General features: G+C 50.3%; 3 protein-coding genes across 3 annotated transcripts; 2 read left to right on the forward strand and 1 right to left on the reverse strand.

Annotated features, from left to right (window-relative positions):
* Positions 1–3,457: 3,457 nt before the first annotated feature.
* Positions 3,458–12,591, forward strand: MFGE8 (milk fat globule EGF and factor V/VIII domain containing; the record flags this gene model as incomplete). Its single annotated transcript, XM_080626540.1, has 10 exons — positions 3,458–3,571; positions 6,864–6,989; positions 7,227–7,352; positions 7,848–7,961; positions 8,393–8,574; positions 8,891–9,046; positions 9,782–9,926; positions 10,710–10,912; positions 12,140–12,295; positions 12,448–12,591. The coding sequence occupies exons 1-10, from the start codon at positions 3,463–3,465 to the stop codon at positions 12,589–12,591; spliced, it is 1,461 nt and encodes a 486-aa protein (XP_080482666.1). The 5' UTR covers positions 3,458–3,462.
* Positions 12,592–12,593: 2 nt separating this feature from the next.
* HAPLN3 (hyaluronan and proteoglycan link protein 3) lies at positions 12,594–21,078 on the forward strand (the record flags this gene model as incomplete). Its single annotated transcript, XM_080626756.1, has 10 exons — positions 12,594–12,781; positions 13,929–14,038; positions 14,762–14,945; positions 17,162–17,282; positions 17,771–17,911; positions 18,363–18,411; positions 18,669–18,800; positions 19,045–19,416; positions 20,362–20,664; positions 20,798–21,078. 10 exons carry the CDS (start codon positions 12,594–12,596, stop codon positions 21,076–21,078), a joined length of 1,881 nt encoding a protein of 626 aa, XP_080482882.1.
* Positions 21,079–22,809: 1,731 nt separating this feature from the next.
* ACAN (aggrecan) lies at positions 22,810–48,579 on the reverse strand (the record flags this gene model as incomplete). The annotated part of the gene is made up of 19 exons (XM_080626757.1): positions 22,810–22,948; positions 24,204–24,386; positions 24,926–25,070; positions 25,311–25,393; positions 25,901–26,059; positions 28,706–28,819; positions 37,458–37,865; positions 38,034–39,059; positions 39,174–40,997; positions 41,584–41,778; positions 41,935–42,228; positions 42,351–42,478; positions 42,885–43,059; positions 43,539–44,120; positions 44,729–45,022; positions 45,600–45,727; positions 46,263–46,437; positions 47,685–48,056; positions 48,510–48,579. The coding sequence occupies 19 exons, from the start codon at positions 48,577–48,579 to the stop codon at positions 22,860–22,862; spliced, it is 6,444 nt and encodes a 2,147-aa protein (XP_080482883.1). The 3' UTR covers positions 22,810–22,859.
* Between the last annotated feature and the right edge of the window lie 22,149 nt (positions 48,580–70,728).

Below are 70,728 nucleotides of genomic sequence, written 5' to 3' on the forward strand. Positions count from 1 at the left end.
ACGGGTTGAGATAAGAACAGTTTAATAACTAAGGTATAACACAAATCACTACTGCTACCAATAGTAATAATGATAAAGGAAATAACAAGCAAGAGAATACAACCGCTCACCAACCGGTACCTCACCCCCACCCTGCCATGATCCAGCCCTTCCGGGCTCCCAGTTCTACATCCCGGGCATGACGTGCTGTGGTGTGGAATACCTCTTTGGCTAGTTTGGGTCAGGTGTCCTGTCCCTGCTTCCTCCCAGCTTCTCCTCCTCCCTGGCAGAGCATGAGACTCACAAAGTCCTTGCTCAGGATAAACATTCTGACCAGCAACTGAAAGCATCGGCTTTATCAGTATTATTCACAGGCCAAAAGTCAAAACACAGCACTGCACCAGTAGAAAAAATGACTGCTACTGCTAAACCAGGACACCTGGCCAGTGGCTGTTGGAAACCACACGCTGGCATTGCTGGCAGTGACACTGCAGGAGGTTTGGGATGCTGGCACTGAGCACTCGGTTATCCTGTTAGAGGGATCAGGAGCAGGGTGGGGATTAATCCTCTGTGATGGTGCTGCAGATCACTTCTCCTTCCCACTCGGAGTCACTGACACATGTATTGGGATGGGAGGCTTGATCCCGCGGAGCAGGAAACCCTCCCAGGGCCTGTGCTGTGGCCTGAACCACATCTCTGGGCTGTAGGAAAGAGCTGTGCCTGCAGGGAATGGGGCTGGATACCTCTGCCAGGAGGTTTTTTTGGCCCTTGATGCTGGGGTGAGGGAGGAAAACCATGTTGTAGTGAGGATTTGGGAGCGTTTCGGGTGGAGAATCCCTCCGGGGTGTAACGGCTGTCTTTATTCTGAGATAAACATAAGCCAGGGAACTCCTTTATAGAACAGATAGAGGGGCTGCCGCCCAAAATGATCCATGCAAGGGCTGAGCGGGACTTTGCTGGGGGTGGGGGTTATCACTGCTACGTGATAGTGGGGGGAAGAGATCCCGTGGGTCAGAGATGAGTGCCTGAGAGGGAGTGGAGAGAAGGAACACGAAACTGTGGTGATACCCAAGCCATCACTGCAAACTCATCAGCTGTGAGACGCACCCTGGCCGGTTTTATGGCAGATGGGGGCTTTAAGCTTGAGCAAGGGGCACGCTGTGTATTGTTCACCTCCCTTGTTCATGTGAAAACACCTTTGTATAGGCTTGGAAATAAAGAGGATTGCATCAGAGGAACGTGCAGCACCGTCACCTATTTTCCTCTTTATCACCTGAGCTACGGGAACCAGGCTATCAGCTATCTGCATGGCTCAGAAAGGGTTACAGCACAGAAAAGCCTGGCAGGTCTCCATGCAGAAGAAACCAAACCCAGTGCTAAATCCTGCTATAACAAGGCCTAAGTAGTCCCTGCAGAAGGGAGTGAAATTATGCCTGACCTTCAACCTACCCAACTCTTTCAAGTAGAGCCATCCCTTGCGAAAACTTGGCTCTGTATGAACCCTGGGAGTGGTGTTTCCATTCCTTGCTGCTTCTCTGTCCCTGACAGGTTGCTCCTCTCTTTTCTCTCACTCACAGAGCTTCCCTTTTCCAGCTGGCAGAGCACAGCCTCTTCCCAAACCTGGTTTCTCACTAGAATCCCCGGCCCATCACAGGTCTCCACTCACAGAGCCATTGGTGCCTCCAGGAAGCGCCATCCCTATGGAAGCATAGCTGTGCCTGGCCTCCACCACTTGCTCTTTAGTATTCTTTCCCATGCACGTTCCACGGGACATCGGCATTCATGCCTCTGGGGACAGAAAGAAAACATTTTGCTTTCTGTTTTTAGAGAGGCTCAAGATGTTTCTGCAGCTCCCTCTGGGTCTTGCATCCTCTCTGAGACCAGTCCAGGCTGTAGCCCCTCAAGAGGCAGAACAAACACCCTTGTCCTAGTTGTTTGTTGCACAGCCCTGGGAATCTTGCCCTGTGCTTTCCTCTTCCTGACCTTGTTTTCCTCGGAACACCACAGCAGTAATTACCCTGAGGTTGCAGGGTTATTCGAAAGCAAGTACTGTGTATAGTCCGCTTCCTCCTTTCTAGCTGCTGTTTCTCCCTCCGATGCAGTTCAAGTCTGCCTGGAGTTTCCTTTGCGTGGCTGTTAATGGAAGGAAACAGCACTAGTGAGGATGGTGGGGCTGGGTGGGAATACATGGCCAGATCCCTGTGTTCCTCACAGGTTCCTATGTTCCAACAGCCAAATTTCTGGCATATTGGGGCAGCTGGATCTGGCAGCGGGTCTGTCCCTGGGGGGTCATTCCCTGTCTGGGTGCTCCTATGGGCACTGGTTGATTGTGTCCAAGAAAAACATTAACTGGGTGTTAGAGGGGGGATGGAAACACTGGTCAAAGTGCAGGGTGATCAATGGGGCTGCCCGGCTTGCTGCGGGCTGCGGTGGCTGCATTGCCAAAGCCAGAAATGGAGCAATACTTGGATAGAGTCGACATGTAAATATGAGCAGCCAAAGCATCTGAGTTGCATCGGTTAATGCTGAAATGGAGGGTTTTGCAAGAAGAGATAAATCAGCTTCATGCTTAGGAGGAGGGCTTGGAGTGGAATTCCAACGTGGGGTCAAATGATCCAGCATTCCTGTACTGTGCAGTTTTCTTTTCCAAAGTCTTTGCTGCTGAATATGGATTTAACATGAATATGCTTTAGCCTGATGGTTTCTGCCTCCCAGGTCAGAGCTTCCCATATGGCAGCATCTCGAGGGCACGGCTGGGCTTCTCCAGCCTTTGGTAGCTGGGCACAGCTCAAAGATGAGCTTGTTTGTGGCTGACCCAACAGAGCTATGGCGTGGTGCTCTGTGCAGAGCTGTTGTCTCCCCAGTCCTTTTCTCATGCACGCTTGGCCTGGCTGTTTTCCTGATGCTGGTTAGGAGAAGCTCAGGAGAACCCCATTCCTCTGGCATGCTGTGTGCCGAGGGTGGTACAGTGTGCTGGTGTGTGCCCTAGCCTGGCAGAGGGGAAAGCCTCTTCAGTTTTCATCCACCCATGGAGAGAAAAGTGGGGTTTGTGCTGCAAAACACCTCTTCCTCCTGCCAAGTGCTGGCAGCCCCTGTTTCTCCCGATCCAGCTCTGCACCCTCTGCCTGCCAGCCAGGGCCGGGAGCCAGGGGCACCGCCACCCGAGGACCAAGGTCCGGTGCGGGTCTCTCCGGTGGACCCCGCACCCGGAGCATCCCCAGTGTGCCCGGTGGCTCCTTTGGCAACGGGGCCAGGTTCGCACCCCGGCTCCCGCCCTCCCTGCACCCCGCGGTGCCTGGGGCATCACCCCCCCATCCCGCAGCCCCTCCCGATGCCCGGTCCCGCCCCGGGGGCGGGCGGCGGAGCACGTGGGGCAGCGCCGGGCCGGGCTGAGTCACTCCCCGCCCCGAGCCCCGCGGCGGAGCGGAGCGGGTGGCGCGGTTGGGATCGCATCGACGCGGCTCGGTGCGGCTCGGGAGCAGCATGGGGGCGATGGTGCTGTTGCGGGAACCGAGGCTGTCGCAGGCACCGAAGCTGTTGCGGGGGCTGTTCGCTCTGGTGCTGGGGCTCTCGCTGCTGCTGGTCGTGACCGGTGAGTGCCCAGGGAGCCGGGTGTGTTGGGGATCAGGGGTGGCGAGGGTCAGGGATGGCGCGGATCAGGGATGCGGGAGATCAAGTGCCCGGGGTGCAGGGGAGCCGGGGTGCTAAAGAGACTGGGATGCAGGGGAAGTAGAGTGCTAAAGAGTCCGGGGTGCAGGGGATCCTTGGTGCAGGGGACCTGGAGAGTAGGGGATCCAGGGTGACAAAGAGCCCGGGGTGCTGGGGATCCATAGTGCAGCGCATCTGGGGTGCCAGGGAGCCCTGGGTGCTGGGGATCTGGGGTGCCATGGAGTGTGGGGTGCTGGAGATTCATAGTGCAGGGGATCCAGGGTGCCAAAGAGCTCGGGATGCAGGGGATCCAGAGTGCTGTGGATCCAGGGTGCCAGGGAGCCTGGGGTGCTGGGGATCTGGAGTGCAACAGGTCTAGACTGCAGAGGTCCAGGGTGCGGGGGATTTGGGGTGCAGAGCCAGAGCATCTGGAGCGCAGGGCAAGAGGGTCTGGACTGGTGTGTGCAGGGGTGATGAATGGGAGGGTGCACAGCCCTCGGAGCTGCTTGTGCAGGAGCGGAGGAGCTCAGGTCCACAGCCCTGTCCTTGCTCCCGAGCTGCGAATAGCTCAGCGGGGCTGTCCCATGCTCTCAGGGTTAGATAACCGTGCCCACAATGTAAACAGCTTCCCTGGGACCGCCTGGCACAGCGCGCCGGGCTGGCCTGGGCAGGGGAACCCCACAAGAAGCAGCTCCATCATCACCCTGTGGGTCACGGCTGGGGTGGTTGCCTCCAAAAGCGATGGGTGAGAAAGGAGAAGGGTGGCAAAGCCCAAGCACGGGCTCTGGGACAGGGGACAAAGGATAGCAGAAGGTGTGCTGTGAGGAAGGCCCTGTTTGTACTTGCTCCTTCTGGGCAAGAGATGCCCATTGGGCCCTCACGAGACAGGCTTGACCTGACCTCCCCCAGCCTGCTGGGATGAGCTGTCCCAGTTTTCGAAGGATGTTATTTTTGCCTTCCAGCCAGCCTGTGGGTTCAAACAAGCAAACATTTCCAAACACAGTGGCTGATCTTTGTTGCCTTGGTTCCTGACTGTCCAGCCTGTGACAGCTCTGTCCCTGCCTGCAGAAAAATGTCTGTGTGGAGAATGGAGATGCTGAACTGCAACAGATGAGAAATAGGAGCATCCAAAACTACTTGCCACAGTGGAAAATGTGATCTGTGTGCCTTGCTGCTAGGCAGGGGCCTGGCTAGCGAGACCACTACGTAAGGGATAATTCCTGGGAGGGAAGGAAAGGGAATGCAGTTACTTGTATAGTATAAATCTGAGACCCTCCTGTCCTGACCATGGGAGGAACCCTTGCTCCTTCGCTGCTGTATCCCACCCTATAGTATCCTGTGTTGGAGGCAGCGCAGATGCTGGGGAGCACGTTTGTTGGTGCTCCGTGCCTGGGGGAGCAGCCAGGTCCTGCTGCTGAACAGAAGCAGCTCTGTCCACTTGGCCTTGGCCAACTGCCGGGAATGATACTTGGGATTGGGGCTGGAGACCTGCGGAGGGGCATGGGGCGAAGGCATCCCCACGTATCAGCAGGAGCTCTCTCCTCCCATGCTGTAGCTCATGGCAGCGCATTGATGGAGCATGAGGTCATGCAGAACAGGCTGGGCAGCGCAGGCAAGGACTTGAAACACTGCCCAAGTTTTTCTGCCTCCCGAGGCTGGGCTAAGGGAGCTACACCATGTTTTCAGAAGCCTTCATGGAACACTGGCCTGTCTGCCACCAGTGTGTACCCTGCAGATGTGGAGTGTCAGGAAGAGTAGGATTAGCTCAAAGGAGCCCTGCTATTAAAAGACTAATGAGTGGGAGCTCACTGAGTAGTAGCTTAGGCTAATGAGAGCTGTGCTGTTTGGTGTGGGTCCAGGCAGCGAGCCCACAGCTCATTAACTTCCACCTTCTCCAGGGCTTGCCCGTAGTAGGGGGTTATTCCTGGGTCTCCACCCAGCCCTTACTCTGATTCCTGCAGCATGGCAGAGGAGAGCCTGGCACCAAGGTGTGTGCTGTCCCGGCACTTGGTGTGGAGGTACCGAGGCGTTCAGGGTGGGAATCTGGTCTAGGTTTATGGATAACGCCGCTGTCTTGCAGCTCTTGGGGTAGAATAAATTGAGGGTGGGAGGAATTTCACTGGGGTTCTTGCAGTGTGGTTTAGCACTTCAGTGAGGAGCAGAAGGTTGTGGTGGGATATCCTCGGCTGGTTGCCGTGAGCTGCTCCTTCACTCCCCTTCCTCAGCAGGACAGGGGAAGAAAAGCAGATGAGAAAGCTCCAGCGTGGGTCCTTCCTGTGGGATACAGCCCATAAAGAGCAGGCTGCTCTGGTGTGGAGTCCTCCATGGGCCGCAGGGTGGATATCTGCTGTGGTGTGGTCCTTCACAGGCTGCAGGGAGACAGCCTGCGTCACCATGGTCTTCTCCATGGGCTGCAGAGGAATCCCTGCTATGGCACCTGGAACATCTCTTCCTCCTCCTCCTTTGCCGGGGTGTCTGCAGGAGGCAGGGACTGGCTGTCTCCAACACAGGAGCAGCTCCTGGTGTCTTGCAGAAGCCACCTTTGCAGCCCCCTGCAGCACCTGGCCACATAAACCCAGTACCCTGGGAGATGCTGGAGGTGGATGAACAGGCAGGGAGGACGGTGCAGCCCATGTAGGGATGTGCCTGTGGGCTGCGGCTGCCTCGTGGGAGCTGCTGGGACAGTGACGGAGGTCTGGCAGGCTTTGTGCAGGGATGGACACTGCGCTCCCTCCCTGCATGTCTCCAGCGTGTGAGAAACAAGGCGTGCGGGCTCCCCCTACAATGGTTTCTGCTTTGGTCTCAGGAGTTCTAACTTTCATGAGCAAAACTCAGCAATGGGACCCAGCTCCCTTGGATAATCCTGTGCTGTTCATGCCTGAGCGAGCCCCAGCCTGGCTACTCCTGCTTCCCAGATAAGCATCAGATACATTGGATGCACCATTAACGCGGGTTTCCCCGGCTTTGGTTTGATGTGCAGGCTCTGTTAAACCCACTTTGTAATGTGCCAGGGCAGGACAGGTCCTGGCCACTCTGTCGTGCTCCTTCTCATCACTTTTGAATGCCAGAGGTTCTGTGTAGGACCCAGCAGCCTCTCTGGGTGCTCCCTTCCCTGCAGCATCCACAGTTGGAGTAGTTCCTGCTGTTGAGCTGGGATGCCTCCATGTGCATCCGCAGGGCTCTGGTGGACACCGGCCTTTGGGGTGGCTCGCAGTGACATGTGGCTTTGCTTCCAGGAGACTTCTGCGACGTGAACCACTGTCAGAATGGGGGCACCTGCCTGACCGGGATTAATGAGACCCCCTTCTTCTGCATCTGCCCTGAGGGCTACGTTGGGATTGACTGCAATGAGACAGAGAAAGGTGAGGGGCTGACCCCTCACGGGTGCTCCGTGAAGGCCAGGAGCCTTGCAGCATGGTAGCGTGCCCTCACAGCCTTGGGATCCAGTCCGGCTGATGGGCACATAAAGTGGAGATCTAAGCAGGGATGTGGTGACCTCCATTCCTTGGGGGGAATGCAGTGTCTCCAGGGAGTGACAGCCCGCTGGTGCTTTTATATTCCATCCATGCCCATATTACTGCTGTTTTCCCTTTCCCCAGGCCCCTGCCATCCCAATCCTTGCCACAACAATGGCGAGTGCCAGCTTGTCCCGAACCGTGGGGATGTCTTCACTGACTACATCTGCAAATGCCCTGCGGGGTATGATGGGGTGCACTGCCAAAACAGTGAGTACAGGGGGAGAAGGGGGCTTAAGGGCTTGGTGACCCCCTGGGCAGCACTGGGGGGACAACCGAAGGGTGTTTCAGCTGTGGATGTGTTGGGCACTAGGCTCTATCAGACACCAAGGGCTGGTTTGGACCTTGCAGGATGGAGGGAAGGACCATGGTGTGGGGATGCGGCTGTGTCTGAGCTTTGCTCTGCGTCTCTGGTGCCTTGAGTAATGGCAATAGAGTTGCCTCAAGGTTCAGCCTGCTCCGTATGGGGTCCCAGCCTTGCCATGGCTGTGTATCCCAACGCACCCGTGTGGCTGCAGTCAGTGGGGACACGGCTTAGGTGGCTCTATAGGTCAGAGCTTCAACCCGTGCCACCGTACCAGCAGGGACCCTGCCATGGCCCTGGCTCAGGGGACATTTCCCCCTCTTCCTGCTGCACTGAATGAGGGGTGTCCTCCCCAGGACTGGCTCCTAGGTCTCCTCCTGAGCTCCCCAACTCTATCCTAGACAAGAACGAGTGCTCCTCCCAGCCTTGCAAAAACGGAGGCACCTGCCTGGACCTGGATGGTGACTACACCTGCAAGTGTCCTTCTCCATTCCTGGGGAAGACCTGCCACGTCCGTAAGTCCCTGGCACCAACTGTACCGAATTCCCTTTCCCTCCCTGTCCCCCACTGTTCTGCCCCTCATTGCCAGCAGAGATCTCACCAGCTAGTTTAGGGGATCTGAAGGGAAGCCATGGGTGCCTATGTGCTGAGTGCCCTTGATACCATCAGGGACCTGTTGGAGGGAGCATCCCTGAGAAGGTGCTGTCTTCTCTTTGGGTGTACCCAGAGTAGCCCTTCCCCTGCTACCCAAATCTCCGTCCTATGAGAGGGTTTGGTTTTGCGGATGAGGAAGGGGAAGTACACCTTGTGGACAGCCAGGTCCTAGGGCAGGTCCCCGGGCAGGTCCCCACCTCCTGCCCTGTCCCCAGACAAGAGGCAAATGACTCCCTGGTTTTGCTTCCTTGTCACTGTCTCTCTTTGGTGCTGATGTCCCCACTGCCCCCAGGCTGTGCTGTTCTCTTGGGCATGGAAGGAGGAGCCATCTCTGATGCTCAGCTTTCAGCATCCTCTGTCTACTACGGCTTTCTCGGCCTCCAGCGCTGGGGGCCAGAGCTCGCCCGCCTCAACAACCACGGCATTGTCAACGCCTGGACCTCCAGCGACTATGACAAGAGCCCCTGGATCCAGGTACTCGCAGCAGGACTGGGAGCGCCGGCACAGAGGGCAGCCCTGGTACCCATGGATGGTCTTTCTGGGCCGCTCTTATGGGATTTATCTGCTCCTGGTGGCAAGTATGGAGCTAAATTGCTGCACAAGGGGCATCTTGTGATGTGCCTGGGGAAGAAAAGGTCCCTGGGGTTGAGATTTTCCCTTCTTTGCAGTGCCCTGAGCAGCCCCTCTGCTGGTGCTGATGCTGAGCATGAGCCCACCCTCCCATGCTTGGGCACAGGGGCTGTGCACCCCATCCGCACTGCTCCCTGCTCACGCTCTCCTCCTTACCCAGGCCAACCTGCTGCGGAAGATGCGGCTGAGCGGGATCATCACACAAGGCGCTCGTCGCGTGGGCCAGCAGGAGTTTGTCCGTGCCTACAAAGTCGCCTACAGCCTGGATGGGAGGGGATTCACCTTCTGCAAGGACGAGAAGCGGGACACAGACAAGGTGGGCTGCGATGCTCTGTGTGAGGGCAGCGCTGCGGGTGCTGGGGTGGCTGTGAGCTGCATCCCAAACTGACCCCATGTTTGAGAAGGTGCTTTTGACCTGGGTCAAAGGCACACTGGGAGCTGTCCTAGCTCCCAGACTGCACAGGCAGTTCCAGTGCCGGGCAGCACTGTCTGGCTCTGTTTAATTGACCATAGGAAGCATAGCCAAAGAAGCAGCGCTGACTTATTTAGGTCATTCAGATAATATCTTTATCGCTGACATGGGAACTGGGCATGGTCTGGAAGGGCTGGTGAGCGGATTATGTGTCTCAGTGCTGTGTTTGCAACAAGCATGAGCTGACTGTGTCTCGCTCGTGAAGCAGGAATATTGCCATTCCAGGAAATGGCTGGGAGAATCTGCCTTGCTTTAGAAAACAGAAAAGTTACTCTTTGTTTCTGCAGCAGTGGAAAAAAATGCAAGAAAACACGGCCTGACTCTATTTATTGTGTTAAAAAGAAAGAAACGAGCCACCTCTCTGCTTGTCGTGATTTGAGGAGTGTCGCTGTAGCTGGGGTGGAGTGGGTGTTGCTGTATGTGTGGCTTTGTGGGGCAAGGACAGAGCAGGGAATGGAGCTGCTGCAAGGTCATGCACTGCTCCGGGGCACGTCCCCACTCGATGCTGAGGTCTGTCTGCTGGGCGAGGGGTCTCATGCAGAGGCTATGGCGGAGCCGGGACACTGTTGGCTGTTGCAGGTTTTCCAGGGGAATGTGGACTATGGCACCATGCAGACCAACATGTTCAACCCTCCCATCACCGCCCAGTTCATCCGCATCTACCCGGTGATGTGCCGCCGCGCCTGCACGCTGCGCTTCGAACTCATCGGCTGCGAGATGAATGGTAAATGCCAGTGCCTCTCCCGGGTGTCCCCAGGGACCGCAGGGCAGGGGGTGACACGGGGCAGGGCATTGCCCCTTAGAGTGGTTTAGATCCCCTGGGACACAGGATTTGTTTTTCCCATACCCGCTATGGGATGCCTGGAAATGCCCCGGGGTGTTTTGGGGAGCAGAAGCCATTAATGCCACCAGCCTAAGCTGCATTCTCACACTGCTAACACCTCCCCAACCCAGGGGTTTTTATGGTCCCCTTCCCATTCTGAGCTGTGAACTGTCTGCTTTTCCTGCTGGAGAGCTTGAAGAGCACCGGAGGATCAAAGTCCTCTGGGAACCATGAGGAATGATTAGCCTGAGCGCTTTCCCTGTGCGTCTGGCATTCCTGTCCTGTGTCACATCCCCGGCAGCCGAGCAGGACCCATGGTGTGAGAGCAGGGTGCCATGGGGGTTTGGATCACATCCTGCTGCTGCATGGGTTCAGTGCCAGCTCTGCTTTTGGCTGGGGATGTCTTTGGACTCTCTTCACCCATAAAAGCATCCTCCCGCCTCCTGCCAAAACTGTATTCTGGAGCCAGGCTGCGCTGTGGGGACATCTGTACGTCCCTGCAGCAGGAGGCACTGTGAGCCAGGGAATAGCTGGGAACTATAATCCCAGGAAAAGGCGAGCCGGTTGCTCTGCTGATCCTGGCCGTGGGGGAAACATGGGAATGTGGGGATGGTGCCCACCAGGGTTACGGGGTTTTGCCGCGGGCTCTTTCCTTTTCACCGTCTATAAACTGTTGTGTTACAGTGTATTTCAACACGGCAGGTTGCTCGGAGCCTCTGGGCATGAAATCCCGCCTCATCTCCGACCAGCAGATCACAGCCTCCAGCGTCTTCAAGACCTGGGGCATTGATGCCTTTACCTGGCACCCCCATTACGCTCGCTTGGACAAGACGGGCAAGACCAACGCCTGGACAGCACTCAACAATGATCAGTCCGAGTGGCTGCAGGTGGGTCTTGGTGCCCTCCCTTTGTAACCTCAGTTCTCCTCCCCAGCTCCTCCAGATGTGCCCGGGTGGCTGGAAGCAGGATGGGCACAGGACAAGATGCTGGGATAGAGCAGCTGGAGCCTTGCTGTGGGGCACACAGCTGAGATTGCAGGGACAGGTCAGGATGGGGCCACCACCACCCACTTTAACAGCGATGGGTCAGACACATCAGTGCTTATGGGACAGGGTGGTGCTGTCTCCACAGACCTTCCCATGGGGTGCACCGAGCCCGCAGCACCCCAGTGCTCCATCACCCCATTGGGGAGTGCCATCGCAGCCTGGGGTGACCATGCCATGACCCTCCTGCTGCCCAGAACATCGTGTTTCTGTTTTGCAGGAAAAATACCGGGTTTGCTTTTCTCTTCCCAGTCTGGAATGGGAACAAATAGTTTTGAAATTTCCTTCTCAGTTTCCTTTCCTCCCCTGTTTTTATCCTTTTCACATGATTTCATGACATAATAGGACAAAGCAGTTTAGATATTTGTCCTGCTTTTTATTTGGGGAATGATTAAAAGCAGCTGCTTCGTGGCCCTAAATAAACCAGTTTATCAAATGACTCCTGGTGGGGTCGGGATGACACGCTGAGTTGAGCTGTTGCACCACAGGCTGACTTTGTGGACGTGTACACAGATTTAGACATGTGCTCACATATGTACATGTACACATGTGTATCTGTAGCTGGTACTGCCCTCAATGAGCATAAAATAGGAACTAAATGAAGGAGACTTTCAGCTCTTTTGCTGGTTTATGTGTAGTGTGCCAGCAGCTGTAGTGCAGTGTGGCAGAGTAAAGAGAATAGAAACCGTCTCACAACCCAACTGTCAGACCGTGCTGAACTGCATATTTTGTCAGCCAGAATCACTTTCCAATGGAAATGCATTTCCTTTGGGAATCCTTTATTTTTTCTGAATTCAGATTTTTTTTACTGTCATTCCCACATTGACCTTTTCAGTGAAAAATGTCAGGGTGGCAGCAGTGGGGAAGGGAGCTGAGATGGAGAGGTTTGTGTCCTGCTTTGGGTTGCTTTGAGGGATGCTGCAGTGATGTTCTATTAGTTGCTGTGGTATTGGGGTGAGGGTCAAGCAACGAGGGCCAGCACATCCCAGGTACCTCTGGGACATGCAGGATGCTGTGGGGTGGGAGCACTGCTCCTGCGACGAGCCTCAACGAGCTTTGTCTCTGTGCCAGATCGACCTCCGGGATCAGAAGAAGGTGACGGGCATCATCACGCAAGGAGCTCGTGACTTTGGGCACATCCAGTATGTGGCAGCCTACAAGGTGGCTTACAGTGACAATGGCACGTCCTGGACCCTGTACAAGGATGGACAGACAAACAGCACCAAGGTGTGTGAGGCAGGGCAAGGTGGGCAGCAACTTGAACTTCAGGGATGCTGCTATGGGATGGGATGGGATGGGATGGGATGGGATGGGATGGGATGGGATGGGATGGTGGCAGGAGGTCCTGGCGGTGCTGACACCCACCTTTCCCTCCATAGATCTTCCATGGTAACAGTGACAACTACTCACACAAGAAGAACGTGTTTGATGTGCCCTTCTACGCCCGCTTCGTCCGCATCCTGCCCGTGGCCTGGCACAACCGCATCACCCTGCGCGTGGAGCTGCTGGGCTGTGATGAGTAGGCATGTGGGGAGGAAGGACGGGGCTGCACCTCCCCACCGCCCAAGCCTGCACCCTGCCCACCTCTGCCCGCTCCTGCTCCGACCTCACACCCCCCTCTCCATGTCCCCAAACTCGGGAGGTGGCCAGGAGGGCTCCTCCGCCCCTTGTTGGCGCTGGGGCCACAGCACTGCACTTTACAGGGCCCTTAAGGTGGGATGTGGGGACGGTTCCTGCTCTTTCACCCCACTAGCCAGGGGGGAGACCCCCTTGTGTGGCTGGGACTTGACTGAGGGACCTTCTCCTGCAACTGGGGCTTTGTTGGAGGACCCCATCATGCACCAGGGCTTGACTGCATCCTCCCAGCTAAGCCTGGAGACACACTTTCTCCTCTTTTTTGCTTCTGCTTCCAGCAGAGAGGCTGCAGCCAGTGGCAGTCCCCTGCCTGCACCAGGGCTTGGGGCTCAGCAGCTTTGGGGGGCTTAGGGCAAGCACTCTGTGCTCACAGCCTCCAGCATCCCTCCTGCTCCCCGCATGGCTGCAAAAAGGGGCTCTGAAAAACCCACTTGGCTGTTGTCCCCTGCCCATTGTGCCATGCCCTGGGTCTCCTTGCCTGCAGTGTCAGCGCTGCATAGTGCGAGGGGAGTGATGAGACAGCTCCTGTCAAGAGGCGCCAGGTCCCCATTGCCCATAGCTCTACCCGTTGGGTGTGTTTTGGCAGTCATTGCCCATTCCCCTTCCTGGGGCCATGCAGCTCCAGCATCTGCCAAGTCTCAGCATTGCCCCTGTCTCCAGTTAGGGGAGCCCAGAGGTCCCTTGTCCTCAGAGCCGAGCAGTGACCGGGGGGGCCGCAATCTGGTGATGGGGCAGAGGTGGTTTGTAGCCACAAAGGTGCAGAGGAACGATGGGCAGGGTGGTGGTCAAACCACCACAGAGCGCTGTGCCATGACCCTTTTTGTACCCTGACTTCTTTCCCTTTCCGTGGGGTGGAGAGGAGCCTCTTGCAATGCTCAAGCCCTCGGGATTAGCAGTAGGAGACGAGCGAGGCCCGGTACTGGCATCAGGGTGTCCTTCCCTGGTGATGCTTCCCCTTCCTGCTGGGATGTGAAGTGGCCACGGAGCTGGGCTGGCAGCGGGATGGCTTTGCCAAGCGCCGAGGGAGCCTGGGTGGGATGATGGCGGCAGCCCCGCTCCGGGGTGTCTCTGACAGTATTAAAACCAGCTGAAACTGTTGGCTTGGCTGCTCTGTGCTCCCGAGAGCCACCTCCCGAAGCACAGTCCTTTGGGATCCCCTCTGAGCCTCCTCATCCCAAGGGGCTGCCCCCTGCCATGCTGAGCCCACGTCTCTCTGCTTTCACAGCCCCTCCCAGCACCCTTCCCGGCACAAGAACCAGGGTACCAGTGCATCTTCCTCGCTGCCTCCACCCCATCACAGCTGCCAGAGCCTGTTCTTGCAGCTGGACAAGCACAGTGGGACGGGACATAGGGAGGGGAAGCTGCTATCAGCACCCCACGCCCTGCGTCTCCTCCTTTGGCTTTGATCCTGGAGCAAATCCACCAGCTGGGAGCAAAAACGGCTCTTACACCCCAGAGCTGCCCATGGGGATGCTCCCAGCATTGAGGACAGGGTCCCTGGTAGGAAAGGAGCACTGGGATTGGGCAGGACAGAGGAGCTCTGCTCCTCTCCAGAGCCTTCTGCCCTGAAGTTGGCACAAATGGCCCAGGACAACCTGCATCCCACCACATCTCTCCATCCCTGCAGCCCTAGACCACCTCTATGCACCTCTGTGCTGGCAGCAGCACCCTGCTCAGCCCATGCATCCTCTTCCCAGGCTCCTGCCTGGCCCCTGGGCACCAGAGGGGCTGCTGGCAGGGACCAGCCTGAATCCACTATGGCTGCTTGGTGACAAACAGCAGCCACAGCTCGAGCCAGGGACAGGCAGCCTGGTTCACCTCCAGACATGCCACCCTTATCGCTGGGAAGCTGGGGCTGAGATAAGAGCAGCTTGTTCTGAGTCCTGCCAAGATAGCCCTGAGCTGGGGCATGGCACAAGCTCCATGGGGAGGGTGACGGGACCAGATGCCCTGTGTCAAAGGAGGGGATCCTGTTGTGGCCCATTGCCACCCCCCAGGCAAGCCCCTCTGATGCTGAGCCCCTTCCTAGCTCTGTGGCATTTCCTTCTTCCTCCAAAGCCTCAGAATGGGGGTTTGATGAAGACCAGAGCGCCCTCCACACCATGCAGAGCGCCTCAAGACTCATCCCCATGCCTCGGATGCTCTTCCCGGACACGGCTGGCTTGCTGGAGCAGCAGGAAGGCTGCGGCACCCCGCTGCTGCTGACTCGGCTGCCCGCGAGCCAGTTCCTCAGGAAGCAGCCGTCAGGGAGAGCATCCTCTCGCCTCCACCCGGAAAGCCCGGCACAGATCACAGCTGCCTCCATCCCACCAGGAACATGGGGTTTCCTCCGTGGTTTGAGCCTTGGGCAGCAGGTTCCTGCTGGAATTGCCCTGTACAAGTGACATTACAGGGAGGAACCCCTCCGGTGTGGCTACGGAGGAGCTGTGAGCTGCTGGGGTTGAGGCGGGGAAGACACGGATGACACTTTGTGGCTCCCATTCAGCCGAAAGCTCGGCCAGCCCTAAACACGTGCCATAAACACGTGCTCCCAGGTCAGAGCTACCCTGGCCCTGTGCAGCTTCACTCACCCTGAAACCCACGGTCTCACCCTCGGGGAGCAGAACACAAATCCGGGTTCATCCCTGAAGCTCCAACAATAGGGAGAGAGGTGGGAGGGAGCGAAGGGGATTCCTCCTTCCTCAGAGGGCTGCTCGGGGGCATCAGTGACCACATCCAGACATGACTATGGCCAAACATGAGCTGCTGTTGAAATGAGCACAAAAGCATCCCTATCTCCTTCCCTGCTGCTGCAAGCTCAGGTGGGGCAGAGGATGGCTCCTGCCTGGCGCCGCGGTGCAGGCAGCACGAGGCAGCGTGTGGCTTGTTCCTCAGCTCTGAAACAATGGGACAGCCACAGCAAGGAGCAGCGTGCCCCGACGGGGCTGTCCGTCTGTCTGCACAGCCCGGCGGGCGGAGGGAGCCATCCCCATCGCTGCCTCACTGCGTCATGGATGTCTTGGGCAAGCAACTGATGGCTGGGATGCGACCGGGGTGCAGCCAGGGTGCGATCCCACCCCTCTGCTATCAGGGCAGAGCTGGGGGGACAGGGGACGCTCAGTTGGGATGACTGCAGCATTCCCAGCCACCACACTCCCACATCCCTGGTGTCACGGAGGGTTCCAATGGGTGTGTGTGCAGAGAGAAGGAGAGCAATGAGAGCCATTCTTCAGACCCCGGGGCCCACAGCCATCCCCGGTTAGGGCTTCCCATGGGAAGCAGGGGCCGGCGCTGGAGGCAGATAACACCGTTTCCGTGCCGGCTGCTCCCTATCAGCGCGGCGGCGGCGGGCAGACAGGACTGCCCCCGTGGCGAGGGACAGTGAGGAAGGGGGGTCCCGGCCCCTTCACCCCGCAGCCAGCCCGGGTGGTTTATTTTTACACCAGTTGTTTGCTTTCCGGCCTGACGCGGTGGCAAGAGCCGGGCCGGGGCCCCCGCGCCTCATTTCCTTGCCATAAAACAACAAAGTGGGGGGCGAAGAGGCGCGCCGGGCCGGGGCAGGGGGGCGCCGGGTCAGGGCACACACACTGCTCCATGGTTCCTCTGTGTCCTCGGCCCCACTGGCCACTCCTGGACCAGCATCCCTGTGTCTGTGCCATCACTGCGCTGCCCGTCCTCAGGGCTGGATGAGGGGCTCTTGGAGCCAGGACTGCATGTCTGTGTGCTGATGGGAGCTGGATGGGGGGCATCACCCAAGTGCAGGGATGATGCCTGCTCAGATGGGTGCAATCACGCACCCCGAAGCTTTTGCCCTGTTTTTTGTGCCTCTGCTTTGCCCCCATAGACACAAGTGCATCCCAAAGAGGCTGAACCTCACGGCTCAGCTCTCTCCCCTGACCCTAGAGCAGGCAGACACTGCACAGGCAGTGTCATGCATCACAGTCATCCAGGAACAGTCATCCATCGTGCCCATGGTGCTCTTGCCACATGGGTGCTCCACACCTCCACTTCCTGGGGATTGTGGTCAGTCTCCTGATCGGACATTGGACAAGAGATGTCTCTTCTTCCCCAGCACCAGGTCTTTGCACGGGACATTATGGGGTCCCACATGCCCAGCAGCCCTAACGGGATATCCTTGTTCCTCTCCCCAAGCAGGCAATGCGGGCAGCAGACACATCGCGAAAGCGGTGTGTGAGCAGGGTACAGGCAGCATCCTACAGGCGCATGGCGGGGGGCCGGGGGTACCCACCCCAGCTCCGGGCTGCGATCAGGGGGTTGGGAAAGGCGTGTGTTTCCCTTTAAGAGGCAGGCCCTGGAGCTGCTTCCTCTCAGCCCTGCGAGAGCCCTAAACAGTGCATCTGCCTGCAGCCTGCCCGCACGCCTGCCCGCAGCCTGCCCGCAACCAGCAGTGAGTAGGGCTTAGCCCCGGGGTGGTGGGGAGGGCTGGCACCCCGGTGTGGTGGGCACCCTGCTTGGCAGGGAAGGGGCAACATCGCTATGGAGGGTGCTGGGCATCACCGTGGAAGGTGCCAGGCATCGCTATGGTGAGCGCTGCAGCACGATGCTCAGTGGCATTGCAGCTGAGGACACCGCTTTCCCGGTGTGTCACCTCACCGCTGGGCTCTAGGGGGTGGGTGTTTGTGCATGGGGGGCACAGGGGGACCGGTGCTGGTGCCCCAAACCGAGGTGTGAAGCTGCGGGTGCTTCGAGCCCACCGTGCCACATGTGGGCAGCACGTGGAGCGTGCCTGCTGGGCTGCAGTGCTGTGCAGTGCTGTACAGTGCCGTGCAGCGCCGTGCAGTGCTGCTGCCAGGCTCCACTGGATGCGGTGTCTATGGTGTGGGTGCACCCTGTGCCCTGCAGCGCTGGCTCTGCACACCCCATAGGGTGGCTGCACCCCGCAGGAGGGTGAGCAGTGGCACCAACCATGGAGGGGAGACCAGGAGCGAGCAACCCATGATAGCAACAGCAACCGGTTCATGCCCTGGTCCCGAGAGACCACCTCTGTACCCCATACAGGACCCATATCTGGACCCATCCTCACTCCCACAGCGCCCTGGCCCCGGGCACCTTTGCAGGCACCCATAGACCTTGCCTAAGCAGCGGCAGCGATGCCAGACCCCTCCCCGCCTTGGAGAGGGGCTGCCGGAGCCTTGCCGGGTGCCGGGCCCCCTCTGCCGGCTCCGGGAGAGCTCGCAAGCCGGCAAATCCCGCTGTGAGCTGCCCTGGGTGAGCCCCATGCGGGGCACCCTTGGGTGCCCGGGGCACCCAGAGCTCGGGCAGCACGGGTCTCCGGTGCTATGGGGCAGCCGGGCTTCCCCGCACCCAGAGGATGTGGTCTGAGAGGGAAACGTGTTGCACAGGGATGGTGCCAGTCGTGTCTGTGGTGCAAAGTAGCAGCCCAGGGTCAGAGCAGGGGGTCCTCACCCATGCTGGGTGGGTGCCCCCCCGGCTCTGTCCAGTGCTGGGGCAGCCCCGAGCTCTCTCCTCCCCTCCTAGCTGGGTTGCACGCTCGGCTGCCTCTGTAAACTGAGCTTACGGCGGGGCTTGGCCACTTCTCTCCCCCCACATCCCATACGTGATGTTTTCCCGGTGCTCCCAGTTCAAAGGACATCCTGGGATCTAGTTTCTCCCGGATGCACTGATCCCTGCTTGGTCTCGGTTTTCCCCTCTTGGTCAGGTGCTCCTCAAGCCCCAGCGGGCGGCAGTGTTGAGTGCGGTGGTGCACGGTGAGATCCGTGTGGGAGGATGAGGATGGAAGGGACTGGGAGTTGTGGGGCATTTCTAGGGGCATGGCTCAGGTTGCCTGTACCCTCCCCTGTAGCTGCTCTGCTGGTTCTTCCCACCCATCTCCTTGCACCTCTGTGATAGGGTCAGCCCAGAGCTACGTGCCAGGCAGATCGAAGCACTCCTGGTTATTGTGGGGTGTTACCATAGACCTTTCCCCCTCCGCAGCCTAGGCTCAGGGTCTGGCCTCTCTCCTCAGCCATGCTGCTGCTGCTCCCGCTGCTCCTGGAGGCCACCCTGCTGTGCCTGGCCAGCAGCTCCCACCACCCCTTCTACAACGGCTTCTACTACAACCACATCATGAACGACAAGGGCAACGGGCAGGAGAAAGGTACATCAGGGATGAGCAGGAAAGGGGGCCTGGTGGGTTGGTGCAAGGGGCTGAAGTGCCTCCCTCTCTCTGGATGGGGCTGGGACCCATCTCATGGGGGGGTTGTGGGGCCCAGAGGAGCAGGCAGGGATGTTCCAGGGGTGCTTGGATGATGCTCATGGGATGCTTAGGTTGAAGAGGTGGCTGGAAGGAGATTTGGGGATGCTCATGACTTGCCCATCATGCCTTCCCTCCCTATCCCCAGTGGTTTACTTCAATGGAGCCAGACTCTTGGTGGAGACTCCCAAAGACCCCGTGTACAGCTTCAATGGTGGCAACGTCACCCTGCCCTGCCACTACCGCTATGAGCCTGACCTGGAGGCCAAGCGCAAGATCCGCATCAAGTGGTCCAAGCTACGGGACGACTACACCAAGGAGCAGGACGTGCTGGTGGCCATCGGCAAGACCTACATGGCCTTTGGGGACTTCCGTGGCCGCGCTCACCTCCACCAGGCCGGCCGGCGCGAGGCCTCGCTGGTGGTCAGCGATGTGCGCCTGCAGGATGATGGCAAATACCGCTGCGAGGTCATCGATGGGCTGGAGGATGAGAGCGACGTGGTGGACCTCCGGCTGCAAGGTGAGGGCACAATGGGGACTGCAGGACCCCCTGCGCCGAGCCAGTGAGCTTGGCCTTCCCATGGCACCCCTCTTTGCTGGGTGGTGGACTGGGATGCTCAGTGTGATGGGGTGGTGGCTTGAGGCTGTGTGACAGTGAGTTAAGCCCAGAGCAAGATGCTGGGGATGCTACTGTGGAGCTGGAGTTGGGGGTGACCCCATGGCTGCAGTGTTTTCTGCCTTTACCATCCATCTTCCTGCTGTGCTGCATCGTGTGCAGCTGCCTCTCACCTCCCAGCTCTGGGTGTACTCTGCATCTTGGGGTGCACCTTGGTGACTGAGCCAACCCCTTTTTCTTCACTTGGAATGAGGGACCTGACTCAGCCCTGGCTCCACTGCCAAGCTCAGAGCTATGGAAATGTCCCCACTGCTGTCCCCCTGCCCATCCCCTTGCCCCACCAGTCCCTGTGACTGTGGTCTGTGGTGGTGCAGATCTTCCTGTTGTACATCCATCCCATGCTGGTGGACCATGTGTCCCTGGGATTGTGGCCCATGGATCCCCATGATGCTGGTCCTTGTGTCCATGTTCCTGTAGCCTGCACATCCTCATGATGATGGTCTCCCCATCCCCACAGGGGTAGTCCATGCCCCCCTGGGACCCCTGCCTATGTGTCCCCAGGACTGTGGTCCCTACGACCCGGTGGTGGTGGTCCCTGCATCCCTGTTATCATAGTCTTTGCGTCCCTGCATGTGCAGGTGCCACGTCCACGTGTCCCCAGGTCCCTGTGTCCCTGTGCCACCAGATGTCGCTGGCAACTCGCCGCTGGCGCCTGCATCCCCGCAGCATCCCCATCCCTGCATGCCTGAGCCTTGGAGAGGTCCCTGTCCCAGAGCCTGAATTTGGGATGGGCTGGGGACGTGTGGGGGCTACCCATGGAAGCCGGCTGAGTGCCCTGTCCCTCCCCAGGCATCGTGTTTCCCTACCAGCCTCCCCGAGGGCAGTACAAGCTCAACTTCCATGAAGCCGAGCGAGTGTGCCAGGAGCAAGGTGCCATCCTCGCCACCTTCAACCAGCTCTTCCAGGCCTGGAGCGAGGGGCTGGACTGGTGCAATGCGGGCTGGCTGGCCGATGGCACCGTGCAGTACCCCATCCGCCTGCCCCGCAAGCCCTGCGGTGGGCTGCAGCTCGCCCCCGGCATCCGCAGCTATGGCCCACGCCACCGGTACCTGCACCGCTTTGATGCCTTCTGCTTCTCCTCCGCTCTCAGAGGTAGGTGCTGGGCCAGGGATCTTGTGCCCCATTGGAGGCATCTCGCCTCCTTAGTGCTCAGCCTGCATGGGGATGCTCCAGGCAGGGATGCTCCTGATGATGCTCAGCACTGATGCTCCCTTCTCCCTCCTAGGAGAAGTTTTCTACCTGGACCACACGGCTGGGATGACACTGGAGGAAGCCAAGCAGAGCTGCCAGGATGCAGGGGCCGAGATCGCCCGGGTGGGACAGCTCTACTCCGCCTGGAAGTTCCTGGGGTTGGACCGCTGCGATGCCGGCTGGCTGGCGGATGGCAGCGTCCGCTACCCCATCACCAAGCCCCGTGCCAACTGTGGCCCTCCGGAGCCTGGTGTCCGCAGCTTCGGCTTCCCCAGCAAGGGCAGGTTTGGGGTCTTCTGCTACAAAGAGAGATAAGGATCAGGGAGGGCCCCTTCTTGTCCAGAGGATGTTTCCAACCTGATGGTGCCCAGTGTTTGGCATTGCCCAAGGCTGTTTTTGGGGTGACTGAGGGGAAGCGGGATGGGGGGTGGGATGGGAGGCTTCTTTTTGGTTTATTTTTACTTCCTTTATATCTTCCACGTCTTGCTCAGCAGTTGGGGCAGCACAGGACTGTTCCTGATGGTCCTCATGGGCCCCTGCCACCCTATGGGTGATGGCCCCTTCCTGCATGGCAGGATGTCACCAGCACCCTCCTGCCCTTCCAGGCTGGTCCTGCCCCAGAACTCACGGAGTGGGAGGGAGGAGAGGCTGGAATGGGCCAGAGGCAGAGAGTGGGTGTCTCTGTTGCATCCCAGCACTGTCCCTGTCCTACTGAAGGATGCCATTGTGCCTGTTCCTGCGGGAGTGCCAGTGCCTTATCTCCATGCACCCCTCGCCTGGACTCCACCTGAACTCTGGTGCCTTCTCCTTCAAAGCATTTGGTTATGAAAATGTGTATTTTCCTGGACCTCTTCTAATAAACCCATGGAGAAATCCCTGGAGCGATGTGGCTGTGTCCCCATCTCTGCCCCAGCACAAGACAGGTGTCTGCCACAGAGAGGATGTGGAGATTCCTGGCTGGACACCCTTGGCTGAACATCATCTCACCACTGCTTGCTCAGTCCTGCACCCACCTGTGCTCTTGTAAGGGCCTGGTGCTCCCTCATTAATGGGTGTTAATTAACCCTGTGGGTATCAGGACTGAAAGCTGGAAGGTGAAGTAGTTCCTGCTAGTGATAGGTTTTAGGTCTGTGGGTTACCCTCTCCTAGGATGAGACCTGAATAAGGGAGTGATGTCCTACCCCAGGGCTTAGGACTCTTCCCCCCTACCTCTGTTGTCCCCAGGGCTGAACCCTTGGGTGTTGGTTGGCACTGAGCTGGTCCCATTTGGAGCACCCAGTCTGGACTCCCCTTCCCTTCCTTGCTGCTTTGCCATGGGAAACCCGTGCCCCACACATTAAAAAATGACACTGACAGTGCGCCCGCTCCAATTTCACTCTCTTTATTATTGATCAGTCTTTCAAAATAGGATATGTTCAAAAATATAAATAGGTGCAGGGAACGCTGGTGCCCCGCACGGTCCCCTGGAAAGAGCACGTTGTCCCAGGACGGGGGGGGTGGCAGGGAAGCAGAGAGGGGCTGCAGCCCCCAGCACCCGGCTCCCAGGTCTCAGCATCCCCTCGCCTCCCCTCCTCCTATAGCTCCTTCCACTACAGCCCCCCGGGCCCTCCCCCCCAGCCCTGATGTGCTGCAGCAGTAGGAGGATTCTGGAAAAGAAACAATAATAATAATAAAATAAAACCCCAGAAAGGTGCTGCTCACCCCGGAGATTAAATAACAGAAATAATTACATTGTTCGTGGATAAAATCAGGACAAAATATTCATCTTTATTATTTAACTTAACCCCCTGCCCTCTGCAAACCCACCCCCCTCCCTGTCCCCGAAGGCACGAAGATAATTGGAACCGGACAGTTAGTAAAAATGCTGAGATCTAATTTGCTTTGCTTTGGTGCTTGGAAAAAACACATTAATTATTGTTTTTTATATATATACACAAAGGTGGGTTTGTCTTTAATATAATTTTTGTTTTTCCTTATATGACAACAACAACAAAAAAAGCAACAAGAAGAAGAAGAAGAGAAATCGACTCTGTTAATAGAAGTGTTCCGTTAAAAATCTCTGTTTCTCACTTTCGGTGTCTCTCTCTGGCCCCGCTCTAATGGGTGGGTCTGTGCACGGCTCTGCCGCTGGGTCTCGACTGGCTCCTAGGGCTCCTTTTGTATAGCCTGCGCTGGTAGTTGGAGGCTGAGGAAGAGGAAGGAGAAGAAAAGGCATCTTGTAAGCAGGAGGTGGGATAGAGGCACTGCTCGTCCCGCGCTGGCTGCCCTGGACAAACACAGGCAGCACTGGGTAGCAGCATCCTCTCTGTTGATGCTTGCCCCATCCCTTAGCTCTGCTAATAGTGTGGGCATGAGGACTGCTTCCCCATCTCACCTGCTGCAATACCGGTCCCTCCCCAGTCCCCTAGGACAGGGAAGGAAATATCCATCAGCAGTGGGATGTACTCAGGTCATAGGAGGGGAAACAGCCCTGTCTGGCGGGCAGGAACAAGGTTTCTGCCTGATCTCTGCTGCCAATTTTCCTTAAATCTGGCACTACTCCAGTGTGATAATTTCAGGATTGATGGAAGCAGCAAAAGCTGGTTTGGAACTGCCTGGCTGTCTTGATCGCTGGTGATCCATGCCAGGAGCAGTCTGCAGCAGAACCAAGGGAATCAGCAGCTTCATCTGCACTATGGCTGCCCTCAGACATCTCCATCCCTCCTCTTTCCATCTCCTCCCTGGGGCGGAGGTTCGTCCCTTAAGCCCATACTGACTTTCCCTGGCTGTGGGAGCATTGCTTTAGCTGGAATTGCCCATCTGGACCAGAACCTGACAAGGAGGCCACTGGACAGATGTGATTTGGCTGAGGACGATGAGATTACTGAGAAGCTGCAGAGGAGAAAGGATGGGACAGGGGTGTAGGCAGGCCTGGGAATGGGCTGGGACACCAGCAGGAGAGGGCTGGCTGCTGCCAGCTGGAGGCCTGACAGGAGAAGGGTCAAGAACCCAGCCCTGTCCCTTGGCTTAGCTCTGCTGCAGGGCTCCTGTCTACTCCCAGTGCTTGGAGGGACCATAGGAGACTACAGGTGCCCCCTCCTAATTCTCTCTGCTACTGCAGGTGGTGCCAAAACTCACCCTTTCAGAAGCCATTTCTATTAGTTTACTTTCTTTCAGCAGCCTGGGCCCTTGGTGAGTTCCTTGTTGCCCTTTCCTGGCTCTGGAGCTGCCTCTGCCCTGCAGGATCCATGAATTCCCCAGGCTGTCCCTCTTGTGGCCCACACCTTCCCTAAAGATGCCAGCTCCCATTGCCCCATCACAGGGGAGCTTTCAGCAAGTCATGGGGACCATGATGTCCCCTTCTGCCCAGAGCTAACCTGCACCCTAAGATGATGCCCCCTTCATTCCCAGCTGCAGGGATGGATCAGCCCTAACCTGAAGGTAAAGGAGCCTTTACATACGGTTTGTGCAGGATATCCGCGGCTCCTCCCACTGCCCGTTGGGCTGGCACCGGATCGTGGGCACGTGGCGCTGGATGTAGCCTTGGTTGCACTGGTACCGCACCATAGAGTTGATTTCATAGCGGTCCTTCTTCCGACCGAAGGTCCTGGCGTTCTCCACCATAGGGGGGTCCCCACAGGCTACTGCAGGAGATGGGCAGAGACATGGAAAGCTGGAGGAGTCCTGCCTGGCTGAGCGGGCAGCTCACACCCAGCATGCACAGCCTTGGTGCTCCTCTTCTCCCACACATAAAACCTCAAATCCCCCTGAGATTGCCCCTGTCCGCAAAATTTAGGGACAGGGGGATATGGAAATTCTATGGCAGGGCTTGGGATTAAGCAGCTTTTTGCCTCAATGCTCCATTCCTGCCTCCCAGAGAAGCAAGAAAAGGCAAGCGTCACAACAACCACTTGCTTCCATGGGAGGGCATGGAGCTAGTGTGCAGGAGTGATGCTGCAGCCAGGGTTTTGGTGTCTGGGGATGTGAAACCTCAACTTTAATGGCTCATCTTACTTGTTTTCAAGCCCTTGGGAAACTCTCCAACTTCTAATAATTCCTTCCACCTTTTAGACCACCCTTTACAGTGACAAAACCCATGTTCATGTGCACAGGGAGCTCCACTCCAGCCCCACAGCCACTGCCGGAGCTCCCTATGCTTGCTGGCACAACATGGGGTGCTGACCTGTTCCTTTCTTGCAGGTGAAAGGGAGGTGATAGTTGCAGGGAACATCGTTCCATTCGCCTTGCTCGTGCCAGATCATCACCACACAGTCCTCACCCGCCGCAAAGAAGTTATCGGGTTGGTTGGGCCTCCAGTTCTCAAATTGCTGCAGAGAGAGGAAAGGTTGAGCCCTCATGCCCTATTTGCTCCTCCATCCTTGTTGCTGCCCCACCAGTTGCTACCACAGCTGTTATATCTATTGCAATGGTGGCCATGAGCTCTACAAAGTTTAGAGCTGCCTCCGTTCAATGCCCAACCCGAGCACTCAGCACGTAACTCATGGGACTTTTTCCACCCAAGGGGAACCTCTTCCCCCCACTGAATGTTCCATGGGATGCAGGCTTACCAGGGAGTGCCCATCGGACCAGCGGAAATCATTCTCCACAGCTCTGTCACTGAGGCCAATCCACTGGTAGTCCTGTGCATGGCCTAGAAGAGATAAAGGGGGAAAGAGTGGGTCGTGGTTCCCCCGTACCTCGTTGGAAGTGTTTCCTTATCCTCTCAGCTCTCTCTGATGTCCTTTCCCCCCCACAGTGTCATGCTTGTCCATCTTCCTCCTCTTTCAGTGTGCCATGAGCATGGATCCACCTACACTGGCATAGGTCACTGTGCTTGTTGCACCAAGTGAACCTGTTGTGAACAAGCCACATCAGCAATGTGGTGAATGAAGTTCTGTCCTAGCTGAGAAAGGGCACTTTCCTGTCTCACAGCTCATAGACTCATAGTTTGGGTTGGAAGGGACCTTCGAAGGTCATCTATTCCAACCCCCTGCAACAAGCTGGATGGCTCTTCCTCTCCCACTTAAGGGTAGGAAATATCTGAGCACCAGTGGGGAAAATGGTGAGTTTTATGTCATTTTAGCTAAATCTGTTCATAGACTAAATAGCGTTCAATGGACGGACTCATGCCCAGTCTCAGGCTGCCCTCAGCGCTCACTGTTCACAAACTCTTGCTCCTCTGGGGTGATGATGCTGCTCAGGTGGGCTTGATGTTGTCGGCATCTGGCCTCTGCATCCATCCAAGTCTCCCTGTCTTCAAAGTGCCTGTAGCAGTGGCCTTGGAACTTGGTCCAGCCTTCCTCACAGTTTTCCTGGTCTGAAACACACAAAGAAGGGATGAAAAGGAGCTGGTGTGTGGTCTGGAAGCCTTCCAACTCACCTCTTAGCAGCTTGTGCTGTCATGGCATGGGACAACACATGGTTGCTTCCACTAAAAAACAAACCTTGACACTGTTGCCTGGGGGAATCCCAGGGAAAATTACCAGAAGGCATCCAAAGCAGACCCGAAGAGGGGAGCCTCTGCTGAAGACCCAATGTGTGCAGTAATGTGACCAGTGCTACTAGAAAAACTGAATGATACAAACTTGTTCCTGAGTGATTCAATCCCTGTATCATGTTCCTGGACTCTGGTTTTGAGGAACTGACAAAGCAGGAATATTTCTCTTCATTTGTACAGAGTTTTCTTGCTTTGGAAAGAAACTCCAAAACCTGAACGCGGATGCCCAGAGTCAATATGTATGTATTGAAAATGAAAGAGGGGAGGAGAGCCCAGGTTTGGGTGGTTGCATTGCTTAGCGTTGTTCTGTGGCTCTGGAGGAGAAGCAAGCCTACCAAGAGAGAAGAAAAGAGGATCCAGGAACTTACCATGATGGAAAATGAAATCTCAAGGAAAAAGCTTGGAAGCTGCTAAAGTGTAGAAAGTTCAGGACACCTCTTACCATCTGAGAAACACTAAAGAGTTGAATCCATTAATTAGGCAAAATAAAGCCACAAGTTGGGGAGAGCAAAGGCAAAGGGAGAAACCACCAGAAAAGGCTCCCAGCCAAGGCAAAACACTACACATACTCCATATGGCTGAAGGAAATGAAATCTGTTTAACTTCAGCCTTTCAGATGCCCAATTTACCATCCTTCAGGCACTTGTCGTTCTTGGAATGGAAGCCTTTAATGAGTCCTCACACCTCTTTGCCTTTCCAGTAAGGTTTTCTGAACTCAGTTTCTTTCTTCTTTGTTAAACTTGTTAGATCAAAGCGCTTGTCACCTTCTATCACACTAATCCACCCTCCTGGTGTTCTTCCAGCTGGAGACTGCAGATGCTTCATAGATGTTGGAAGGGTTTGTAGTTAGTTGAGGCATTAAAAACATTTTCTGCCTTCTTCAACAGATGAAATGGATTATCTAGAACTAGCTGAATCTCTAAGGATTCTTGGTCCTTGCAGGCAGATTGCTTACAGAAGGTGAGCGGAGAACATGCTTTTCTGAGATTTAAGCCTTTTCCAGCAGCTTGAACACCACCCCTTGTCATCACAGCCTGGGGACAGGACAGCACATGGCACAGAATCTCAGTGGGACATTTCCTAGGAGACAGGCCACTCTTTTCTACAGAGCTGTTACTTATGAGGAAATATGAGGGCAATCATCTTGGAAAAGCATGATGACAAACTTGTTCCCTGGTAGGGACACTGCCATGGTGATGAGGACTGCTGCATGTACAGATAGCAGAGCTCAACTATGATGTCCTACTGTTCTTGGAGACCAACAGAAAGGATGATTTGCCTCATAGGAACAATGAAGATTTACATTCTTCACTGAATTCAGGGCACTGGCTTCCTCTTGCACCTCCCAAGCTGTATCCCACAGGAATCATGAGCCCAGAAATCAGAGAAAAGATGAAATTCATTCTGACTTGGACAAAAGAGGTTATAAGCAGCTGCAGGGTGGAAAGTCTCTTGTTGGGTTACAGGGATCTTCAACAACAGGTGGCAGGGAGAGGTAAATCGTGGGCTAATGAGGTTGCATTAGGAAATTGATGTTAAGACAGCATAATTCCCGCCCAGATGGTCCAGTCATCCTGAGCCGCCTTCTTATGGTCTACTCCATATGTTCATATCGGAAGCAGAGAGATGAAGAGAAAAGGGAGGAGGAAATCCAATATATATTATCATTACTTGTGCCAAGGTGAAGAAGACACTGCTACCTTATTTCCTGCATTTGAGCAAGACAGGAGAGCTTCTCCTCAGCTAAGCTGATGAAAGTTTGGACTTTCACCAGCTTTAAGAAAAAACCCCACAAATCCTTTTCTTTCTTTGTAGAAACAAACAGAAGTATTAGTGTAGGTCTAGTTTTGATAGGAAAACAGGTCACTTGCTGTTTTCTTAATGATACACATTCCCCTCTGATTTTGCCACAGGAAGCCATGCTGAAGAGATGACAAAAATGTCAAATTGGTGGAGATTGCTGGAGTGAATGAGGCATCTCTCAGCTGCATCTTCACAGCAAGAAATGCAATCATTTTCCATGGATCAGTTGAAGCATCCTTCCATGAAATTCCAGGCCAGCAGAGAAAGTTTGCCTGGAGTGAAGATGTACTCACATGTACAGATGTTGCCTACTGTTACAGATGAACAGAAAGACTCTTGGCTCAAAGAGAGAGCGACTTCTGTGATCAACATTGTATGGAGCTTCACTACAGAAACTTAAAGAGAAAGCTGAAGAAGACACCAGAAACTCCTGCTTAGGAACCTTAGATGACATGGTGCTATGATGAATAAACTAATCAAAATATATAAACACAAGTTTGAGAGCCTTTTCCTTAGCATATTTTAAGCTGCTGTTAGCTTGCATAAGAGGTTAGCTTGCTGAGGTGAGGGCAGGGCTGATGGGAGCACTGGGCTTCACTTTTTTGGGGGGGAAGAAGATGGTGCAGCAGTTAGTAAGATTAGCTGAAGCCAGGAAGGCCGTACCGATCTCACACAGGTCCCCTTCGTAGCTGGGAAGGCATAAGCATTTGAAAGAGTCGATGCCATCAACGCAGGTAGCTCCATTCAGACAGGGGCTTGAGTGGCACTCATCAGTGTCTGCAAGAAATCAAGGGCTTCCATTAGGGCGGACAGCTCCACCAACAGGAGAACTTGTTTCCTTGCTTGTTTAGGAAGGAACATCGGTTGGTTTTGGGGAACCTGGGAGTTGCAAGGGTCTTATTTTAAAACATACTGCCACTGCTGCTGCTGGAAGAATGAAGGCAAGAGACCCAGCCCACCCTACAACGAAGACATTGGTTTGCAGTCACTTGACGGCTGAACACCACTCTGAAGATAGCACAAGCTCAACAAGATGCATCCAAGACACAGTACTCAGCTGTGGTAACTCCTCCTTGTCTGCTGTCTGCCTGATGCATCAAACATGCAAAATTTTGGCTGTGTCTCCACCAGCTATGGGTCTACGAAGAAGAACGTGGAATTCTTATAAGTGATGGAAACATCCTGAGATAGATCTCTGTCTCTTAAAGGCCTTCCTGGTTGCCAATGCTCACTATCAGTTTCTTCCTAACTGTAATTTAGATAAGGTTCCAGGGCAAGAAATCTCTTCACAGTGAAGATGAAGAAAGTGCAGAGAAGAGGTGGGTTCAGATACCGTCAACTTTTTCCCTTTGAGGATTTTAAGCCTAGCTGTGGGTGTCTCTTCCTTGAAGAGTACTGGAGTGCAGCACCGTTCTCTCCAGACTTGTCCCCGCTGCGTGCTCTCTTGCTTGTGATGGAGCTGGAAGAAGCTGGTACATCTTTTCCAGCTGTAGATTCCATCTTGGAGGAGGAAACTACCCTTAGTTTTCAATCTAGATGGAACAGCCCTTGAGATCCTTTTTGCTTTTCTGGAGATTGAAAAGAGATGTTGGTATGTGAAGAGCTTGGCCCCCAGCTCTCCAGGGTTTCTCAACTTGCTAAGTAACATAAGCCTGGGTAGTAAATTACACCATTTGGAAGCACTTCAATTCTCTGGCAGATCATTCTGAACACAGATGCTCTGAAGAAGGCCACAGGTAGCCAGTTGGTATCTATATATTGTAAAATCTAGCTTGTGCTGGAAATAAAAGCTCTTCTCCCACTATCTCTCCAAGCTGAACCTTAATCCTACTTATTGAGCTTTGGAATCAGAAGAAGAATCATTCAGAATGGAAATATTTCAGAGACATTCAGCTCAGAAACGAGGAGCAAGGCTGAGGAAGAAAGTGGGAGCACATCCACCCAGGGTAGGTTAAATGATGACTGGTTAGATCTTCATGCGAGACATTTCTCTCTCTTTCACGCTCAGAAGAAATGTAAAGGCTTTATGAGTGCTGATTAACACTTCATGCTCTTCTTGTGGATGAGAGAGGTTAGTGAGGAAACATTCCAAGATACTAAACATGCCGACTATGGAAATACCAGAGCAGAGCAGCAACTCCCCAGGGTCTGTGTTCATGTTCTGATTGGGGTATATTTGATCGAATGTTGTCTCCTTGCAGAACCATGGCCCAGCTGCTCTGTGTCCTCAGACATACAAGAGCAGATGTGTTATACCCCATATAACTGTCTAGTCCTTTTGTGGCCAATGTCTCATATGTCAACAAAAAGCTGGCATATTCTGTAACATGCCTAAGTAATGGAGAAAATCGTTTTGAGCTTTGAAGCAAGAAGATTGTAATCTTTGTTCTAGGCTGTATTGCTGAGAGCAATGCAGGTTTTCCTCAGGTTACTGATGAACATCTGACTCCAGTTTTGCCGTTTTTCCTCTGGATTGTCCTTCTAAATACTCATGAATGCATTCTGGACTTCTTTGTCCACTGCAATATGAAGAGATCTCCTGTTTCCATGACACTAATAAATACTTTGAGACTTTCCAGAACAAAATGGGGGTCACAGGCTTAGTAGAATAGAGGAGCTGAATGTGACTATTGCTTGTTAGTCACACTTGGAGTTCCTATATGATAGAGAGCATAAAGGAAAATGAGGTATTCTGAGGGATGATTACAACTCCAGAGCCTCTTGGGCTTTCCAACAGCAGTGGCAGCAGAAGTTCATGTTGATTCCAATGTTCTCCAGCTGAACAAGTAAGAAAAGGCTCTCTGTGTCCACTAGGTTCCATAAAGTGGAAAGCATGCTGTATAAGTGGGAACAAAGCACATATGAGAGCTAAAGCAGAACATTTAGCAGGGAATAATGAGCCTTCGGCTCTCTTCAACCAAGTGGACTAAATCTTTATGTGTCCAGGATCTCTTCTGAGATGCAGGAGACCCGCTGTGAGTTGCCATCCCTGGTCTCAGAAGCGAGGGGGAGCAGGCACACACGTGCAAAGTCATTGCCCCAGATTTCCAGCTGAAAAATAACACTGGAAGAGAATTTCCCTTTACAGATACTGTATATAATATGATTGCACATATTATATATACTGCAAAAAAATCTCTGCATGTAATATATATGTTATATATCTCTCCATATATACACATATATATTTTTATATATGGCACATAAAGGGTGTGTACTTGTAGGCAGTGTTGGAAAAAACAGACAAAAAATACAAGTGAGACACGGACAGGTTTTCATTCCAGAAGTGTGCTGCAAATGGCTGGAGAGAAGACGTTTTAAACACATGAAGACCATAAGTACCAAACTCCCCTCTTCTGCCTGTTGGGCTGTTGGGGCAGTGACCCAATCTCCATCAGGAGGATCACCTCAGCAAGCTGCTACCAGGAAACTCAAATGTATCTGCCAGGTTGGAGGAAACATTGCTGATTCTGATCCTCCCAGAAAATCTGGGTCTTTTAGAGAAGTAAGTTCTAAACAGTAAAATCAACAGTTCTGCTGTATCTGTAAAACCTGGCAAGCTGGTTTCTAGGTGTTTCTAGGATATCGCATCTAAGCCATAGGATTTATGGAAGGCAAGAACTCCAGTAAAACAAAATAAATCCCATCTATCATGCAATGCATGGCTGTTTTCCTCTTAACCTTTTACATACCATAAACGTATCTACTTCCACTTTATTTAGGGCCAGATGAGGCTAGTAAACCACTGTACACCTCTTCAGCCAGCTAATAAACCTGCGGCACACTAAACGTGTTTTGCACAGCATTGAGCGAGCCCCCACTTCCACAGCACCAGCTGACAGCTACCTTGACACACAAGGATCTTATGCAGAAGGGAGCTATTTATTTGCTTGGGTGAGCAGTCATTCAAAAAGTCAGGTCTGCTTTAAGATACCCCTCAAGTGCTTATCAACAGACAAGACAACTGCTATTATTACCCAGTGCTAACAAAGGACAAGTGATGTGGCATGGAATGCAGAACAGAGGCAGTCCTCACTTAGAGGATTCACTTAGTCCTCACTTAGAGCTGCAGCTCTAAAACAGAGACAGAGAAGAAAATGCCTTACAGTGGCAAGAATAGGAAGCCCATTTCAAACATATTATTAACTCACTCCTTGAGGATAATGAAAAATTAGCAGCTCTCTAGAAGACAATTCGTACCACAGTTAATATCACCCAGAAGTTGCAAAAGATCATTCAAATCTATTGTCACAACAGTTGCTATTTTTTGCTGCTAACAAGACCCAAGATATTTGGATATTTTCTTTTGGATATTTTCTCTTTTTTTAATAAAACAATTAAAATATCCACTGTAACCTGGGTTTTGCACCTGGAAGATGTAAAATGCCGGCTGGAGAAAGCAAGGGGAGTTACACAGCTACAATGCAAACTTTGAACTCATGTCACCATTTTCTGTCTAAGATTTCTTTCACGTTGCCAGATCGATGCTATATTTAGTCAGAAACTGCTTCCTTTTTGTGCAACTTAACACAAGTATTCTCCAAATGCCTTTGAAAACAATCTGCTGTACTGAATCATGGAAATTGGAAAGAGAAATCCTTTAGAAATGCAAGAGAAGTGGATTGGCCCTGGTTTTGCTCAGAGGGCAAATGGCAGCGAAAGTGAACACGCAGTGCCAGTGGTGAGAAGGAAATGCTTCGAAAATCCTTTATCCCAAGCTGAGAACACAATACTAGGAACAGTGCTAACACTTCTTAAAACAATACAGTCTGTGCATTTGTCTTGATGGCAGCCTGTATGGAAGAGAGCAAGAACACCCATTAAACTAGGTCAGCTTTGCACTTAAAACATCTACAAAGGAGAAGCAGCTTGTGAACAGAGAGGAAGCTATCGCCCAAACTGCATAGTTTCTCTGTAGCTCGTTTAGAAATATACCCTAGGATTTAAACTCAGTTTTGCTCTGCAGAGAGGAAAAGGTAAGACAGAAAGGCAAGGCATTTTCAGGATGTCCAACAGTCCCTGTTGTGCCCATCACCCTTTTTTATAGGCCTCCTTGTAAGTGCAATTATCCAAACAGGGACTAGGGAACCAGCCAGGTAATTATCTTTGGGAAGAAAAAAAAGCCAAGTGCAAACTAAATTTGCTTTTCAGAGGTTCCTGGGAAGTTTGAATTGATGATCTGATAGCTCAGACAGTGAGGAAAAGCATTGGAGCAATTGTAGGGTGACTCCAACAAGAAAAGAATAAAAGGAGTTGGGGGAAACAGTTCTCTCTCATTTTATGTAAAAGGAGAGCATTGAATATCACAGCCAGCTTGTGACTTACGATGAGTAATTAAGTCATTAAAATAATTCACTACAATAATTAAACTAAAACCTTCATGCAGCGGAAGGGGCAGATACTGCTACAGCCTTCTAAAGCTATATTCACCTGGAGAACAGCAGGCTTCTAGGAGAACCTGTTGATCTTCTGGGACTTACAATTTAGCCAACACTGTCATAGAAGGAGAGCTCAGGAAATCTGGACATCTCTGCCTTCAAATATTATGTGTGGAAGTAAACTGAAATGTATGTAACACTAGTTCAGGACTGTGGTTACACCTTTCAGAGAGAAGGTTTAATTAAGCTAATAAACCTCTAATGCCAAATAGTGCATCCAGGTGCCATCAAATCATCTGGTTAGCCACAAATGGTGTGCGCTTCTGCTTGTCTCTCAAACAGGACTGTTACCTCCATGTCCTTCTTAGGAGCATAGTCTTCATTCCATTCAATAATGTCTTATATCATAGTAGGTGAGACATTATGAATCAGGTGAATGCTTTCAAGACTTCCCTTCTGGGTTCATCTTCTCTGGACCAACAAAACTCTATCCCTCAGACTTCCAGGGAATGAAGAATGAGCAAAGCCCATCAAGACCTTTCCTCATTTGGATTCTAACCTTTAGCTGTATGGGGGCCATAGGCAGCAAACTTCATGAACTCATTTCACCAGAGGCAAGCAAAACTTAACATAAGTAGCTGCCATTTCAGCACATTTCTCCTTCTAACTTGAGTGAAGTTTTTAAGCCATTGACTGGTCAGAGAGCTCCAAACCACAGCCTTCCACTGCAGCGCCAGCATGCTTTTTTCAACTAATAATTATTTGTCTTTCAATGTTACAAGCAGCAAAAAGAGCTGCTGAATTGGCAAAACTCTGGATGAAGAAGCCAAGCCTATGGACTATTCTTGAAGCTTGTGGGGCTCCTGTCCTCATGGAAGGACCAAACTGCTGACTAAAGACATGTGCATGCATAGCCTTCAATTTGGTTAAATACTAAAAAAATACTGGCAGTCCAAGTGTTAATCTTCAGTCTTCTTGTGCTTCTGGCTTTTAGAGAAAAGTAGAGGCTACAGCAGAGCAACAAACATCATTCTTCTTAAATCATCCCACTAAAAAGACTGCTAGATCTAACTGGAACCTTTCAATGATGGGACAAGAGGACAACAGCCTCACGTCTTCCTGATCCTCACTCAGCTGAACGAGTGCTTCAATGCTAGTTAAAATTAATTGCACTTAATGGGCATCCATTACATCCTCCAAACTCTGAGCACAGCACAGGGCACAGATACTAGAACTGATCTTTTTGCAAGAACTGGGAGGCTTCAGGTGGAAAGGCAGCCACAACATGAGAAATAGCACTTCAGGCTCCAGCCTGTGGTTCTTCCTTGTAGGCTTTCCATGTTCACAATCCCCAGAGCACTGTAAAAAGGGTAACGACCCAAAAAAGGAAATCTGTGATTATTTTTCTCTTTTTTTCCTTCTTTTGTCATCACTTTGCTCTATTTCTCTGGAAATGGCGTTGCCAGTTTATGGCCAATACACTTCTTGCCACCTGGATGAGTTTCCTTCAGACCCTGACTGCATTTAACCCTACAGGGACACTGTAGTAAAGAAACTTGCCAATAAAAAGAGATGTTTTACCCTAGAATACCTTCCCTAGGGGGAGCACCATCCTCACACGTGTACTCAAACCCATCTCTAGTTTATATAAAGAGCCTACAGTTAAACTTCAGTCATCACTTACCTCTCCCTGTCACCTGCTAAGAAACCCCAGCTGCTACATCATCATCCCCATCACTTACAAATACACAGAGGGTTCCAATTTCAGAACATTTCTCAAGCTTCTTCACACATGAGCTGCCGAACACATGGTTTTCTTTCCAAATACTTCACGAGAATGTTGGCTAACAAATGCTCCCAAGAATCTGGCAATCGCCTTGTGGGTAATTTATAAAAAGAAAAAGCAGTGAAATAAAACCCTACTTTGGGGCCAATATTTCTTTCTCATTTTTTTTTTTTTTTTGCTGAGCATCACTGGCTGGTTTCCTTCTTTCTCCTCAACCCTGCCTTTGCTGGCTTGTTTTTATGTCCAGGATTGGATGTTTCAGTGAGCGTGGCCCAAAAGCGGAGCACATTCAGGTGTGGAAGGAGAGCTTTTAGGTGCATAAATCCTGCAGCACTCTGCCAAGCCCTGGATGCTGTGCCAGGCATCCAGAAATGACCCCGTTGACTTGCCCTCACCCACTCCCGCAGCATCCTCTGCTCAGCAGAGGCAGACAGGACCTCAAATGTGTTATGAGCAGGACTGAACAAAGGTTTGTGATTACCTGTTTTCTCAGAGGGAGAGAAGTGACGCAGAGAGAAACTCAGTGACTCATTCAGAACACTTTGGGGATGGAAATGATGTTAGAAACCAGACTGAGCTGCACAAAGCCCTGCATTTACAGACACTTACTGAGTCCACAGCTACCCATGGCGTAAATTAACCCAAAAGCAGCAGTTCATGAGGAAATGGAGGAAGGGAGTGGAATTAATATTACTTTTGTTAGAAGGAACTGAGCAAATCTCTTTACGCATACATTTTGTACCATGCTTAAGCAACTGTCCCACATGAAGGTGTAACCCATTGGGAACTGAGCATATGTAAGACCTTCATACAACACCACAAGCACTGATGGTTTTCAAACAAGAAACACAAGAACAGGCTCCTAATTGCAGCAGAGTGAAACCAAGCCGTGGCCAGAGATGTTGTGGGGCTCCTCTTCTACCAAGAAGCAGCCGCCAGCAAGCACAACAACATCCCATCTTGTTTTGTTCTCATTGCAGTATCCCAGTGCCTCCACAGCATGTGAACACTGCTTGGGGGACGCTTGTCAGAAAGCTGACAGCGTGTTTTCACCATAAATGGTTGCTCAGATTTAAATACTGTGTCTGTTTATACTTGGCAACAAGGGATCCTACCAAAGACAACACTAAAACACCAGAAAGGGGCAGGGTGGAAGGAAGGGCATTTGTCAGTGGAGCTGACAATAGGTATCGATGTCCTGAGCAAAGTCTCACACATTCAACCCATTTTAGCTGCAGGGAGCAGCCTAAGACAAACCAGAGGGTGGCCATGCCCTGTGCCAAAGGGATTGGAGCAGTTTGCCCAATGCAAACATTGCAGATGATGCTGAGAGCAGAGGATTTTATCCCCAGCTGGCTTGCTTTGCCTCTTGCCCCTTGGCAATGCAAAGTTGCTGATGGCCAGCTTCCCACTCTGGATCAAGTGCTATGAAACACTTGGGAATACAGGCAGCAAGTCAACACATCATAGGAAGAGAAACAAAACAGGACAGAGTCTTGCAGCCCATCTTATCCAACTTCTCGGCTGCATCCACAGCCAGGTCGGAATTCTCTGGTGGGTGGAGCTGTCTTTGCTCTTGTTTCCACATAAAAGGAGAAAGATTGTTGTTTTCTCTTGAGTATAGCAATGCCTTAGAGCAAACTCAGAGGGGGTGTGAATGCTCTAGGGCTTTCCCAGCTATATTACACCCAGGGACATGGTCACAGCAGCTCTCAATGACCATTCACAGAATACTCTTTCTTAAACCCCCGTCTCCAGTAGGAAAGAGGGGAGAGCTCACCTATGTCCCTATCACTTATGTGATGATCTGGGTACCCTGGAGGCACAAGCAGATGATGCCTTCATCATGTTCTGAGCAGGTGCCAGAGAAGTGGTGGAGTCACCATCCCTGGAGGCATTTAAAAGACGTGTAGATGGGACATAGCTTAGTGGTGGACTTGGCAGTGCTAGAGTAAAGGTTGGACTTTGTGATCTTAAAGGTCTTTTCCAGCCTAGATGGGTGACCTTAAAGGTCTTTTCCAACTTAGATGGGTGATCTTAAAGGTCTTTTCCAACCTGGATGACGCTATGATTCAACGAACACAACCTGTGAAAAACTCCACACATCTATGGCTTCCTAGCACAATAATGCTCTGCTCAAGCCTGCTTCCATGTTAATGCTGGCTGCTGTAGGAGAAGCAAGAAAAGTAACAGCTATGCCCCCTCCCTCCTTTCCCTAGCACATTCCCTTCCATATGGGGAGACACAGTACCTTCTGTAGTGGGTCCTAATGCGTCTATTGCTTCCTGTGGGACTTGAGGCAGGGCAGCAGTAGCGGTGACCAGCAGATGGGGATTGTCTAGAACAACCGCTGCCTCCGTCTCTTGACCTGACACTGCGGGAGGGGAGGGTTCTATTTCGAGCTGAGCCTCTTCAAGGTTCCTGGGTCCCTGTGTTGGTTCCACATCTGGAGCACTGGTACTAATTACAATGTCTGGGACAGAGGTTTCCCCTGCAATTGAGCGCGTCGCAGATCCAGATGTTGCATCAGGAATTTCCTCCTCCTCAGGAGCACCAGTGGGCTCACCACTGGCCAAAGATGTGGCAGCTATGTCTACGTTAGCAGCTGTACCAATGTTAGCAGCAGGCAATGCAGACACTTCTCCACTGGTTTCATGGACTGTGGATGTTTCTCTGCTGATTTCAGGAAATGCAGATGTTTCCCCACTGATTTCATGGACTGTGGATGTTTCTATGCTGGTCTCAGGAAATGCAGATGTTTCACCCCGGGCTTCTTGGTTTGTGGATGTTTCTATTCTGATTTCAGGAAACGCAGACATTTCCCCACTTACTTCTTGAGCTGTGGATGTTTCTATGATGATTTCAGGATAGGCAGATGTTTCACCCCTGGCTTCTTGACTCGTTGGTGTTTCTATGTTAATCCCAGGGAATGCAGATGTTTCCCCACTGATTTCATGGACTGTAGAAGTTTCTATGCTGATCTCAGGAAATGCAGATGTTTCACCTTGGGCTTCTTGACTTGTGGATGTTTCTATTCTAATTTCAGGAAAGGTAGATGTTTCTCCACTGATTTTGTGGACTGCTGAAGTTTCTATGCTAATTTCAGGAAAGGCGGAAGTTTCCCCACTAATATCATGGATTGTTGAAGTCTCTATGCTGATTTCAGGAAATGCAGAAGTTTCTCCACTGATTTCGTGGACTGTTGATGTTTCTATGCTTATTTCAGGAAAGGCAGATGATTCCCCACTAGTTTCATGGACGGTGGATGTTTCTATACTAATTTCGGGATAGGCAGATGTTTCACCCCTGGCTTCCTGATTTGTGGATGTTTCTATTCTGATTTCAGGAAACGCAGAACTTTCTCCACTGATTTCATGGACTGTCGAAGTTTCTATGGTAATTTCAGGAAAGGCAGATGTTTCTCCACTGATTTCATGGACTGTTGAGGTTTGAATGGTGATTTCGGGAAAGGCAGATGTTTCCCCACTGGTTTCATGGACTGTGGATGTTTCTATGCTGATTTCAGGGTAAGCAGACGTCTCACCCCTGGCTTCTTGACTTGTGAAAGTTTCTATTCTGATTTCAGGAAACGCAGACGTTTCCCCACTGATGTCTTGACTTGTCGATGTTTCTATTCTAATCTCAGGAAATGCAGATGCTTCCCCACTGATTTCTTGTATTGTGGACGTTTCTGTGCTGCTTTCAGGAAACGCGGAGGTTTCCCCACTTACTTCTTGAGCTGTGGATGTTTCTACAATGATTTCAGGGTAGCCAGATGTTTCACCCCTGGCTTCTTGACTTGTGGATGTTTCTATGAACACTTCCGGAAATGCAGATGTTTCCCCACTGATTTCTGGGATTGTTGATGTTTCTATGCTAAATTCAGGAAAGGCAGATGTCTCCCCACTGATTTCGTGAATTGTGGATGTTTCTACACTAGTTTCATGAAATGCAGATGTTTCACCACTGATTTCTTGAGTCGTGGATGTTTCTATACCAGTTTCAGGAAATGCAGGTGTTTCACCACTGATTTCATAAGCTGTTGATGTTTCTACACCACTTTCTGGCAATGCAGATGTTTCCCCACTTAGTTCACCAGATGCAGAGGCCTCACCACTTGGCCAAAAACCATGAGGAAATGTGACAGCTGTTTCCCCACCCAGTTCCTGTGATACTGTTGGTCTTGTTACAACTTCTTCTAGATCAGAAGTGACCAAAGTGACTTCTGGAAGCCCTGAGGCCTCCCCACTAACATCAGTCACTGCTGAAGATTGGCCACTTAGATCTGTGGCTCCAGGAACACCTCCAGTGATGTATGGAATCCCAGATAGCTCTCCACTGAAGTCTCCTGTCCCTGAAGGAAACCCACTGGTCTCCATGGCTCCAGACCCTTCTCCAGATAGTCCTCTGTCTCCCGAAGGAAATCCACTGATTTCTATTACCCCAGACGGCCCTTCTCCCACCTCTTGTGCAACTGATGTCTGTGTTACAGCTTCTATCAAAGTGGTATCCACAAGAGAGACTGTGGCAAAGCCAGAGGTGAGTCCGCTTCCCTCTCCAGACAGTAGCCCACTGGTGACATCGACCCCAGAGACTTCCCCACTGCTGTCAATCACTCCACTCGGTTGCCCGCTCATCTCGAGCACTCCAGAAACACTCCCACCAAAGTCCACGTGCCCGGAGGGCTCCCCACTTATATCTGAGCTCCCGGATGCCATGCCTGATGCGTGTTCACCTCCTGAAGGCAACCCACTGATTTCCAAGATCTCTTTTGCTTCTGCTCCAGTAACTGAGGGGGTTGTGGTCACTTCTTCCAAACTGGCATCTACAAAGGTAATGCCCGAGGCCTCACCGCTTCCATCAGTACCAGAAGGAAGGCCACTTACATCCACCAGACCACTGATCTCATGTGTTCCAGATGGTTCTCCACTGACATCCAGTCCTGAGGGCAACCCACTGAGCTCAAGCCCTCCGGAGGGTCCCTCGCTGAGCTCAGGTACCCCGGAAGGCTCCCCACTGAGCTCAGACCTTCCAGAGGGCTCCCCACTGAGCTCAGGTACCCCCGAAGGTTCCCCACTGAGCTCAGGCCCTCCAGAGGGCTCCCCGCTGAGCTCTTCTCCTAAGGGTAACCCTTGGGCTCTGCCACTCGTGTCCCACTCAGCGGATGGGAACCCTGAGAGGTCTCCTTCACCACTGACTCCAATGGATCCTTTTCCCTCCTCTCGCCGTTCCGGTGCTATTGTTGCAACTTCCACCAATGTGGTATCCACAAGAGAGACAGTAGGAAAACCAGAGGCAAGTCCGCTTTCTTCTCCAGATGACATGCCACTGACTACTTCAGTGCCAGATGTTTCTTCACTAAATCCAAAAGGCAGCCCGCTGCTTTCCACTCCAGATGGCATCCCACTAATCTCTGGTATCCTTGAAATAGACACTGATACATCTTCCTCTGCAGAAGATAAGCCACTGATATCAACAATACCAGAAGTCACACCACTCAGGTCCCCTGAGGGTAGCCCGCTTTCTTCAGGTAGAAAGCCGCTGGTATGCAGGTCTACTGATGGTAATCCACTTTCTCCAATCCCTGAGTGTTCTCCACCAAGTCCAAAAACTCCAGAAGATGGTTCTCCACTTGTATCCGGGACTCCAGACACCCAGCCAGATGCTGAAGATTCACCAGTGACTTGATGCTCTCCAGACTCAGTCACCTCCCCTGACACTTCGCTGACAGAAGCATCTGTATGTGTTCCCTCTGGTATTATGGTAGCAGGAGGAAAAGCAGACGGGGTCACTGGAAAAGAAAGAGAGAACAAAGAGAGGAAGATAGGAAGATTATTTACTAAACTGTTCTAAAAAGGCTATACATTTCCTGATTGACCTTATCTCCATGCTGATACCTTTAAGGTAAAGACAAAAAGTCCTATGTGCTTGCAGAAATAATTTGGTCCCCTCGAATTTGTTAATGAACATTGAGGATGCTGGCAACAGCCACTACCAAGCTACTGCTTCCTTGGAGATAACATTTGGAAGAGGAAAAGGTTGTGCTGCTCTAATCACGCTGCAGCTCTGTCCTCTGTAGAAGACATGACATGAGATCTGTTTCTAGCTTGCTATCCCAGATACACAACAACATATTTTGTGAGGTGCTCTAGCAATGCTGCATGTGCTGGTCATTTATTCAGTCCTAAACAGAAGTTCAATAATACACATGTAACTCCTCCTGCATGCACAGACTCAGCCTTTGGTAATATGGTGATAATCATTTATATTTAGAGGTATTCCCCTTCAGCAAGGACACAGCCCATTTATTCTGCGAGTGTCCCAACCCTGCAACACCAGCCAAATGTGACCCAGGAGATGGGGAAGCTCTGACCCACCTGAGAGCAGCGACACATCAGTTGGGAAGATCTCAGTCCCCCAGGCTGTCTGATTCTCAGGTTGAGTGGCAAACTCTGTCTCCATGGTCACCTCCTCCCCAGAGGGTACCCCCTCCACTCCAGGGATCACTTGGGTTGCCAGCACATCTTCTTCAAAGAACAAGGTGACCCCTTCCTCCTCCGCAGGTGGCAGAGCTGGAACAGAAAGGGATTGAAGAGAGCTCCCAAAAAGTCACAGTCCAGGATGCTGGTGCTTTCCCGACCTGGCACCCCAATATTCTCAACCCCCCTTGTGGACTCCCTTTCCCTGAGGAGACAGCTCTACACACACTGCAACAGGTGGGAAAGTACCTCTGAAGCAGAAGGCGTGATGCCGGGACAGTGGGTCGGGAAAGCCCGTCTGGTTGTAGTGCTGGTAGATGGTTCTCACACCAGGCGCATCCCCACCGCAGGCAGGACGGGGGCTCACAATGGGATAGCGGAGGCTGCCGTCGGCTAACCAGCCAGCATAGCATCTGTCCAGACCCTGCTTCCAGGCAGCGTGGAGTTGGCCAACAGAGGCCAGCGTGGCGTTTTGGCTCTCACAGTGCTGCTGAGCCTCCAGGAAGGTGAACTGCTCTGGCTGGGTTGCGAAGAACACCTCACCTGAGGCATGGGAGAGAAAACAGGCGTGAGTCCCTGCATCCCATCCATACGCATTGCAGATGTGGAGGTCTGAAGCACGTTTTTGCTCCACAGCAGCGCTCATAGGAATGGGGAGAACGTACCCTTGAGCCTGTCGATGTAGCAGTACACATCATAGGTCTCTGAGGCTGGGCGCATGCCATACGACCGTACGCCCGGAGAGTTCTCTTTGTCTCCTACACAGTTACTTCGGGGGTTCACAATGGGATACCTAGGAAAAGAAAAGGAGTTAACCCAAGGTCAGCCTTATGTACTCTGGACTGAAGAACCTCAGTGTACTTGGGAGCAAGACACAAACACTTCACTGTTAGGGGTGCTCAGAGACCCCAGCATGACTTGGAAACAAGCCCACTTACAGCTTGGGGCAATGAATGCAAGCTTTCGTCTACTTCTCCTACATGTCAGGGAGCTCACCACTGCAGAATGTGTATACAGGTTAGGAACTGGGTAGGACAGGTTGAGAAGAACACATCTATTGGCCACTACATATCATGGCCTGGAGACAGCCTTAGGTCAGCAAAGATTTAGATGCCAATGAGCAGCAGGACAAGCCAGAATAAAGCCTCAGTTTCACGGGTAAGTAGTCATTTTGAAAGGTGTCTTCCCCACATCAGTACCTGACCGTCTGGTCCCGCAGCCAGCCGGCATCGCACTGGTCAAACCCAGCCTCGTAGGCAGCCTGGAGCTGTTCTGGAGTGGCAATAACGGCGTTGTTCTCCAGGCAGGCCTGCTGGGCTTGAACGAAGGAGAAGGCGTATCTGCTGGTGCCAGCACGGTAGTGAAACACCACACCTGGGAGAGGAGATGCTGTGGTTAGACACTAGATACAGGACTCACCCTATACCAAGATGTGTGACCAGAAAGTGTCTTCCCAACAGCACTGCAGGGACCAGTGCATGACAACCCCGCTTTGATGGAGATGCCTCATTCATTTAGTTCCACTGCCATGTTCTGGGAACCGTTTTAGCCCTCCTCTAGGATCTTCCTACCTTGGCTTTCCCCTTTCTTGGGGGCAGATGCACGTGGAAGCGCAGTGCGACCACTGCAGCTCCAAGCATCAGCCAGCTGGGTCCTTTTCAGCCCATGATGGGGTGTCTCACATCCTCCTCCTCACCCCTCCTTGTCATACTGTGTACTCAGCCTATCCTCGACCCCAAACAGGCCTGCACATCTCCAGGGACCTTGTGATAGCAGAAGCTCAGGCTGTTTTCAGCTGTATGGTTACCCCAAGGAGAAACTGACCTTCAGGCTTCTCAGTCCTGGTGGCTTACCTGTGGGGGAGATGGGCTGCTCAGGAAGGAGACCAGCACCGGGCACTGCTGTCACTTGCACAAGCTGATCTTCCACTGTGAACACTGAAGTGGGCTCCAGCCCTGCTGTGGCAGTCACCCCCAGGACCTCTTCCACCGTGCTCACCTCTGCCACTTCAGTGGTGATGGCAGTGCCTAAGGTGATGGTGGTGACCCCTTCAGGCACAGACCACACCTCTGCTGCTTCAGTGGTGATGGCAGTGCCTAAGGTGATGGTGGTGACCCCTTCAGGCACAGCCCACACCCCCGTGACATCCCCACTGGTCACGTTCTCCTCCTCTGGGGCCGCCGTCTCTACCGTGACAGCGGTGGCAAAGAGATCGGGCAGGACAGTGAAGCCCTCATAGAGCTCGGTGGCGGTGGGGGTGATGTCCATGGGCTCCAGCGTGGCGATGCTGCCGCGGGCCTCCTCCTCCGTGGCGTTGCGGGGCACTGACAGCTCCACCTCGGTGCGGGTCACGGTCTGCACAGTGAAAGCGCTGCCCAGCTCGCTTCCAGTCTCGTCAATGAACTGCCCTGGCACCAGAGTCTCAACATCATCCCCTGTACCAGGACACAAAGCAGAGATCAGAGAGGATGTGATCAATTTAGCTTCTGAGAACCTGGGTCCTTGCTGGTTCTGAGGGGACCAGGAGAATCGTGATGGTCTAGTAGAAGAAGTGGTTTCCCTGCTTCTGCTATCGCTTTCTACTACACCTCAGCATAAAGGGCATGTTCATGAGTTGGAGGCAATGAGCCATCATATGCTCCACAGCTGGTAAATCAGAGCGGACTTTCCCTGCTCTTCCAGCTCTTCCCCGGAACACCTTGCCCATATCCAAGTCTGCACTGACCTCTAGTGCCTGCTGCAAGGAATTCAAGGTGGCTGGAGTGAGGGGGGCAGCTTGGATAACCTCAAGAGGTCAGAGCCGTGGGAGAAAGACAACGGGAGAGAAGAGGGGTGGATTGCAGCATCACCTCTTGTATAGGTCAAGCATCCTTTCTGGATCTCCTTCCTACCTGAACACGAACAGAGGACCGAGTCCTTTGTCAAACCTGCTTTCATTCCCTCTTAAAACCAGATTAAAGCAGCAAGATGTTAGCTCTGGCCAGGGAGCCCCTGCTTCCTGATGCACTGCACACTGCTTATCCCACAGCCCCAGTGCACTCACCACTATAGCAGATGGCATCGTAGCGAGAGCTGGGGTGCGGGTACCCGGTCTGGTTGATGTACAGGTACACTGTGCGCACTCCCACCAGGTTCCCTCCGCAGTTGGGCCGTGCTCTGGAGATGGGGTAGCGGACGCTGCGATCGGCCAGCCAGCCGGCACTGCACACATCCATGCCATCCTTCCAGGCCAGGTACAGCTCCCCAGTGGTGGCCAAGCGGGCCCCCAGGCTGCGGCACTTGTCAAAAGCTTCTTGGAAGGTGAACTTCTCGGGGGCGGTGGCGTAGAAGACTTTACCTGCAATCACAGCACCCGTTAGCACAGGACTGAGCTGTGCAATTTAATCCCAATTCCTTCGCTTTCCCTTTCCCACTCCTGAGAGTGTGGATAAGATGAAAAGGCCTGTGTGTTACCGCTGAACTGCAACCCCATGTTGGTGCCTGTCCAAAAGAAAGGGATTCTTACAGGCTGAATACAGGCTCAATACAGACATCCCAAGCCAGCTGGAGCCACAGGGCAAGAGCAAGACAAAGGAAAATTTCAGTTCTGATGTGCTGAGTGTTCCAATGGATCCCCGTCATAAGAGTGGGTGATGGGCACCTCAATGTCACACCCTCAAATGGATGACAAGAGATGCCATGGACTCACGTGGAGGTTAGACAGACTCCACCCTCTGTAATGCATTAGTCATTTGACATTAAAATTGTCCAAGGTCTAACAAAGAGACTGTAGAGAACATCTGGCCTTGCTGGGTATCTTGAACCTGTCTTGCCTCTAGATCCTTTGCCTTTCTATATTTACTGTTGTCCAGTCTAAGCACGATCAGAGCTTTGTCCTGCTTCTGCATCTAGTAACAATAACAGCCCCAAATCACCTTGCATTTGCTCTGCATAGCAGTAAACATCATAGGTTTCATCTGGCTCACGGACACCATAGGTCCTCACTCCTGGAAATTCATCCTTGTCACCGTAGCAGCGCTCCCGGGGCCAGTGGATGGGGTACCTGGGGAAAGGGAGTGTAAGGAGTGAGGGGGGCAGAACCCTGGCAGCCGCAGTGAGGCTAGGATGAAGCTGTGAAGCATTGCACAGTGTGATGGGTTATGGCTTTTCCTGGGTTATGGGGAAGGAGAGGGATGACCTGCTGTCCTGCCCTCCCCATGATGGTCCTGAGCACAGCAGGACCACTGGCCAAAGACGTCAGGCCAAGATACCTCCCAGTGAGGGGATGCACAGCTCTATGGTGGAGCCACATGTATGCATTTGGGCATAGCATCATTTTGTTCAGGGAAGAAGAAGGATCAAGATTAAACTCTTGCTGCCTCAGCTGTCATCACCAGCTGAGGAGGACAGTGGTCACCCTGCTTTCCTACTACAGATTCCCCCTGGCAGAGAATGATGTGCAATCTGCCACCTCCCTCTGCACACCAACTACAACAGCTGCTATTTAGCAGGTTTCTCAACCATTTTCAGTCGGTGTCTTCATTACAGAAGCCCTTCCCTGTGATCCTGATGTGGCTTTCCCCTGCACTGTTCCTTACCTGACAGTCTGATCAGCTAGCCAGCCAGCATCACACTGCTCGTATCCATCCTCGTAGGCAGCTTGCAGCTGCTCGGGAGTAGCAATGACAGCGCTGTTCTGGATACAGGCCTGCTTTGCTTTCTCAAAGTTCAAGGTGTACCTTGTGGAGATTGCTCTGTAGTGGAATACGACACCTGGAAAACACAATGGTCATCACTCACACATCTGCTAGAGAGCAACCAGCCCCCCTCCTTATAGAGAAGTTATGGATTTGGACAGATACTTCATGTATCAACTAGAAACAATGGACTATTTATGCTGATTGTATTTGAGCATCTCACCAAGGGTGACTTGATGGGCTCCTTTCACAGGACATTGCAGAGCACACTGGTGACCTAGGACAGAGATTGCTCTCCCATAGTGCTGTAACAAAGTCCTAGTGCACTAAAAACCAGTACCTGAATAGTAGCATGAACAGCGGGAGCAAACCCATTGCCCAGGACACATTGCTAATGTCACCATCAGGTCTCAATGCTTTCCTGACACAGCTCTGTGCTGCAGTCTAAGCGCAGGGTTCAGAAATCAGCCAGTGGGGCAGAGCAGGGACTGTGAAAGCTGTCACCTCCCAAGGTCCTGCTCAGGACGAAGGGTGCAGAGTGTCAACCACTGTACAAACACCCAGGAAACAATAACAAGAGGTAAATATACTTAAAGTCTCCAGACCTGCTGCAAAATATATCTTTTATAGAAGAAGGCTATTGGTACGCTCTGGTCTGGCATGAGTGGGCTTTAAGTCAAGTGGAATATTCACCAGGAGGCAATGGGGAGCTCCCAGCCTCTGCTGTCAGACACAAGCTTAGCTGCACATGAGCAGCAGAGACCTGCCACTTAACTGTTGTAGTGGGAGCTGTCTCTGTCCTACACTGAAAGCAAAAGCCCTGATCAAGATGAGACTCGTAGGAAACTTGCTGTTTTATCCACCCATTACTAGGATGAGCTTTGTGAGATGATGGGAAAGGTTTTCCTAGAACAGACCAATTCTCCAGCTGAGGGCATCCCATCTCCTAAAGTGTGGGGAAGAAATAAAAGGTCTCATAATAGCCTAGCTTCACGCCTCTGAGAGACAGCTCAGCGTGCCCAGCACCATCTCCTGCCAAGGATGTCGTCTTGCTGTCTCTGTAACCCACCTTCTGCCAGAAGAGTCATTTTATTGCCATATATTCTGCCATGAGTCACTTTACTGGTTTGTTTAGTCTGGTTCTAGCCTGCTAAAATAAATGACTGACCCATGGCTTCCACTCACCATCCCATTGCCTTATCTAAGACCTGACTGAAAGGGTTTATGCCTATGGGGAGAGCAATACCTCCTCTGCCCATGTATCTTTTCCTCCCTTTCTGCCTTGCTTTTCCTTGAGAGGCAAGAGCAAGGGCAGGATCTCACCTTTCACTAAGACCTCTATTGTGTCTTGTCTGTCCTCAATCCCATACATCACTTCACAGCGATAAATCCCAGTGTGGTTGGACCTCAGAGCCTTGATTTCCAAAGAGGCATCGGTGGGGATGGCCGGGTAATTGGGCAAAGAGATCACCTCCCTGTACTCGATATTGAGCCGGATTTTCCCACCGGTGGCCACAAGCAAGACGACTTCGGTTCCATTGGAGAGCTTGCTCCATTTGATTCGTGGGGTTAGTAGAGCACTGGTGTCCTGTTCCTCTGGGATGTTGAAGTAACACGGGATGTTCAGGGAGCTTCCCAGGATAACACGCAGGGGAGACTGCTCAGGTATCTTGACTTCCAGGCCATCACTACTGTCTGCTGATTCCCAAACAAAATAATGCTTACATCAATAATGAATACAATCCCAAATATCCAATGCTTCCATATGCTCCATTGCTGTATTTGCTTTGCAAACTTGTACCTTCATATTCAGACATAACCTCTTTGGTCTAGTCTGCTGAAAATAAGTTTCAGAAAGGGAAGTTATAAGCAACCTTGTGCCGTGGTTGCTTTTGGGATTTAGACCAGTGCTGGACGTGGAAATGAAGGGCTCTACTGCAGTCCACTCTATCAGATAGATCACACCTGACGAGGTTTAAAAAGCAGAATGCTCGAATTCCCTTATTTTTCCCTTAAATCTGCCTTTTCCTGGAGCTACTTCTCTGGCTCTCAAGTACAAGAGCAGTGAGAGGTTATGGCACAGTGGGCACCCCAACAGAGGAACAGCACATTGCTCAGTCCCGCTTTCCCACAGCCCAAGGCACGTACCTGAGAGCTCCACAGGGGCGGCTGTGGTGATGACTTGCAAACACACAAACACTAATAGTAAAGTGGTCATAGTTTACCTGCAAGAAACAACACAGGGAGAAAGGATTTATGACAGCTGTATGCTCAGAGGGAGCAGAGAGCTGTGGATGCTGCTGCAGGGCAGTGAAATGGTTTCGGTCACCCCTTAAGCCTCCTACATGTGGCAGTGAAAGCTGGTCCTTGAGGGAGAACGCTGTCTCAAAGTGCCTCTTGCTTCAGGAAATGAGTCTGAGACAAATAAAATGCTCTTCTATGTACGGCAGACTGAAGAGTTATTATAGATCACTTATTATATTGCTCTGCCATTCTCTTGTCTTGTGATTTGATCTTACTTGTGAAGCAGAAAGACAATTTTGTGACAGATCTTCACACTTACTATGTATTTACTCAAGAGGAACCATCACATCCACCAAGCCTTTGTCTCAGAGCAGGAGCTGCCCCTCACCATCATCTCCCACTTAAATCAGCATTGGCTCTTAGGCCAGATGGTTGGATGCATTTTGCATACCTTAAAGTGCTCTGAAGGGAAATCTGCCCTCTACATGGTGGAAAAGGCAAAGGTTACAATGCTTTGGTCCAATACTCTTGCACTGACAGCATACATAGCCTTAAGTGCAAATGGTTGCTGAGCTGATACAAGAAATCCACAGGATACAACTCTGGGCATCTTAAATCCACCCTAGAAATATTCCCCTGGGTTCCCTCAATTAGCCAGAGCAACTTGATGTTTTTGAAACCTTTAGGAAAGGAAAGGAGCATCCTGCTAACACTGGATGGCAGAAGCAATTTTGGGAGGCCAACTAAATTAATCCTAACTGGATTATCATCCAGTGTAATATCATGAGATATTAAATGGCCACAAACATTCAAATTGGTTTGTATTTCAAATACAAACCGTGTCCCTCCAGCAACACAGCATCGTCTGGCATCACGTCTCAGCCCTGACTCAGAAGGACCGCACCTACTGAATCACTGGTGTTTCCTGTGAGGTCACCTGTCCAAATATTGGCTGTTTAACTCCTATGGTCTAGAAATATCCCAGCTGACAGTGAACATTGAGTATACGCCTATTGACCTTGCAGAAAGACATTAAGTGTCCTCACTGGCACAAGAAAAGGCCAAAAATAAACCTCATCCTGTACAGCCCAGCATTAACCTTTTCACTTATGAAAAACTTGACCTCCATGCACTCGTTCATTTCGACCTGACACATCACACAATCTTATCTTTGTGGAAGCTTTAGTTAATAGACACAGCTACACTGGCAGACAATAGGAGAGAATAGGGCTGGAACACACCAGCAGAGAAGCTGCTTGAGCGTGCAGCTGTAGGGCTGAACAAGATCAAATGGACATATCTCAATTTCTGCTATGTATGGGAATAAAGTGTCAGGTAAGTGTCAACATCAGGGATAAACCATGCAACTGTACATATGTTTGGGTGTCTCTCTGCTTTGAAATGATATCTGCGTAAGCAATGTGTTATGAACCTCTTTGCAGCATGACGTTTGTCTTCATTTCCCTCTACTGATGGCCAGTACCAAGTCAACTACCATGATGCAGAAGAGGCCAAAGTGTTTGGCAGTCAGCAGATGGACGAGGGCAGTGGGACGTGCCCCATAGGATAAGGTATGGGGGGCAATGAAGCTCCTTCTACTCAACAGTAAGCAAGGAAAATTGGAAACACCATCTGCTATGGATAAACAGGCTGAAATCTACTTGCCTAAACAGTCATACCCAAGAGTCCTTAAAGAGCTGGCTGAGTAAATTGCTGGCCCACTGATGTTCATTTATAATCTGTGCTGGAGCACTAGGGCAGGTCCCAAATACTGAAACACTGTGCCAATAATCAGGCAAGATATACAACGATGAGCCTCAAATACATGCTAGTTTGACTGACATAAATTCCAGGCAAAATAATGAAAAATCAGATACAGGCTTCAATTCATAAATCACTGAAGAAGAGGTGTAATATTAATTTCAGTTGAGGCACTTGTATACAAAGCAGGTGCTTCCAAACTTGATTTTATTAGTTGGCATGATTCTAAGTTTGTCTGATAAAGCTGCCTGCATGTCTGTAACATCATGTAATCAGATTTGGTAAGGTTTCACTTCCACAGGGTTCCATAATATGAAGATACGCAGCGTCAGTAGTGCATACATTAAAATGGCTCAGCAGAAGCCTAACTGCAGCTCTTTAGAAGAAGCCATCTGAGGGACATTGACATTGAAGGAGATATTTCTGTTGGGTGTCTACAGGGGTCAGTGTTAGACCCAATGTGTTTTCAATTAGACTGTGTTTTAATAGAATCAGATATAAAATCACACAAGGGACACAGAATGTGCCTGACAATGAGGTGTCATGTCCTAGAAGACAGTCACTCAGGAGAGCTACTGCTATTATCCAACCTAAAAACCCCCAGGAATATCTCTGTGCTTCAGTGGTAAGCAATGGGAAGACTTCACACACTTCTGGGTTGACATGAGGATATCAGGAAAAGCTGGTGCAGAATACATCCGCTAGCAAGGATCTGAGGAAGTGCCTTGTGAGGGGATGCTCGAAGTCTGAATGTAATTATTGTAACAAAAAAGGAAAAAAAAAGACTGAGAAGTGCACAAATATTGTTTCAAGCAGAAGCTGCTGGTGCTAAAGGGCCCATTAATCTAACAAAGTCATCAACAGAACTAATAGCTAGGAGCCACATGCCAAGAAAATTCACATGGGAAATAAAGCCCACATTTTACACAGGGGTGATGGATCACTGACACTTGTACCAAGGGGAGCAATGGAGTTTCTGTCCCTCAGTAGCTTCAGATTCAAACGTGGAGGCTTCTTTGGAAGGTACCGGTTAGGCAAATGCAAGTTGATGGGCTTAGTACAGAGATAACTGAGTGAAGTTTAAAGTTGCATTCACAATTCAACCCAGAATTGTCCCTTCTGACATTAAAATTCATGAATATGAACGTATCAATGTTTCTATCTCTGCTCTTGTGTTATTCATCTTGTCTGGCTCTAGGCAGTACAAAGAGTCACGCTTATGAATATCACACACATTTTTTTACCTGTCTTGAAGGATCTAAGGCAAAAAGGCATCCTGTAAAATTAAATCCCTTCCGTGCTCAATCTCAGCCAGCCAAGCCTGAAGTCCGCACAGGCAACGCATCCATTGACTCCTAGTCAGGCAGGGAGAAAGGGATTCAGGGGTAAGCTGCCAGTAGAAGAGAAGGAAAAGGGCTCAACCTGTATTTTGGGGAACACCTCCAGGTTATAGACCAGTCACTGCAGAAAGCTTGAAGCAGACATCTTCTGTGTTTTGGCATATCTTTAAGCTTTGGAGCAAAAGTGAAGCCCACTCTCTGAAGCATATTCTTGTTTAGTTAGAGGAATGCTTCCTACAAGAACAAATAGCTGTGGGACCGTGCATTCAGAACCTCCCCGAGTAGGTCATCACTTTCACTATGTGACTGAGGACTGTCCCTGGAATGAGGCTACAGGATGGGCTCAGGTTATTTCTACTTGCACCATCCCAAAGCTGCCATTTCAGTGGGTATCCTCCATTTTCATCCTCTGGATAAAAGGAGAAATAGGAAAGCAAAGATCATGTGTGCCCTGGGAGCAGGGATGGACCTTCCAGGGCAGAAGGTGCTTGGAAGGGATTCAAGTAAAGGACATTCTTCAAGCCATTAGTAACTAAGTCTTTAGTCATGATACCTGCTTGAACATTAAATAGAAGCTCTTACTTCTCCAGGCTCCTTGGATCAAGAAGCTTTCAGACACCTCTGCATTTTGCCATGCTGAACAGCCCTGAGTGTCATAAGCTCAGCCAAGAGTGGCAGGCAGCTTTAGACCTAGATTACCTACTAAAGAATAGAAACATCCTAGAGCATGGAAACAGAGGTGTTTAAATATAATGGAAGCTGGCTGGCTGAAAAGACTTTTAAGGTCTGTGCCTAAACTGGTATTGTTCCGAGTCCCACACAGTTGTTATTTCTGTGTACACTGGCAGTGGGTAGGAGAGCAGGTTCATTTGTCCATCAGACATCGCAGAACAAAATGCCCTAAATAGAGGGAATTTTACTTTGTCCCAGAAGCTAAAACAACCTCATGTACTCCTGGTCTTATTCAAGCTTTATGCTGATCTTCCATGAGGAAATATATCCTCATATGGTAACAGCTGTGACCAGCATTATCTTTGCAGTTTTGTTTAGCTATGGAGAAAACCACTCCAAGCTCCTATTATCCCACAGAACCCCAGAGGCAATGGGTTTTTCTTGTGAGCAGTGGTTAAACAAATCACAGTAACAATGTTTTGGGTGTATTCTGAGGAAGAGTTGACTCCCTGCCAGTAAGAAACCCAACCTACTCCTCAGGGTGCTGTTCGCAATGTTGATCTCCATTTTTCATTCCCTTAAAGCATGCCAAAGAGATCCAACCCTGACTCTGCACTCGGCTCTGGTCGGGATTCACTATGCTGGGAATGCCTTTGATTAACATCCTGGTGTTACAGCAGTGGCTCCAGGCTGCAATACTTCTACTCCGTGTTGTCTCTAGTGGGATGTCCAAGCACATGGTAATGAGCAAACAGCTGCTTGAAGGAGCAGTTCTGGAAGTAAGTCAAGACAGAGGTCTGCCCAAGCAGATATGGATAGTGCAGATGATGGAGACCTGGTCTGTCAAGCCAAGGGAACTGGGGAGGTTGTTCCTCTCATTCTAAAGCAACATCTAGAAGTTACTATATAGCACATGCCTCAAAGCTAACAATCCTTCTCCGCTACCAGAGCAGGAGGGTGATTACCTGAAGTGTGGATGTTGTCTCTACAGAGATTGAACGAGCTGTGCCTAATGAGCATGAAGGTACAGTTCAACATATGGGAGAACCAGGCTGGAGCAGTGTGGGCTTGCTGAGATGGAACTGGCACATAGGAAAAACTTCTGGGGATAAGGAAGTGCCTGAGCTGCACAACTGAGTAAAGGCAGAATAAAGCCTGGAGCAGGCTAAATAGTGTTAGAAACATCCCTTGCTCAGCATCTTACTGATTGGCCCCTAACTGGATGCTTAGCTGGATGGCTAAGGACAGAAGTGGACCTGAGCAACATGAGGGGGATACAGTCAGTGCCTCTACCATGTCATAAATAACACAGACCTCTGGAGATAACTTCATTTGACTGCTTTTTTCTGGGAAAACACTAAAGTATCCTGCCTACTAGAAAAAGGTGAACTACTGAACCCATAGGAGCTACCAGGTCACTGCTGACAAACTCAAACTCAGCTGCAGGGTCCTTATCTTCTAGCTCAAAAAGTCACCTTGAAGAGAAGTTCTGCAGACACTTTGGTGCAGCTCTTCCTAGGATGACTACTGAGAGCATTGTCTAAGGTAGGGAAAATCCTCTTAGAAGGGAGGGATTATATATTGCAGCACAGAGCCCTGCACACAAGCAGCAATCATCAAAGAAGTTGTGAATGCTCCATCCCTGACAGTGTTCAAGAACAGTCTTGGGCAATATGGTCTAGTGTGAGCCATCCCTGTCCATGGCAGGGGGTTGGAACTGGATGATCTTAAGGTCCTTTCCAACCCAAACAATTCTATGTTTCTATGCTTTCTGCAAGGTCCATGCTACAGAAACACCTTCCAGTCCCTCAGATTGCTTTCTTGTTCAACTCCATTTGCACTTGCTGAAAGAACAGCTGGAAAAGGAGTGGTGAGAAGAGAGGAGAAGGTAGGACAAGTTAGGCAAGGTCACAGCTATGAATCTGCATCAGAATAACTGTCCCTGTGCAGGGTACCAAGCAGTCTGGAGAGAGAAGAATCCAACCTAGCTGCCACGGAAATCCCATCCATCCTAACCTCTCTAACCAGTGACCAAGACAGAAGCAAAACCCTCTCCAGTTCAGCCTGGGACAGGGAGAAGTCAGGAAAAACTCATTCCAAAAAGGACAGAGTTGGGAAATGCTGTTAGGCTCAGGAGCTCTCCACTCCAAAGAACAACTGTCCCTTTCACTGAAGCTTATTTCCACTTTATTTTATGCCTAAAAGCTGTGCTTCTGTATCTGCTTGTGTGCAGACTGCCCTAAATTGGCTGCATATAAATATGTTTATTTGAGAATCCAAGTGTGTGTGGAGGGAAGTGTGTACATATGTACAGACAGGTTCAATCCCTTGCTCTTCCAACCCTGTCCCCAGGTCTTGAAAGAAGGCTGGAGAATCTGGAGGGAGCAAGAAAGGGAAAAGTCCCTACAGTGGAAGTTCAACAAAGTGCCTACACAGTAAGGCTGTACAGTGGAAAACAGCCAGATGGCCCATTTGCAGCACAGTCTAACTTGTTTGCTTGCTGGAAAGCATTTTCTGTCCTAGTCTATTTTAATTGAGTCCCATCTGCAGTTTCTCCTGTGGCCTTTGCTTGTTCCAGACCATGTTAATTACTCTTGTTGCAATTAAATTGATTTTCATCACCCTTAATCCTGCTGTTGTCTTTTGGATGGGGCAGATGGGTCATTCTGAGCTTCCTTGTTTCTCAGTTTTGGAAGACCTTTAATACACTTACATATTGTTCCTGGCAGCTAGGAAAATGCCACTCATTGCCTAGAAGATATGCCTGGGCATAAAGTATAGCCAAAGACAATATTTCCTTTAAAATTGTGGATGTAAAGAGGCTCCTGAACAACAGTTAAAAGCAGCACTGCTCATTTAGCCTTGGATTCACTCCTCAACTGCCTTTCCATCCCCAGTTTGTTCCCCATCAGGAAACAGACTTTATTTTCTCTAAGGCACATGGTCATCTCATCCAGCCTGATTTCAGTGCTATGATTTCAGGCACCAGCACTGGGGACCAAGGGTTTGATGAGGTCTGAGGAGACATCATCACCAGCAGGGACATTTAAGCACCATGTCCCATGCCCTTGTAGGCTTTGGAGTCAAACGGTGGTTTCTCCTCTCCTGTGTAAAACTACAGACCGTTCCTGTATGATCTCTACAAACAAACACCTTATTGTCCCTCTGCATGTTCCCAGCCTCTATGCAGGACTGAGAGCTTTTCTGTTAGAAACCTCAGCCTGGTCCAGGAAATGGGAGGGAAGGAAAAGGGGGGGAAAAGTGACGGGGAGGTGGGCAAAACCAGTTTTATTTTTTCTTCTTCTTCTTTTACATAAGGCAAACGTTGGAACTGAAATATGGCAATAAATGCGCTCCTGTGATTTTTCATGTTTTTTCAGCTGTAAAGAAAATAGGAGAAATATTCCATTCTGTCTGGCTTCCAAACCATTCTGAGAGTAAGGTCTTTATGTACAGAGCCACTTGGATGCTGCTCCTGCCTGCTCTGTTACTGAAACCATACCTGCAACAATAAAGTCCTTTTTTCCCCAATCAGAAAGACTCATGGCAGTAACTGCTCAGATATTTTGTCATCGGGGATGTAGACCTCCATACTGACAGTCCTGCAGCATCGCCTGCCTGGATGGCTACAGGACACGGCAAACTGATGGCACCAAAGCATCCTTAGTGCATAAGGCACAAAACAGAGAACATTTATTCAAGATTGGGAGTAATGTCAGGTTTCAGCTCAAGCCTCAGCTGGCTCTTGTCCTCAAGCACCTCTTGCTACTGCAGGCATGAATATAGTCAGACACAGCTCTGCTAAGGCACCTTGGTGATGGTATCAGTGTGTCCCTCAGCCATAACGTGTGGTCCAGAGCTTCTCTCTGTCCTCCTCAACAAAGAACTAAAGCTGACTGGACCTGGTTCTCTGCTGCACCATTTTCAGTGTCTTTATGACTTTTCTTTCAGTGAAAGAGTTGCAGTCTACTATAATTTGACTGCTTATCTAATTGTATTGCACATACAGTACAGGAAAAGCCAGAATACCCAAGCATATATGGACATGCTTTCAACATGCAAGATGCCACAGAAAATCTTAGCAAAACGATAGTAATATTCTAGGTTCAGTTAGTGACCCAAGCTCAGATGTATGGTCTGAAATAAATGTCCCACTGAACACAAAAAGCTTTATAAGCATTTATCTCTTTTCTGGTATCTACCACATCATTCTCTCGTTCTCCCCTGATTTACACTGGTTTTACGTTACAGCTCCATTAACTTCAGTAGCATTTCTCTTTTCTTTCTCTTTTCCCCTCTGAGGTATCAGCAAGCTAAACACACAGGCTCCAGAACAGCACAAACCCATACCAGTACCCACCCCAAAACTAGCTCTTTTGCAGGAAACCCAGAACTGCCTGTTCACTGCAACACGCACACCAGTAATTTTCCTATCCTTCAAGGACAGAGAAGTTGCAAAATGCCCATTATGGCAAGCAGATGACAGCCAGAGCCTTTCATGGAAGGTATGGGATCAGCACCAAACCCTGAGCTGCAATGGCTCTGAGCATCTGCTCAATATGGATAGCAAAAGCCACATTCAAACAGCTCCTAGAGCCTCTGAATTCAAGGGAACAATGAACCTTTGAGTCTAGCTGAAGCTCGCACTCAAAATCCTCTCTACTCCAAGGGGAGAAAAAGAAACTTCTGAAGAGCAATTCATCTCCTTATGAAATAGATGTCTCAGTCGAGAACCTTTAAAGAGTGGTTCAGCTCTTTCTCTGTTGGCTAGTAGGAGAGCCTGGAGCACTGCTAGACATCCGACTTTCATGCACTTCATAAAGCCTCCTTACACCGTATTTTTTCATGCGCAACAGTCAGGTTTAACTGAGATCTATCCTTTCACTTAGGATAGGAAGGAAGAGTTTAATCTACAGAGAAGCAATGGAACTTAGAAATCCCAGTCCTCCAGGATATGCTGTCTCTGGAAATGACTATCATCCATGACCCTTCTTTGGTAGCAAGGCAAACAATTGGAGGCAAGTAAAAAATTATATTCCAGGGAAAGAAAGTTACAACCTACATTTGTTTTCTGGAGCTGTTGTCAGCCTTGAACAAAGCTCCCCTAGACACAGAGATAAAGCCCACCAGAACACAGAAGAGAAGCCAGATCCTCCATGGATAAGTGGGAAGATGGCAGCTTGGGCCATGATCCAAGGAAGTCAAGAACAAGCCCTTGAAGGGCTTCACTGAACCACTACAGAACCACTGAGAAACAGGGAAGCTGTTGTTTCTGCACACCTAGGATTCAAGCTACCCAAGACGAGGACAGAGCAGTAGAAAGAAAAGACTGAGAGACCTGGAAACCCCTCCTTCCATTAACATGGTAGAACCTGTCTAGATCACCACATAACTACCTTCTTCATCAGCTAAACAGGCAGGTAGGTCCTCTGCAGATGGGTAAAGCTCAGCTTACTGGCAGTGGCTGCTTGCCCCTGTTGGGAATGGCCCATTACTCTGCTGGGGTGTATGAAGGGTGCACAGGCTGCACTGGGGACTTTCACTGGCGCAGGATGTGACTTTTCACTTGTGCAAGGAACCAGCCTTAAAAATGAGAAAACATTCCCTTCTGGCAACAGAACAAGATGCAAACATGATTACAGAGAAGCACAGAGCTGGCAGAAGATGCATGGACATCTTTGGACTTGCTTCGCTGACACAGCTCAGCCCTCCAGAAACCCTTTGAAACCATGTTTTAATACAGAATCCACAGGCACAGAGACATAAGCTTTCACTGTCTTTGCTAGTTACTGCTCATGTCATCTGTTGATACTCTGCTACCCAAAAATTGCCTTGGATGCAATATATGTGCTCCTAAGAAGCGTGGTGTCAAAGTCCATCTGACAAGGCACTGGACGGGACTGGAAGTGACAGCACGATGCTGGTCCTTGTCAGCTTCACAGTGGTAAAGAGTTTTCCTCTTCCTGTGCTCCAGGTAGGTAGAAAGCATCATGCTGGCTTGGGAAGTCAACAAACTTAGAAGACTGAAGGGGAGAGCCACAAGACCATGTGCATGGCTGAAGGGCCTCTGTAATAACCGCATATTTAGGTCATGCTAATAACATGTAGTGTGACCACATTTCTGGTTGGTGTTAGTCATGTGTAATATTGAGCATAACCTTGGTTTGCATTCATGTCCCTTCATGTGGATCAGCACCTCTTCAAAGATACAAAGCCCGCAGCAACCTCTTGCTAAGGACATCTACTCATGTGCTACATACACCATGCTGCACCATGATCTCTGGTGAGGCTGTCCATGCTGGGAATACGCACATCTGATAATACTGAACATCCTCATACTGCCACAGCTTGGACAGAAAAGGTAGGTAAGCAATCACATCCTATCTGGCCTTTTTATTACCAAGTATAGCATGCCGCTGGTGCTTCACAGCAGTAGAAGCAACCTTCCATCCAACCTGGAGGAAGAGCTTCCAGCTTCATCACAGTCTCAGTATCTGCCTCTTTTTCCTCCCCATTTTCTCTTTCCAAAGTTGGCACCTAAAAGTTTTCTCTGCATTAATTCCAGACATTGTGTAAACACTGTGCTTAGATTTACTTAAATGAGGCTGTTTCAGACCCAGCTTTCCTCCTGAGTAGATTTCCTGTCTCATAAATTCAAGACATATACAATTTAGCTTTGCTCGGAAGGTGGAATCCTGACTCCATCCTCCCTTTGGGGTGACCTGGAAGATAAAAGGGCAAATGGCATGGGAGAGGGCCTGAGGCTTTCTGGCTACTGGCTGGAAAGGGAGGGAGACATCCTACCATGTGCTGTTCAGGAGGTAGAGCCACTGGTCCGAGCAAGTGTTACTACTTGCCACCATCTGCAAGATTTGAAATCTACCAAACTTTTAGCACTTTTTCCCCCCCTTTTTAACCCCAAAAGATAGAGAACCATCTTTTCCTACTGAGCACATCACTGGCATTTTCAGTGGAGCAGCAACAGATTACTGTATTCTGTTTCCAGAAGCTCAGACTATTTGTGACTCCTCAGAAAGGCTCATGCACATCAAACTTTCATGTGCACCTCTTGTGCAGGCAAGCAAAGAGAGTTTCCTAGGAACAAAAAAGCTTTTCTTCTCAAGCGTTTGCTCACTAGGACTTCAGATTATCATCAATGAGAACCCCTCACCACAATGCAAGTGTGGATCTTGATGCTGCCGCTGAAGGATCTCACATACTCTGGTGTTTGAAGAAGGGTCTGTACCAAAACAGAGTGGGTTTTCAAAGCTGTCTGCTGTCTGGGACTGATATAATGAACCTCAATTATGGAGGCACTGGGCTGGCTTTGCCTTCCAGTTTACAGAGACGACACACAGTATAAACAAAGGCCACAGACTTCATATTCAGACTATAATGAGGGTTTGGCTGTGTTGAGGAAGACTCTCCTACTTCTCAGTTTCCTCTGCCAGCAAACCTCTGACAACTAGACTGAGCACAAACCAGCCATGGCAGCTTGTACTGATCTGGGAGATTGAATGGTACAGGAAGGATTAAGAAAGAGAAGCAGCTTTTCACTCCCATCTCTGGTTCTAGGAAAGCTTAATCAGTGGCCTGGCATAGCACCCCCTGAAACCACCTCGCACAGGCCAGCACGGGAATGATTTGCTGTCTCCTCTCATTTCCTCCTAGACCAGCTCTCCCAGCCCATTTTATCCCCCTCTTGACAGCTTTAGCAGTGGTGGAAGATTACATGGACCATGGACATTGTGCTCTCTTCACCTCCTTTCCAGGGATCAGCTCTTGCAGCAGTTGGGTGCTGAGCAGGGGCAGTGTCCATGTCTATCAGTACAAACCAGGGGCTTTCCTGTATATGGAGGGCTTAAGGCCCTATTAAAGCCTCATCAGCTCTCTCGTCTTCCAGGCTTTTCCTTTATATTCATCCCCAGTCACAGACACACACACTCCTGACCCCAGCCAGCACCATCTCACAGCACCCAGTAGCTCTGTATCCCTGCACAATTCCTTCCTTTTTCACATGCTCAAACTGTTCACATACCAGGAGACTATTCTGGCACGCAGGACCCTCTTCCCTCTTCGCCAAGACACACAGTGTGTCTTTAACTCAATTTAACAGGCTCAGTCAATAAGTTCCCTGTTTATTTTAATGTTGCTCCATTCCTTTAGGGGAACGGAGGTACCCCAAAGCATAGTCAACTGCCCTGTCCTGCACCAGTTGTTTCAAGGGGATTTTGCCATGCTGGGAGCACTGAGGGATGCTCAGCTCTCCTTGCTAGGAGCAGTCCCATTGAGTACAGACATTCATCCACTGCTCCTATTCACTTGTCAAGTCACTTTATCTGAACAGTAATTCCTGCCTGTGGTTCAGCCTGTTCTTTCCTTCTTGGGAAGAAACCAACAGGGGCTCAAGGCAGAAAATAAATCTCTCTTGTTTTTTTCTACTATAGCGATGCTTTTGAACTAAGCCAAATTGTACAGCAGAAAACAACACATGACAAGAAAGAAGGTAGTTCAACAAAGTAGTTCACAGACATACAAGTTTGTTTTGCGTTTGCCACAGAGAAAACACCATCCATCAGAGACCTCAAAAGCTTTGAGTCCTACATTATGAGAATGGCAGGGAGCTGGAGTGAAGGAGCAAGGTGATGGAAAAGATGCCTAGGAAATTGTTCTCTTCTAGCCACTGGCCCCTCCATGAAGGTGGATGTTGGTCTCTGGGTGATGTATTCATCCACCCAGCAGAAAAGAGAATGGGACCCCTCTGCGTAGGAAAGGCAATAAGTGACAGAAGCATTTTAGCTCCCTGGCCAAGATGTCCATTTTAGGTTAGGCCAATTTTGCCTAAGAAGACCCTTCAAACAAACACTTTCTGAAACAAGCAGCAAATGTTAAAAGATAAATTTTCAACCATCAGACCCATTGTTCAGTCTAAGACTCAATCACAGCCTTTTGCTTTTTCCCAAAGGAGATCTCAGTGGTTCACAAAACTCTGCCCTAACTGAAAGGTCTGTTCCCTTCAAATACAGTGAAACTGGCCTGAAGAGAAACATTGCACTTGAGAAACAACCAAACTCTTCAACCTGAATGGATGTCACATAGATAGAAAGCTTTCTCTCTGCATATACATGAATTTATAAATAGGCTTAGGTATTGAAGGAACTGTGATGTGACATTGAAAGAAAGAGCAAGACTGAGACAATTAGCCTCTCCAAAATTAGTTTGAGTCTAGAGTCAATGAATGCATATCAATAATCTTTTCATTACAGCCCAGATCTCAGGGCTCCACTGAATAACCCCAGCACAGGCAGAGAGCAGTTCCTGCCTTAGAGGCCTTGCAATCTAGAAAGTATGCTGCTGACCAAACCTAGAGAGCCCAAATGTGAATCTGGGGAGACCACGTGAATCCTGCATAAATGCAATGCCCTTACATGAAATATAAAATCATTCTGTGATGTGTAGACTGTGAAGGGAAAGAAATTTAACCTTGATATAAGCCACAGATGTTTGGAAAGCTACTGCTAAGCCCCAGTTTACAGTTTGCTAAGCAAAGTCAATCAATCATACCTTCAGAAAGAGAAAGCAAGGTATGGAGGAAACCAAACCAGCAATTACATAGGAATACAAAGTTTTCTGAGAGGCAAATACATTCCTGTGTATGAGATGTGGTTGAGGGAGAGTGCCAAAACATTGCCCAGTGTTTGGTGAAGAGCTCTCTAAGGGCAACGGAAAACGTTGTTTTTCCAGAGGTACGTGGAAAAGCTTAAACCAAGAGCAGCCACATTTTGGAGAACAGAAAGGCACCAACACAGATCCCTTTGTCGGTAAAATAACTGCCTCACAAAGCATTTCAAACCTGCAAATACGCTCCAACATTGATGGAGGAGATGTGGGCTTCAAAATGGGTCCTGGAGCATCCTACACTGGTATTTTAACTCAGACACACAACATTAGCAAGAGAAACTTCATAAGAGTAAAATCTGGTTTATACTATTGGCATAAAAGACCAATTCAAAGGCAAGTAATAATTATGATCTATTTTAGCCAAACTGTCTTGTAATTCTTCCAGTAAGGTGGGCAGGTAAATCATCTGGTGGCCAGATACAGTTACCACTGGAATCAATAGAAAAGGTGCCATGTACCTCTGAGGCTAGGAGCATTAAGCCTGAGTTCTAGTATTAAAACCTGGTCTAGACAAGTAACTGCTTGCAAGTCCCCAACAGACAGCAAGGAGAGCTCTCAAAAGGAAGTCTAAATCTCCACAAATCTGTACAGAGCACTCTGCTTTCAGACAGAAGGATTAATTGCGTAAGACACTATAGCAAGGAAAATCCTGTTTGGCTTTTACACATAGTATGCGAACTGCATCTGACCATACATAACATTTGGGCATTGTCTCAGAATTGTGGTAATTCCATAGCTGCAACTAAAAAAACCCATCACAACATTAGTGCACATTGATCCACACTATTTAAATAAACAACAGGAGTGATGTTCAGGAAAACTATTTGGCAGCTAAATGTCCAAAACAAACATTCTGTAGCATTTAGGATGAGCATTCTTGCAAGCATGGTTGAATGTGTCATGCTTTAAGCTAATGATTTTTAATGGAAGTATAGCGGGAAGGTGAGGGGCTACAGCTGATGCTTTTTCTGACCATAAAGACTGGTCCATGCAGAGCCCAGGTTTGTCCAGCCAGTGCCTAGGGCCTCTCAAGTGTGCAGCATTAAGGACATTAAAAAGCCATGTTGGACATCCTCTTCCCTGTGGCTGTGAGCATAGTGCTTGGTCTCTGAAAGTCTCAGAGCAAGCTCCTTCCTACCATAAGGATGTAGCAAAAGAGAAATTAAAAGTATAAGCAAGTATTTTGGAGAGAAAGAGAAACAAGCCCCACTGGTCATAAACAAAGCTAGCAGATGGCTTCTAAAATGAGCTTTAGGAGATCTTGAGTACGAGTTTGGAGACACCAGCAAAAGATACAGCGCGCTTTTGTGAGATGCTGTGGGATCTCCGAGAACGTCAAGGTTGTTCAGTAAAGCTCTGGTAGCCTGCAAACAGCCCAGGGTATTTCAGAAGTTAAAGACGGAAATGGAGCGAGGCACCTCATGGAATTTGCAGAAGTGCTTCTCTGTCTTTGGGCTCCTGGAAAACACGGATCTGAGTCCTTAAAACAACATCTGGGAAAGGACAGTTGTGTAAGAGAGACAAACGCAATCATCCATCTGATGGTCTAATGGTCCTGCTACACAATCAGCTTCAAAATATTATTGTTTAATTACACCAACAGCACAGATGAGACAGACACCTCTAATGGATGAGGTACTGCAGATCCACAGGAAAAATCAGCCCTATTTGCAGAATAGGGAGCAATCCAGTTGAAGAATAGGAGAAATTGGATACAAACTGTGCCAGGACTGACAAGAAGGTGCCAACCAATGTATTTGAGTGCCTCCACTTTCACCAATACACATAATGGAGGCATGAGCAAAGCTTCAGCATTACTCTGAGACTGCAGGATGAGAAAGCTGTTTCCATTTTAAGCGTGATCTTTTAACCTTCTCATCTTTGACGCTAGACTGTGATTCTGAAGCTGCCAAAACACCCTCTCTCCAGCAACACATGAACAGATGAGCCGCCATGGAGGATGCAGGGGGAGCGGAGGACCTTAGCACCTCAGAAAGAAAGGGCTGAGCACAACATTCATAAAGCACACAGATTTATGTTGGTTTGATGTGTTTGTTCAAAGCAGGAGGCCAGTGGAAAGTGTATAGAACTGGCCAAAGCAAGAGCTGAAGTGACGCAGTCTGTGTGGATTGAAAAGATGAAAAAGGGGCTTGTGTTAGCTAAAGCACCTCTGTTTTCCAGTGCTCTCAGCTGATCTTGGAGATACCACGTCTGCCTACAACCTTAACTAGAGAAGAATATCAGGTAGGGGTAGCAGAAGAAAGGACAGAAACTCTTGCCTCTTTGAAACAAGGTGTCAAGGAAAAAAGTCATAGTTTCCCTTAGTAAGCACCATGCTGTATCAGCATGATATCCAGCACAGCTCGCCTGAGAGCGTATTTCACTTCTCAGGGAGGTTTTGTAGCCCACGCTGAACTCAGTGCTCTATGGTCAGAGTGGTGACGGTGCCTGGAGTAGCTAATCCAAAGTTACTTTGGGTACGCTACTGAGAGATGGAAGAACAGCACCGAAAATCAACTGAAATGGAGAGCATGGCTGACTGAGATCTTTGTGCCTATAAACCACACATGCTTGCCTGGATACAGCAAGAGAATGGCTTAAACCAGCATTCACATACTTTAGAAAGGTATAGAGGAAGGCATGCATGCCCATTGGAGTACCAATGGGAATAATTTTGCAGATGGAATGGGTACAACACAGCATAGAGCTGTAGTCTCAGGGATGTGCTGAGGTTGGTCTGGAGCATTTCAAAATGCTGGGCAGATTGAAAGCTGAACAATAAAAGCAATGAAGATGCTTCTGTCCTCTTCTAAACATGACTCAACATTACTGATGGTGCTGGATCATCTCATGAAGTCCTGTACAGGCAGGAAAGCATATGCTGAGACTGCTGTTAGCAGAAGTGATCTCTGCTGTTAGCTAGCATCAAGTGGGGTATTTTAGGAGGCGAACAGCAGGGAATCTGGGAATACTGAAGGGACAATGATTTTGCCTGTCTCTGGCAAAGCAGATCCTGATCTTAACAGACACCGTAAAGAATCTAGATCCCATGGGCTAGCTGGCTAAGCAAAGGGTGACCTCCTTTCCTGCTGACACACAGGGATGGTTGCAGGATAACTCCAGCTCTGTGGCTTCTGACCACCCTGGGTTTTGATAGGAGGCCCAAGTAACAGTGCCAGAGGTCTGAGCTGATAGCTCAGTGTCCCTCAATGCACAGCTCTGCTGTATTATCTAATGCCACTGTAGTAAGCAGTATTAGCAGACTAAGTACCCTGCAGTCTGACAGTATCACTTACATATCAATTACTACAAGGCAGCGGGTATTATTTATACAATAAGTGCTATACACAACAGCAGGGTAATAGTTAGAGGGCAAATACTACAGAGGGGAAGGCTGCAATTTGTTCTGCGGTAGGAGAATGCTCTGTGCACTCCGAAGTACTGAGCAGGATTAGGGTGACACTTACATACCAACTACTGCAAGAAGACAGGGTGTTATTTGAACCCCAGACACAATGGCAGGGAAAGAGTATTATTTACAAACCAGACTGAATGCAACAGCAGCAGTGGCTGTAGCTGCATGTTGTAATTTACATCAGAGGAGAAGAAATCATCTGCAGACCAGTTATTATAGAATGGGAGGGTATTCGTTACGGTACAGCACTGAAGAATTACTTTGAAGCCGAGCGCTACAGAGGTACAGGGTATTATTTATACACCAAACACCATAGAAACTATTTTTCTGGGGTAAGGAACAGTGACAGTTCATCATTTATGTGAAAGCCATCCTGTAATTTCCAGTATGTGAACTATGTGGTTATTTCAACCTTGAAGCTGTGGTGCAGATGATGTAATGTTAACTACACTTAGATCTACAGCTGCTGTGCCACAGGATGGCTAAGCAAGAGTCATCTTCTGAAGTCAATAGATGTGTGCCAGCAAAACTACTGGATATGCCCCTGCCCTGTACAAAGCCTGCGGTGCCTGGGGATTTCCAGGGTTGTGTAAGGTATTTATCCCTGACCCTGTGCAGGATCCCAGCAGGAGCAGCAGGGTTTTGCTGTGGATTACAGCTTATTCAATCACCAGCACAGCGGCTGGAGGTGTGAATGATGTATGGGAGCTCCAGCTGGAAGGGATCAGCACCGTCATTTTTACCTGCTTATCAACTGCTGGACTCTGCATTTTCTTTACACGTTTTCCACCTGTCTGTGATCTGACCTCAGACAGGAGATGTTCATTGGTTATTTTTTGTTGGTTTTCCCTATGGATTTATTTGTTAACCCTGCCAAATTATTCCTATTTACATTTCTCGCTATTAAAGCAAATCTGTATCTCCTGCAGCTTTCACAGGCAATTCCTTCTGTCCTTCAATGGGTTTCTACGCTGCTGATAATAAAGTGCCCAAGTCCTCTACCCAGTGCTAACCGAGATCATTGGAGGAGCCAAAGGCACATGGAAACTGCCAGACCAGATGAAGCCAATGGTGTGTTCAAGCCAGGATCCTGTCTTGGACAAGACCTCTGTCACCAGCTTCAGAGCAAAGTTCTCATAATCAAAAAACAGGGAATAAATTGCTGAGGAGGAAGTTTCTTTTAACACTAGGCATTTAGTGGTTACCTTATGCCTCGAAGCATGAGTATTTACATTCCATATTCTCCCACTAATGTAAGCTAGGTTTATTGGGCATGGCTTAATAGACAGCTTTACTCCTCTCAGGGCTAACCCATGAGCACTACCCTGCCAGAAGACATTTCCTGCCTGATCACTTCATCCCTACGATAAGACGTGGTTTCTCTTGCAGATGCCCTTTTGTCTTGTGTTGCCTGATGTGGCCTCTGTCGAAGCAAGTGCCTTTCCTCTGGGATCTACCCTTTGCTGGGAACAGAGCAAGTCTGAGTTCATCTTCTTCCACCCCTGCACAGCACCAAGGGGTATCAGAAGATCCCTGGCTCCCAGGTAGTTTCCTGACAACATGGTGGCAACCAGGACTATCCCTATATTCAAGGTTCATCCAGTGCCTCACTGTCATAGCAAATACATTTGCCAGGTTAACCCACACAGACCTGCCTCACCTAAGTTCTTCAATCAATGAAAAACCTAAGATTCTTCAATCAATGCTTATTTCCATCCTAAGCACTCTCAGGACAGTGACAACCCGGGGGAAACTGAGCAGCACGGTAGGACTCTTCACCTGAGTTAATTCTGCCAAAGTTCCACCTATTTCAACCAACTCAGGTTGCACTGGGGTTTGTAGAAAAGCCATGAGCTGCCATGCCTTGGTTGATGAAGAGCAATGACAATCGTGAACACCCACATGATTGTGCTTGTCAGCGGATCCCCCACATCCCTGCTTTCGTCTCTTGCTCCCTTCTCTCAGCAGAGTCCTTATTGTGGCCTCTGCTCTGTCTTCCCCTCCAGCTCCTAAGCACAGCCAGGTTTCCTCCTCAGCCAGTCTCAAGCAAAGGCAGAAACCCACAGGCAAAGCCAGCTCCCAGGCTACTTCCATGGAGCTTACGCAGCAGGAGCCTGGTGGCTTCTGGACTTCGTTGCTCAACTCGCATCATCTCCCTTGGTCACAGGGGCTGTGACACAGTTCCAGCTGCCTCCATCAATGAGTTGAAGCCATCAGGAGCATTAGATCACTGAAGCCGATTGCACAGTGGTTGAGCTTGTAAAGCAGGGGAAGGAAGTGGGAGTAAGGCGGTCCATAGGCTGCTACTTAGCACCTTGGGGCGTTTCAACAGCTAAAGCGCATGGAGGCTCTTGGGGTACCAAAGCCTGATGATTTTGGTATTCCTCACCCTTCCCTCCACCTTCTGCTCTGTATGGAGCAACATCAGCGAGGGTGAACCCCATGCAAGAGAGAAATGGAAATTTCCTTCCATAAGGGAAAACCCAACAAAAAAGCACAGGGAATTAAAAAAAAAATAAAATTCTCAGCATCCCAAAAAAGGCTGCGCGGGGAGCACGACAAAACCCCTGCCTATTCATCAGCCCAACAAAAAGCTTCTTTAGATTTATACTGTGAGCCCATTGAGAGGGAGGGGAGGCAGCGCTCACACACCCGCCCTTGTGCACACAGGCAGAGCCCGCAGACCTGCCCCGCGCACACAGGCTGAGCTGTTCTGCCCTCTTACAAGGAAGCACTGAGTTTTTAAAAGTAAACTGTAAGGTTTCCGTTGTTGCACTGGGCTCAAGGATTTCTGAGGGTTTTCTTTTTTTTAAGCCTATAACAGCTCCCTCTCTTTGCTGTGTCTCTCTCTTTCACTCTTTAAACAGCCCCGGCTGCTCTGGGCTGCTCGGCAGCCGTCGCACGCTGGCTCCGTATGTGGTCCAGCCCCGCTATGAACACCGCTTTTGTTGCTGGTGCTGGGAAGCTGCCTGAAAGCAGCACACACAGCCCGGCTTGTTTCACACGTGGAGGCTGCAGCGGGATCGAGGGGGTGGAAAGGAGGAGGAGGAGGAGGAAGAGAGCAGCTTGGGGAAAGCTGTCCTGTGGTAGAGCAGACGTCCCACTACTGGCAAGGGAAAGGGGATGCAAGGAGACAGAGGAGGGTGGAAAAGATGCCTCAGGCAGTGAAGAAAGGTCCTGTTGATTTTTGAAGTGGGACCAGTTGGCCCTACACCAGCTCACTGTAAGTCAGGCAATGAAGTCACTGCATGTGAGCAACTTACGTTTGCCCCAGAGAGAGAAGAGGAGAGAAAATACCAATAATGGAGCGGATTTTGGAGTCTCCAGGGTTTCTGACTATCATGCGCATCCCTGGGTGATACCAGAGCATTGAACAACAATCTGGTCTCTCTTTTCATTTACACATTCATTCATTCGTTTCTGTCTTTTAAGTGATACCATTCATCCTTTTCTCCTCTAAACCCCTTAATGTTCCTCACTAATTAGGTAGTATTTTACAGTGATGAGCTGCTGTTTGCTCTGACGTCTCTAAATCTGCAGAGCTTCATTTAGTGTGCTCTTTTCCTTAGTAGGCTTTTCCCCTCTGTCTCTTTCACTCCTCAATTTCCTATCTTGCTGGCTCTCTTTGCCCATCCATCCTCCAGCCCTCGTGCTGCTGTCAAACCCTGCTACTGCACACGGAGGTGATTATAAGAAACATTGAACAGCATTTCAAGTGGAACAGATGAAGTTTTCCCCCCCTCCCAGACCATTCATGCTGCTGAGAGCCCCCAGCCAGCACAGGTACATCTCCAGCCCTCACCTCCTACCCAGCCATGGTGGGAGGTGATGCCTTCCCCTTTCCGTACCAACAGCAACATGAAACATCTCAGAGAGGGGCAACATCTCCCCTTTAACTTATCAGGTGGATAAAGTATCTTGAAACCATCAGGAAAATATAGCATCAAACAACCAAAGCAAAGAAACAAGTAGTTCAGCTTCCAAACAGCACATGGGATCTGAAAACCCACCTTACTAAGACCCTGAACCACCAGCTCCTCTGCCCATCCAACATCCTGAGCTTATAGAAGGAAACCAAAGTAGTGAGGAATGCTAAAAAATTCTGCTCTCCCAACTATTCTGCTGTGGGATGTTCCCCCCTTTCCACATCTGGCAAAGTTATTTTAGAAAGTTAGGAAAGCTTTTCAGACTGAAGTTTTTTTGGCCAAACCGCTCAAAAGGGAAAGGTTAGAATGCATTGCTGTCTGCTACATGTCGAGGGTTATTTGGAACGATGTTTAAATGAAAAGTCTTAAAAAGTAGTAGATTAATGAAACTATGAAATTTCTGGTAAAGATTCCCAAAATCACAGCCCTTTTTTGCTGTGTCCACTTCTGCAGAAAAGCTCAGCTCCCTGAAAACCACTGCTAAAAATACGCTTCATCTGCAAATGGCTTCGGAAAGAGGGCAGGTACTGAGTAACGCCTGAAGCAGCTAACTGGAAATAACCCAGGGGACTCTGCCAACCACCAGTCCCTGCCATCCCCATGCGAGGGGAGTGCTGTCAAACCCTCCAGCATCCAGGCTCTTTTCATTCTCTTTTGAACTTGTCAGCCCCTACAGAGCTTAACACTCCTCTAGCTCAGAGATCACCCTATAGCAAAGCAATGGCACTGATCAAAGCCATAACCATCAAAAACCCCACAGCCATTTAGGACACTCGCAACAAATCACCCGCCTCCTTCCCCAGTGCTCAGAAGCAGGATCAGACACATCATCAGGGCTCGAGCGGGAGCTGAAATCCATCACAAAGGAACACCAGTGGGTTGGAGGGTTTTGTGGGGAGGGATAACCGGGATAATGCTGTCTCTGCTCCCCCACCTTGTGGTTTTGGCTGTAGGAATCTCTCAAGCTTGTGGCTGGCTTTTTTTCCCTTCCTAAGCCAACTAACAAACTTGACACACAGTCATTAACTCTTACTACAGGTTTGATCCCTGTAATGGGTGGGTTGCTGGTGAGGACCATTGCAGAGGCACTCCAGGCACAGGCTCCCTGCTCGCAACACGTTGCTTGCGGAAGGGAAACTCCGTGGAGAAGCTCGGGCTCAATCAGTTTACAACTTCACTCACATTTCCCTCACCAGGGAAACAACCAATCCACTGACTGAGAGCTTGCATCCTCAGAGCACTGAGGAAAGGCACAGGGAAGTTGAGGAAAAAGATACCAAAGGGAGAGGAAGGAGAAAAGTGCAACACCTTACCTTTAACAGTTCAGT

The sequence above is a fragment of the Psittacula echo genome (genome assembly GCF_963264785.1).
Source record: "Psittacula echo genome assembly, chromosome: 10".
Classification (NCBI taxonomy): domain Eukaryota; kingdom Metazoa; phylum Chordata; class Aves; order Psittaciformes; family Psittacidae; genus Psittacula; species Psittacula echo.